At 46.6% G+C, this 72,089-nt stretch overlaps 1 protein-coding gene and 1 long non-coding RNA gene across 2 annotated transcripts; both read right to left on the bottom strand.

Moving 5' to 3' along the window:
* Positions 1-44,084: 44,084 nt before the first annotated feature.
* On the bottom strand, positions 44,085-49,526 carry LOC142916489 (uncharacterized). Its single transcript, XR_012936519.1, has 3 exons — positions 49,452-49,526; positions 44,398-44,467; positions 44,085-44,170 (listed from the first exon to the last, which is right to left on the bottom strand). It is a non-coding gene; the product is annotated as an uncharacterized LOC142916489 (long non-coding RNA).
* Positions 49,527-59,770: 10,244 nt separating this feature from the next.
* LOC142916494 (protocadherin Fat 1-like) lies at positions 59,771-70,169 on the bottom strand. Its single transcript, XM_076061624.1, has 4 exons — positions 70,158-70,169; positions 65,278-65,574; positions 62,593-62,803; positions 59,771-61,889 (listed from the first exon to the last, which is right to left on the bottom strand). The coding sequence occupies exons 1-4, from the start codon at positions 70,167-70,169 to the stop codon at positions 61,639-61,641; spliced, it is 771 nt and encodes a 256-aa protein (XP_075917739.1). The 3' UTR covers positions 59,771-61,638.
* Between the last annotated feature and the right edge of the window lie 1,920 nt (positions 70,170-72,089).

The raw sequence follows: 72,089 nt of genomic DNA, 5'->3' as shown, positions 1-72,089 counted from the left end.
TACAAAACTCGGAGATGCCGAGGCGGTTAAGCAAGCGCCGAGTAAATGCAATTATTATGATAACATAGTGAATGTTTGGGGGCGTATTGGCTCTCGCTCCTGGTTAGAGATCTACCCAACCCACAGGTCCACAAAGACTGGCCGCCCTTACTCTGCAGGTTGAACTAGGAACTGAGTGTCCAACTTCACATTCTTGTCATTAAAGGCCTGTGACAAAGGTGCATCCATTGTAGCGACATCGTCTCAAGCTTACACATCTACCGGGTCTCCACTTGACTTTGTATTGTCTAGGAGCAAGTCCACCCACACCTCCACTTCCACAAACTGCTGGGGGTTGCCTCGCTCTGCCTCAGTCAGAATTCTCCTCCTGCTTCACGATGTGAAGGTCCCATTTTGGAGTTGAATCTTCATCTTCACATTTTATCTTCACTTCTTTGCTCATCACCTCTTCACATTTCACCATCACCTCTTCATATTCCACCTTTATACCTTTAAAAGTGTCCAAGCTGGGATTTTCGTCCGGTTCTTGTTTCATGAGGGATGGGCTCATTGCGGCACTTTGACTTTCACAAGCTGATTTCAGACTCCGACTCCGCTCCTTGTGATGCTTTTGTGTTCTCTGGTGTCTTCGAAGATTTGATGAATCTGCAAACGGCTTCCCGCACAGAGTACACTTGAAGGGTTTCTCTCCCGTATGTGTTCTCTGGTGTTTTACAAGAGCAGATGACTGTGCAAACGCCTGCACGCACTCACTGCACTTGAAGGGTTTCTCTATCGTGTGTGTTCTCTGGTGTACTTCAAGATTTGATGAACGTGCAAATGCCTTCCCGCACAGAGTGCACCTGAAAGGTTTCTCTCCCGTGTGTGTTCTCTGGTGTTTTACAAGACCAGATGACCATGAAAATGCCTTCCCACAAACACTGCACTTGAACGGTTTCTCTCCCGTGTGTGTTCTCTGGTGTGTTTTAAGAACAAATGAACCTGAAAATGTCTTCCCACAAACACTGCACTTGAAGGGTTTATCTCCTGTGTGTGTTCTCTGGTGTATTACAAGATTATATGACTGTGTAAACGCCACCCCGCACATCGTGCACCTGAAGGGTTTCTCTCCCGTGTGTGTTCTCTGGTGTGTTTTAAGAGCAGATGACCGTGAAAATGCCGTCCCACACACACTGCACTTGAAGGGTTTCTCTCCCGTGTGTGTTCTCTGGTGTTTTTTAATATTAGATGAATCTGGAAATGCCTTCCCACACACACTGCACTTGAAGGGTTTCTCTCCCGTGTGTGTTGTCTGGTGAATTTTAAGAGCAGATGACTGTGAAAATGCCTTCCCACAAACACTGCACTTGAAGGGTTTCTCTCCTGTGTGTGTTCTCTGGTGTATTACAAGATTATATGACTGTGTAAACGCCACCCCGCACATCGTGCACCTGAAGGGTTTCTCTCCCGTGTGTGTTCTCTGGTGTGTTTTAACAGCAGATGACCGTGAAAATGCCGTCCCACACACACTGCACTTGAAGGGTTTCTCTCCCGTGTGTGTTCTCTGGTGTTTTTTAATATTAGATGAATCTGGAAATGCCTTCCCACACACACTGCACTTGAAGGGTTTCTCTCCCGTGTGTGTTCTCTGGTGAATTTTAAGAGCAGATGACTGTGAAAATGCCTTCCCACACACAGTGCACTTGAAGGGTTTCTCTCCCGTGTGTGTTCTCTGGTGTTTTTTAAGAGTCGATGAATCTGAAAATGCCTTGTCACACACAGTGCACTTGAAGGGTTTCTCTCCTGTGCGAGTTCTCTGGTGCTGTGTCAAATTTCCAGTCCGATCCGTGCCGTATGCACGCTGGTCGCATTGTTGACTTGTCGTACCGAGCTGCTGTGCTGAGTGCATTTGCTCCATCAGACCAGGGTCAGCTGCAGACAGAAAATAAGAATATCCACACCATCGACACGTCAGTATCGAGCCATGGAGGAATTAATATATACAGTAACACGTGACTTACACGTCTATATTCATTCATATATTCATGACTAGCTGCACTACCCGGCTTCGCCCGGGACTTGGATCCCCACGTCCGGTCGCCTTTGTCTCCCCAGTGGCGATGTTTACACCACAACAGTTACTCGTTTAAGGCTGAGTCAACCTAGGGGAGGCCCAGAAGCGGTTCAAATAATCGTCACCGGTGGTGGCCGTGAGCGGGAATCGAACTCGTGTCGCCGGGTTCGTAGCGTGGTGTAGCGCTAACCGCTACACTACAATGAGTTACTCTTCCACACACACACACAGACACACACACAGACACACACACACAGACAGACACACACAGACACACACACACAGACAACGCTAACCGCTACACTACAATGCGTGACGCTTCCACATGCGAGGGTCACGTGACAGATTTGACGTCACAGCTCACTTGCCGTCCAAAAAATCTATACATTATTGAGCTCCCCTCCCCCCCCCAACAAAAACACAAAAGTGTATTTGTATAATGTTTGCACGGTGTACAGTCTGGAAAGTACCCACATGGCAAATTTCCAGTTTGTTGCATGTCGGGAAGTACGCTAAACATTTTGAACAGACAACACACACAATCACAACTTTGCCTTTTATATATATTTGGAGATGCAGTGAAAAACTTTCTCAAAATTCATCACGCGGTTTCAGTTTTTTGATTTTCAGTTTTATTTATTTTGGTTATAGTCCCATGAGCCATTCGGCTCTTGAATCGGGTGCAACCACAACAAGCAACAAAACAAAAACACGACCAAGAAAATCATCTCAGTGACTATGTGTGACTGTGCAAACAGCACTGTCATGGTACGCAATGAGAGGGCAAATGTCACAAATATTCCTCTAAGCCCTCGCATCTTCAACATTAATGTTGCCATAGAAACGTTGTGGGGTGTTTTGCTTCATTTAAAAAAAGATAAATTATTATCTGTTATTTTCATTTTATTTTCTATCTACGTGACTTTACAGAAAGAACCAAGAATATTAATTCCTGCAGTCACCAAAGTTTTAAGTCAAAACATTCACACACATTGACAAAGCCTCACCTTGTGTTGTTGTGGGCAGGTCGCTTCTGATAACAAGAGCGGTATAGCAGCTCAAGCGGGCTTGGCCTGGTGAAAAAAATAAAAACTGCGTGAATATTTACAATAAAACAAAGTTACAAAGTGGCGAGCCGGGTGAAGACAAATTAAACTTAAGAGAGATAATTAAAGTGAACGCAATCAGGCGAGGGCAGGAGGCAAGGCCCCGCGTGGCTAGGCCCCGCGTTGTAAAGTTCCAACCTGGACATCGATTCCCATGCTCGCTGCTACTCAACTGACATCCCTACGAGAGAGAGCGAGGCTCTACCTTGGTAAACAACAACCACCACCACCACCACGACAATTTCTCACCTCGGATTTCAGTGCAAGCGCGCACACGGCAGCTTCCTGTTGCCTCGCGACAGCAGGAAGTAGCTTGACGTCACTTCCCTCCCACGAGCGGCTAAATGAATAAATTATGTTAATGAGGCCGGCCCAAACTGGGAGGGATGTGTGTGTGTACACTGTGTGTGTGTACATTGTGTGTGTACACTGTCTGTGTACACTGTGTGTACACTGTGTGTGTACACTGTGTGTACACTGTGTGTCTACACTGTGTGTACACTGTGTGTGTCTACACTGTGTGTGTGTGTGTACACTGTGTGTCCGCATTGAACCGAACCCCCGGCAAGGCCATCCACTTAATGACGAGAGAAAATTCACACGAAATGTCCTTTTCAATGAAGTCTTCCAGATGTAAATTGATACAAGCTTTTAATGAAATAAAATTATCTAATTCAAAACACAACACAATTCAAAGATGTTTCATTTTAAAACTTCAAAACGGAGCATGGGGTACTTGCGTGAATGCGTCCTTCGTGTGCAAATGCTGTGACTTTCCTGGCCTGAAGGCCGTCAATGTGTTGGACCATTATTGGTGCACAGCGTCTCAACAACAGCAGTGGGGTTTGCTTCAACCGATAGGTAACGAACATCCAGACATCATTCATAATAAAGGTTTTTGGGTTAGATCGCGTTTATTTATAAATGTGTCGTAACCCTCCACCACCCGACACGGCCAATCAGCAAAGAAAAGTGTCACGTTGACAAAAGACAAATAATTCACTACTTCAGCCCACCGGTGTGTTGAAGAGTTAATCCACATTTACAGTTTGAGTACGACGTTTCGCTGGTAAATACTTCCAGCATCATCGGGCAATTCGCCAGAATGATAAAGCCCTCGCTTGCTCCCGGTTTTATATAGAGCAGAAGAGTGACGTCATCACTTAACTCATCAGGTGCAGTGATTAGAGGCGGAGGGGGGGGTAATGTAATTATATAATCGATTAGTAATCAGTCATTGGTTATGATTAGTAATGAGTTGTAGATTAGTAATTCTTTAAATCAAAATGTAATGTGTATTATTTAGTAATACGCTTCCAGGCCGCACTAAGCCGGTAGCTGTCAGAGCGATTAAAGTTATTCTTGTTCCTCTCAATTTCAATGGATTCTCTAATTAGTCTTTGCCAGTAATAATTAGTTTTACACACCACTGCAACATTGTCAAAATCAATTGAGTGTCCTTGTTGACAAGCATGTTCTGCCACTGCCGACAGTTGTGTTTGAGATAATTTAATATTTCTCTGATGTTCTTTTAGTCTTACGCTGATGTTACGTCCCGTCTGCCCAATGTAGCAGCTGCCACATGAACAATTAATCCGATATACACCTTCTGTTGATAGTTTAGGTAATGCGTCTTTAGTGCAAGATACTAGTTTTTGAATTTTGTGTACTGTACCAAATCTTACTGTAATGTTTTGCTTTTGCAAAACGCGGGCTAATTTGTCAGTTACTCCTGAGATATATGGAATTTTTATTGTTTTAACAATCTGGTCGCTTTCAGTAGTATTGCTTTGCGATCGTGATTTGGCATTCAGTGCTCTGTTAATTTGAGCATTATTGTAGCCATTCTGTCGTAGTGCGTCTTTAACGTGTTTAATCTCTCTCACTAGACTCTCACCATCTGACACGGTTTTTGCCCGATGTACGAGCGTCTTGATAAGAGAGGATTTTTGAGCTGGATGATGATGTGATTCTGCATTCAGATAGGCATCAGTGTGCGTTTGCTTTCTGTAAACGCTGTGTGTTATTTTACCGTTTAGGCCATGTCCAAGCAAAATATCTAGGAATGGGAGTGTGTTATTCACCTCCATTTCCATGGTGAACTGGATGGCCGGGTTTTGTGCATTGAGATGATTTAGAAAATCATTAAGTGTATCTTTACCATGTGGCCAGACAACCAAAGTGTCATCCACATACCTAAACCAAAAGGATGGTTTTAATGTGCTCTAGGCATGTGCTCTTATTTCAAAGTTTTCCATGTACAAATTTGCTATAGCAGGGGATAAAGGAGAACCCATTGCTGCTCCTTCCTTTTGTTTAAAGAAATCCCCTCTCCATAAGAAGTAAGTGTTATTTAAGCAATGGCCAGCAAGTTTCGGAATATCTTTTTGTAAACCGGTATTCTTTACTAGTGTATCAAGTAATTTAAGCGATTCGTCCACTGGAACCTTAGTGAATAGAGAAATCACATCAAAGCTTACCAGAATATCATCAGGAGTAAGTTTAATATCTTTAATCACATTCACAAGATGTTCTGAATTTTTTATGAATGAAGATGTCTTACCGATGTAGGGCTGTATTTGTTTGGTTATATATTTTGCTAATTGATATGTGGCAGAGCCAATTGTACTGACTATGGGTCGTAATGGGATGCCGATTTTATGAATCTTTGGTAGCCCATAGAGTCTAGGTGGTTTTGAGGCCCTTGGCTTAATTAGGTATTGCTCATTTTTAGGGATTAATGAATTTGCAATTATTGCAGTGGTCTTACGTTCTAAAGTATTAGTTGGATCTCGTTTAATTTTAATGTAGGTACTTTCCTCTAGTAAATTTCTATATTTTATTATCATAATCGGCTCGTGACATCAGTACAGTAGTGCGGCCTTTATCAGCTGCTAGGATTTGGATATCCTTATTTACACGCAGCTCTCTTAAGGCTTTTGCCTCGTTAGAGCTAATATTTACTTTTGGAACTTTGCTATTCTCAATTATTTTAGCAACCTCATGTCTAGTCATCTCTGCCTCATTATGTGGAAGGAGTCTAACTGCTGATTCTACCTCAGCAATTATCTCATCCACTGGAATTGTGCGTGGGGTAACGGCAAAGTTAAGGCCTTTAGAAAGGATAGAGACCATGTCACCGGTTAATACAGTGTTGGTCAAGTTCAGTACAGTTTTGTTTTTACATTTTTGGTTTTCAGTAGGGATTTGTTTATTATGTAGTCTAGAAAATTTATTAATTTGGTTAGTTTTTGTTAGTTTAAACACATTATCAGCCGATTGTTGTGTTATGTTATCGATTATATTCCAATAATGCATAGATACACTATTGCTTATATCTAAGTGTAACTGCTTTAGCGATTCCGAAATGTAAGATAATTCACTCCTATTGTGCTGTATTCTCTCTATTAATAATTCGCTAGCTTTGTGTAGTATTTGGTTAGCTTTAGAAGACTTTATGTGATGTGTTATTTTAACTGCGTTTGGTATTACCTTTGAATCTCTGCACCTTTTGAGGAACGCCAGTGAAGATATCAATTTCATCCGCTTAATGCGAAGCTTCTCCAATTTTCTGGTTTTAAGAAAAGTATCCTCCCCATAGAGGTTAGTCAGTTTAACACGTAGGCTTTCGCGACCAATATTATTCATAATAAAGGTTTTTGGGTTAGATCGCGTTTATTTATAAATGTGTCGTAACCCTCCACCACCCGACACGGCCAATCAGCAAAGAAAAGTGTCACGTTGACAAAAGACAAATAATTCACTACTTCAGCCCACCGGTGTGTTGAAGAGTTAATCCACATTTACAGTTTGAGTACGACGTTTCGCTGGTAAATACTTCCAGCATCATCGGGCAATTCGCCAGAATGGTAAAGCCCTCGCTTGCTCCCGGTTTTATATAGAGCAGAAGAGTGACGTCATCACTTAACTCATCAGGTGCAGTGATTAGAGGCGGAGGGGGGGGGTAATGTAATTATATAATCGATTAGTAATCAGTCATTGGTTATGATTAGTAATGAGTTGTAGATTAGTAATTCTTTAAATCAAAATGTAATGTGTATTATTTAGTAATACGCTTCCAGGCCGCACTAAGCCGGTAGCTGTCAGAGCGATTAAAGTTATTCTTGTTCCTCTCAATTTCAATGGATTCTCTAATTAGTCTTTGCCAGTAATAATTAGTTTTACACACCACTGCAACATTGTCAAAATCAATTGAGTGTCCTTGTTGACAAGCATGTTCTGCCACTGCCGACAGTTGTGTTTGAGATAATTTAATATTTCTCTGATGTTCTTTTAGTCTTACGCTGATGTTACGTCCCGTCTGCCCAATGTAGCAGCTGCCACATGAACAATTAATCCGATATACACCTTCTGTTGATAGTTTAGGTAATGCGTCTTTAGTGCAAGATACTAGTTTTTGAATTTTGTGTACTGTACCAAATCTTACTGTAATGTTTTGCTTTTGCAAAACGCGGGCTAATTTGTCAGTTACTCCTGAGATATATGGAATTTTTATTGTTTTAACAATCTGGTCGCTTTCAGTAGTATTGCTTTGCGATCGTGATTTGGCATTCAGTGCTCTGTTAATTTGAGCATTATTGTAGCCATTCTGTCGTAGTGCGTCTTTAACGTGTTTAATCTCTCTCACTAGACTCTCACCATCTGACACGGTTTTTGCCCGATGTACGAGCGTCTTGATAAGAGAGGATTTTTGAGCTGGATGATGATGTGATTCTGCATTCAGATAGGCATCAGTGTGCGTTTGCTTTCTGTAAACGCTGTGTGTTATTTTACCGTTTAGGCCATGTCCAAGCAAAATATCTAGGAATGGGAGTGTGTTATTCACCTCCATTTCCATGGTGAACTGGATGGCCGGGTTTTGTGCATTGAGATGATTTAGAAAATCATTAAGTGTATCTTTACCATGTGGCCAGACAACCAAAGTGTCATCCACATACCTAAACCAAAAGGATGGTTTTAATGTGCTCGAGGCAAGTGCTCTTATTTCAAAGTTTTCCATGTACAAATTTGCTATAGCAGGGGATAAAGGAGAACCCATTGCTGCTCCTTCCTTTTGTTTAAAGAAATCCCCTCTCCATAAGAAGTAAGTGTTATTTAAGCAATGGCCAGCAAGTTTCGGAATATCTTTTTGTAAACCGGTATTCTTTACTAGTGTATCAAGTAATTTAAGCGATTCGTCCACTGGAACCTTAGTGAATAGAGAAATCACATCAAAGCTTACCAGAATATCATCAGGAGTAAGTTTAATATCTTTAATCACATTCACAAGATGTTCTGAATTTTTTATGAATGAAGATGTCTTACCGATGTAGGGCTGTATTTGTTTGGTTATATATTTTGCTAATTGATATGTGGCAGAGCCAATTGTACTGACTATGGGTCGTAATGGGATGCCGATTTTATGAATCTTTGGTAGCCCATAGAGTCTAGGTGGTTTTGAGGCCCTTGGCTTAATTAGGTATTGCTCATTTTTAGGGATTAATGAATTTGCAATTATTGCAGTGGTCTTACGTTCTAAAGTATTAGTTGGATCTCGTTTAATTTTAATGTAGGTACTTTCCTCTAGTAAATTTCTATATTTTATTATCATAATCGGCTCGTGACATCAGTACAGTAGTGCGGCCTTTATCAGCTGCTAGGATTTGGATATCCTTATTTACACGCAGCTCTCTTAAGGCTTTTGCCTCGTTAGAGCTAATATTTACTTTTGGAACTTTGCTATTCTCAATTATTTTAGCAACCTCATGTCTAGTCATCTCTGCCTCATTATGTGGAAGGAGTCTAACTGCTGATTCTACCTCAGCAATTATCTCATCCACTGGAATTGTGCGTGGGGTAACGGCAAAGTTAAGGCCTTTAGAAAGGATAGAGACCATGTCACCGGTTAATACAGTGTTGGTCAAGTTCAGTACAGTTTTGTTTTTACATTTTTGGTTTTCAGTAGGGATTTGTTTATTATGTAGTCTAGAAAATTTATTAATTTGGTTAGTTTTTGTTAGTTTAAACACATTATCAGCCGATTGTTGTGTTATGTTATCGATTATATTCCAATAATGCATAGATACACTATTGCTTATATCTAAGTGTAACTGCTTTAGCGATTCCGAAATGTAAGATAATTCACTCCTATTGTGCTGTATTCTCTCTATTAATAATTCGCTAGCTTTGTGTAGTATTTGGTTAGCTTTAGAAGACTTTATGTGATGTGTTATTTTAACTGCGTTTGGTATTACCTTTGAATCTCTGCACCTTTTGAGGAACGCCAGTGAAGATATCAATTTCATCCGCTTAATGCGAAGCTTCTCCAATTTTCTGGTTTTAAGAAAAGTATCCTCCCCATAGAGGTTAGTCAGTTTAACACGTAGGCTTTCGCGACCAATATTATTCATAATAAAGGTTTTTGGGTTAGATCGCGTTTATTTATAAATGTGTCGTAACCCTCCACCACCCGACACGGCCAATCAGCAAAGAAAAGTGTCACGTTGACAAAAGACAAATAATTCACTACTTCAGCCCACCGGTGTGTTGAAGAGTTAATCCACATTTACAGTTTGAGTACGACGTTTCGCTGGTAAATACTTCCAGCATCATCGGGCAATTCGCCAGAATAGTAAAGCCCTCGCTTGCTCCCGGTTTTATATAGAGCAGAAGAGTGACATCATCACTTAACTCATCAGGTGCAGTGATTAGAGGCGGAGGGGGGGGTAATGTAATTATATAATCGATTAGTAATCAGTCATTGGTTATGATTAGTAATGAGTTGTAGATTAGTAATTCTTTAAATCAAAATGTAATGTGTATTATTTAGTAATACGCTTCCAGGCCGCACTAAGCCGGTAGCTGTCAGAGCGATTAAAGTTATTCTTGTTCCTCTCAATTTCAATGGATTCTCTAATTAGTCTTTGCCAGTAATAATTAGTTTTACACACCACTGCAACATTGTCAAAATCAATTGAGTGTCCTTGTTGACAAGCATGTTCTGCCACTGCCGACAGTTGTGTTTGAGATAATTTAATATTTCTCTGATGTTCTTTTAGTCTTACGCTGATGTTACGTCCCGTCTGCCCAATGTAGCAGCTGCCACATGAACAATTAATCCGATATACACCTTCTGTTGATAGTTTAGGTAATGCGTCTTTAGTGCAAGAAACCTTTATTATGAATAATATTGGTCGCGAAAGCCTACGTGTTAAACTGACTAACCTCTATGGGGAGGATACTTTTCTTAAAACCAGAAAATTGGAGAAGCTTCGCATTAAGCGGATGAAATTGATATCTTCACTGGCGTTCCTCAAAAGGTGCAGAGATTCAAAGGTAATACCAAACGCAGTTAAAATAACACATCACATAAAGTCTTCTAAAGCTAACCAAATACTACACAAAGCTAGCGAATTATTATTAATAGAGAGAATACAGCACAATAGGAGTGAATCATCTTACATTTCGGAATCGCTAAAGCAGTTACACTTAGATATAAGCAATAGTGTATCTATGCATTATTGGAATATAATCGATAACATAACACAACAATCGGCTGATAATGTGTTTAAACTAACAAAAACTAACCAAATTAATAAATTTTCTAGACTACATAATAAACAAATCCCTACTGAAAACCAAAAATGTAAAAACAAAACTGTACTGAACTTGACCAACACTGTATTAACCGGTGACATGGTCTCTATCCTTTCTAAAGGCCTTAACTTTGCCGTTACCCCACGCACAATTCCAGTGGATGAGATAATTGCTGAGGTAGAATCAGCAGTTAGACTCCTTCCACATAATGAGGCAGAGATGACTAGACATGAGGTTGCTAAAATAATTGAGAATAGCAAAGTTCCAAAAGTAAATATTAGCTCTAACGAGGCAAAAGCCTTAAGAGAGCTGCGTGTAAATAAGGATATCCAAATCCTAGCAGCTGATAAAGGCCGCACTACTGTACTGATGTCACGAGCCGATTATGATAATAAAATTAGAAATTTACTAGAGGAAAGTACCTACATTAAAATTAAACGAGATCCAACTAATACTTTAGAACGTAAGACCACTGCAATAATTGCAAATTCATTAATCCCTAAAAATGAGCAATACCTAATTAAGCCAAGGGCCTCAAAACCACCTAGACTCTATGGGCTACCAAAGATTCATAAAATCGGCATCCCATTACGACCCATAGTCAGTACAATTGGCTCTGCCACATATCAATTAGCAAAATATATAACCAAACAAATACAGCCCTACATCGGTAAGACATCTTCATTCATAAAAAATTCAGAACATCTTGTGAATGTGATTAAAGATATTAAACTTACTCCTGATGATATTCTGGTAAGCTTTGATGTGATTTCTCTATTCACTAAGGTTCCAGTGGACGAATCGCTTAAATTACTTGATACACTAGTAAAGAATACCGGTTTACAAAAAGATATTCCGAAACTTGCTGGCCATTGCTTAAATAACACTTACTTCTTATGGAGAGGGGATTTCTTTAAACAAAAGGAAGGAGCAGCAATGGGTTCTCCTTTATCCCCTGCTATAGCAAATTTGTACATGGAAAACTTTGAAATAAGAGCACTTGCCTCGAGCACATTAAAACCATCCTTTTGGTTTAGGTATGTGGATGACACTTTGGTTGTCTGGCCACATGGTAAAGATACACTTAATGATTTTCTAAATCATCTCAATGCACAAAACCCGGCCATCCAGTTCACCATGGAAATGGAGGTGAATAACACACTCCCATTCCTAGATATTTTGCTTGGACATGGCCTAAACGGTAAAATAACACACAGCGTTTACAGAAAGCAAACGCACACTGATGCCTATCTGAATGCAGAATCACATCATCATCCAGCTCAAAAATCCTCTCTTATCAAGACGCTCGTACATCGGGCAAAAACCGTGTCAGATGGTGAGAGTCTAGTGAGAGAGATTAAACACGTTAAAGACGCACTACGACAGAATGGCTACAATAATGCTCAAATTAACAGAGCACTGAATGCCAAATCACGATCGCAAAGCAATACTACTGAAAGCGACCAGATTGTTAAAACAATAAAAATTCCATATATCTCAGGAGTAACTGACAAATTAGCCCGCGTTTTGCAAAAGCAAAACATTACAGTAAGATTTGGTACAGTACACAAAATTCAAAAACTAGTATCTTGCACTAAAGACGCATTACCTAAACTATCAACAGAAGGTGTATATCGGATTAATTGTTCATGTGGCAGCTGCTACATTGGGCAGACGGGATGTAACATCAGCGTAAGACTAAAAGAACATCAGAGAAATATTAAATTATCTCAAACACAACTGTCGGCAGTGGCAGAACATGCTTGTCAACAAGGACACTCAATTGATTTTGACAATGTTGCAGTGGTGTGTAAAACTAATTATTACTGGCAAAGACTAATTAGAGAATCCATTGAAATTGAGAGGAACATGAATAACTTTAATCGCTCTGACAGCTACCGGCTTAGTGCGGCCTGGAAGCGTATTACTAAATAATACACATTACATTTTGATTTAAAGAATTACTAATCTACAACTCATTACTAATCATAACCAATGACTGATTACTAATCGATTATATAATTACATTACCCCCCCCTCCGCCTCTAATCACTGCACCTGATGAGTTAAGTGATGACGTCACTCTTCTGCTCTATATAAAACCGGGAGCAAGCGAGGGCTTTACCATTCTGGCGAATTGCCCGATGATGCTGGAAGTATTTACCAGCGAAACGTCGTACTCAAACTGTAAATGTGGATTAACTCTTCAACACACCGGTGGGCTGAAGTAGTGAATTATTTGTCTTTTGTCAACGTGACACTTTTCTTTGCTGATTGGCCGTGTCGGGTGGTGGAGGGTTACGACACATTTATAAATAAACGCGATCTAACCCAAAAACCTTTATTATGAATAATATTGGTCGCGAAAGCCTACGTGTTAAACTGATCCAGACATCAATCAGCAAGGAGCATTTCTATTCCTAGCTAGAAAAAATTTACGTCAACACGTAAGACAAAACTACAATTCGTGTTGTAGAAAATGTACCTCCTCCTATACGTGTAACTTTCAAGTGGTATGCCTTGTAACTGATGAATGATCCAAGCGTGCTCCCTACTTCAAAGACGATGAGTTGCTCCAGAGGCAGACGCTTCGTGGAACAGAAATATACCCTTTGACCTGTATCACAAGAACAACGGATCTCTACTGAGTTCTCTGTACAGGTTACTTCCAAAACGCACACACACACGTTGTCCTAACATCACTTATTCAATGTTTGACCCTCAGACAAAATGTTACATGCACACGCAAAATCAGACACGGTATTCATTCTAAATCATTGACGGGCATATTAACAACATTGAATTACTGTAGAGAAATTGACTGCATCACGTTACATCGTATTAACAATAAGTTATTTTACAAATACGCACCGTCTGCTTAACAGTGTATGTACACCGTACTATTGTTGCATCATTCCAAACGAGTAGGCCGTTGCATGCTGGCGTCTGGGTCAAAATGTAGCAAATTCTAAACATTACGCTACAAATAATAGATCACGGCACTTCGATGGCAACACAAGCAATCGTCATCAGGTGGGACAAACACAGCAGCAAGAAGAAGAAACTGCTGGAGTAGGCGCCTACTACTTCAGCAGTTTATCTTGCTGTGGTTGTCCCACCTGATGACGATTGCTTGTGTTGTGATCTAAACGCCGTGATCTGTTATTTTTCTACCCACGTGGTGACTTTACCGAAAGAACTCAACAGTGTGGATTCCTGCAGTCACGAAAGCTTCGAATCAAGATTGCCTACAAACTACACAACTGAGATGACGCATCAATCATCGCCCCCTACTGACAGGCTCTTGTCCACATGCAGGCCGGTGCAGGGCCACCACCCTGTGCCACACAGGGGCAGCTGCTACTTGGGGATGCTCTTCGAGTGCTTTAGACGAGATACAAAACTCTGAGTTGCTGAGGCGCTTAAGCAAGCACCGTGTAAATGCAATTATTATAACATAGTGAATGCTTGGGGGCTTATTGTCTCTCGCTCCTGGTTAAAGATCTACCCAACCCACGGGCCAACAAAGACTGGCCGCTCTTACTCTGCAGGTTGAACCTAGGAATTGAGTGTCCAACTACACATTCTTGTCATTAAAGGCCTGTGACAAAGGTGCATCTATTAGAGCGACATCATCTCAGGCTTACACATCTACCGGGTCTCCACTTGACTTTGTATTGTCTCGGAGGAACTCCACCCACACCTCCACTTCCACAAACTGCTGGGAGTTGCCTCGCTCTGCCTCAATCAGAATTCTCCTCCTGCTTCACGTTGCCTCCATTGATGTGGTGCCATTTTGGAGTTGAATCTTCATCTTCACATTTCACCTTCACTTCTTCACTCTTCACTATCACTTCTTCACTCTTCACCATCACTTCTTCACATTTCACCTCGATACAAGTGTCCAAGCTGGGATTTTCTTCCAGTTCGTGTTTCATGAGGGATGGGCTCATTGCGGCACTTTGACTTTCACAAGCTGATTTCAGACTGCACTCCTTGTGGATCTTCTATTGCTTGTGTGTTCTCTGGTGTACTTGAAGATTTGATGAATGTGTAAATGCCTTCCCGCACACACTGCACTTGAAGGGTTTCTCTCCCGTGTGTGTTCTCTGGTGTGATTTAAGACCAGATGACCGTGAAAATGCCTTCACACACACACTGCACTTGAAGGGTTTTTCTCCCGTGTGTGTTCTCTGGTGTGATTTAAGACCAGATGACCATGAAAATGCCTTCACACACACAGTGCACCTGAAGGGTTTCTCTCCCGTGTGTGTGTTCTGGTGTGTTTTAAGAGCAGATGACTGTGAAAATGCCTTCCCACACACACTGCACTTGAAGGGTTTCTCTCCCGTGTGTTTTCTGGTGTTTTTTAAGAGCAGATGGCCGTGAAAATGCCTTCCCACACACAGTGCACTTGAAGGGTTTCTCTCCCATGTGTGTTCTCTGGTGTGTTTTAATATTAGATGAATCTGAAAATGCCTTCCCATACACACTGAACTTGAAGGGTTTCTCTCCCGTGTGTGTTCTCTGGTGTTTTTTAAGAGTAGATGACTGTGAAAATGTCTTCCCACACACACTGCACCTGAAGGGTTTCTCTCCTGTGTGAGTTCTCTGGTGGGTCTTAAGAACTGATGGCCATGCAAATGCCTTGTCACACACACTGCACTTGAAGGGTTTCTCTCCCGTGTGTGTTCTCTGGTGTCTTTGAAGATGAGATGAATATGAAAATGCCTTCACACACACACTGCACTTGAAGGGTTTCTCTCCCGTGTGTGTTCTCTGGTGTGTTTTAAGAGCAGATGACCATGAAAATGTCTTCCCACACACACTGCACCTGAAGGGTTTCTCTCCCGTGTGTGTTCTCTGGTGTGTTTTAAGAGTAGATGAATCTGAAAATGTCTTCCCACACACAGTGCATTTGAAGGGTTTCTCTCCCATGTGTGTTCTCTGGTGTGTTTTAAGAGTAGATGACCGTGAAAATGCCTTTCCACACACACTGCACTTGAAGGGTTTCTCTCCCGTGTGTGTTCTCTGGTGTCTTTGAAGATGAGATGAATCTGAAAATGCCTTCCCACACACACTGCACTTGAAGGGTTTATCTCCCGTGTGTGTTCTCTGGTGTGTTTTAAGAGTAGATGAATCTGAAAATGCCTTCCCACACACAGTGCACTTGAAGGGTTTCTCTCCCGTGTGTGTTCTCTGGTGTATTTTAAGAGTAGATGACTTTGAAAATGCCTTCCCACACACAGTGCACTTGAAGGGTTTCTCTCCTGTGCGAGTTCTCTGGTGCTGTGTCAAATTTCCAGTCCGATCCGTGCTGTATGCACGCTGGTCGCATTGTTGACTTGTCGTACCGCGCTGGTGTGCTGAGGGCCTTTGCTCCATCAGACCAGCGTCAGCTGCAGACAGAAAATAAGAATATCCACACCATCTACACGTCAGTATCGAGCCATGGAGGAATTAATATATACAGTCACACGTGACTTACACGTCTATATTCATTCATGTATTCATGACTAGCTGTACTACCCGGCTTCGCCCGGGACTTGGATCCGCCACGTCCGGCCGCCTTTGTCTCCCCAGTGGCGATGTTCACACCACAGCAGTTACTCGTTTGAGGCTGAGTCGACCTAGGGGAGGCCCAGAAGCGGTTCAAATAATCGTCACCGGTGGTGGCCGTGTGCGGGAATCGAACTCGGGTCGCCGGGTTTGTAGCGTAGCGTAGCGCTAACCGCTACACTACAATGCGTTACGCTTCCACACACACAGACACACACGGACACACACACAGATACACACACACAGAGACACAGACACACACACACAGACACACACACAGACAACGCTAACCGCTACACTACAATTCGTGACGCTTCCACACATAGAGACGCACACACACAGACACACACACAGACACACACAGACACACACACAGACAACACTAACCGCTACACTACAATGCGTGACGCTTCCACATGCGAGGGTCACGTGACAGATTTGACGTCACAGGTCACTTGTCGTGCAAAAAATCTATACATTATTGAGCTCCCCCCCAAAAAAACAACACAAAAGTGTATTTGTATAATGTTTGCACGGTGTACAGTCTGGAAAGTACCCACATGGCAAATTTCCAGTTTGTTGCCTGTCGGGAAGTACGCTAAACATTTTGAACAGACAACACACACACACTCACAACTTTGCCTTTTATATATATTTGGAGATGCAGTGAAAAACTTTCTCAAATTCATCGCGCGGTTTCAGTTTTTTTGATTTTCAGTTTGATTTATTTGGGTTATAGTCCCGTGAGCCATTCAGCTCTTGAATCGGGTGCAACCACAACAAGCAACAAAACAAAACCACGACCAAGAAAAACATCTTACAGTGAGTATGTGTGACTGTGCAAACTGCACTGTCATGGCACGCAATGAGAGGGCAAATGTCATAAATATTCCTGTAAGCCCTCGCATCTTCAACATTAATGTTGCCATAGAAACGTTGTGGGGTTTTTGCTTCATTGTAAAAAAGAAAAATTATTATGTTATTTTAATTTTATTTTCTATCTACGTGACTTTACCGAAAGAACCAAGAATATGAAATCCTGCAGTCACCAAAGTTTTAAGTCAAAACATTCACACACGTTGACAAAGCCTCACCTTGTGTTGTTGTGGGCAGGTCGCTTCTGATAACAAGAGCGGTATAGCAGCTCAAGCGGGCTTGGCCTGGTAACAAAACAACGAAAATAAAAACTGCGTGTATATTTACAATAAAACAAAGTTACAAAGTGGCGAGCCGGGTGAAGACAAATTAAACTTAAGCGAGATAATTAAAGTGAATGCAATCAGGCGAGGGCAGGAGGCAAGGCCCCGCGTGGCTAGGCCCCGCGTTGTGAAGTTCCAACCTGGACATCGATCCCCATGCTCGCTGCTACTCAACTGACATCCCTACGAGAGAGACAGCGAGGCTCTACCTTGGTAAACAACAACAACAACCACCACCACCACGACCAGCACCACCACAACGATGAGAATTTCTCACCTCGGATTTCAGTGCAAGCGCGCACACGGCAGCTTCCTGTTGCCTCTCGACTGCAGGAAGTAGTATGACGTCACTTTCCTCCCACCAGCTGCTCTGTAACTGAATAAATTATATTTTGATTTAAAGCTTTCGTGACTGCAGTAATTCATATTCTTAGTTTTTTCGGTAAAGTCACGTTGACTCTGTATCATAGAGCCCAATCCATATCCGACCAGGAACACATAAGCAGTGAACTCAAGCACGTACACCAAGCTCTTAGGGCTAATGGTTACTCCGACTATACAATCCGCAAAGCTATCACTCAAACCATGAAGAAGAACCCTCTTGAGGAGCCTTTCAAAACCATCACTTTACCCTACATTGCTGGGATCACAAAAAAGATCTCCAAAATCTTGAATAAACACAAGATCCAGGTCCGTTTCAACACATTACATAAAATCTGTGATCTGGTTCCGTCTGTAAAAGATGTGATTCCGGACATACAATACCCTGGTGTCTACAAACTAAGTTGCCTCTGTGGTAGTAGTTACATTGGAGAAACCAAACGCCATATCTCGGACCGCATTCGTGAACATAAAGCAGACCTTAAACACGGTAGGACCAACACCTCGGCCGTAGCAGATCATTGTTCTAATTCAGTAGGCTTACATGCCATTGACTTTTCCAAGACGGAGGTTCTTTGTAAGCCATCTGGCTTCCATGAGAGATTCGTTCATGAGGCTATCCACATATACAAACACAGAGACAATTTCAACCGAGAAGATGGATTCTATCTTAGCAATCATTGGAAAGATTTGATAAATCATTTCAGTTCTTGATTGATTGTTCACGCTTACAGTGGCTTTCAGACAGCATACATAAAAACAAATTTCGTCTCCCCCCTCCTCTTTTCAAAAAATAGATGGACTAGTCCTGGCAAACAGCCAATCGTTGCGCGTGACGCAAACGTTATTTTTATATAAATAAATAAACAAATATGCCGTTTTCAAAATAAATGTATGCAAACCGACACACCTGATGATGACCGTTTGAGTTATGGTCGAAACGTCGTGAGAATTTTTTATTGTTTTATATATATTTTGTTATTTTGTTGTTTCTCTTCAACGTGACTTTACCGAAAAAACTAAGAATATGAATTACTGCAGTCACGAAAGCTTTAAATCAAAATTTAATCGCCTCTACGGGGAGGGTTTTCACATAACTTTAAGATCCTTCAACAAACTCCGGGATAAGAAAGCTCAGCTGATCGAGTCTCTCACCTTCCTGAAGAGATGCCGCGACTCTGGGGTAATACCAATCGCATTTACACTCACCTCTGCTACTGTAACTTCTTCTAATGCGAAACGAATTCTTTTCAAAACTAGCTTAGCTCTTATCTCAGAAAAAATCAGACTTATACGCACAGAACTAGATCAGTTAGACAAGACACTCTACAAATCACACTTATCATTGACGGCAATAATGTCCACATCGGATTGGGAACATGTAGACAATATGACTGCCTCTTCAGCTGCTACTATGTCGACCAAATGTAAGGAAAACCTGATTTCCAAATTTAACCTCCTATTCAACAAAAGACCGGACCCACACACCAAAAAGTTAGACGTTAATAAAGTCGTAATTAATCGCAGTAACAGTTCTATTTCCGATGGTCTGAAATCCGTTTTAGCTAAAGGTCTAAACTTTGCAGTCACACCTAAACACATACCAGTTAATGATATAATTGCCCAAGTAGACGTTGCTCTCAGGGGCCTGGGTCACATCGCTGCAGACGTAGCAAGATCTGAAATCGCTGCAACCCTCAAAAACGCTAAGATGCCAGCTAGCAACCTCAGCAAAAATGAGCGTTTTGAATTATATAAATTTAAAAAGAGGAATGATATTGTAGTTCTCTCAGCTGACAAAGGCAATGCTACTGTTATCATGGATAAAATAGAATACAACAACAAAATTAAAGAATTACTCGACGATGGTAGTTATACAAAAATAAAAAGAGATCCCACCAACAGCCTCGTCACACAAACCAACAAAATAATTTCTGATTCAACCGCATTAATTGATCAATCTAAACAGTTTTCATTGAAACCTTCTGCTGCCAGGCCACCAAGATTATACGGCTTACCAAAAATACATAAAGTTGATACACCTCTTCGTCCCATAGTCTCTACTATCAGCTCCCCCACCTACAAACTAGCTCGTTTTTTGTCTGAAATCCTGCGTCCTTTCACTGGAAAGACCACCTCTGCGGTACAAAATTCTACTCACCTGGTATCAACAATCAAGGGTATTTCCCTGTCCCCAGACGACCTGCTTGTCAGTTTTGATGTAGTTTCCTTATTCACCAAGGTTCCTGTACCTGACACCATTGCAATCATTGAAGACTTGGTTCATCAAGGACTAAACACTGAGGTACCCCCCCTGGTGAGACACTGTTTAACCAATACATACTTCACTTGGAATGGAACTTTCTACAAACAAACTGAGGGCACCCCAATGGGCTCCCCCCTTTCTCCAGTTATAGCTAACATTTTCATGGAGAAATTTGAGACTGACGCCATCCAGACTGCCACTCTGCGCCCAACCTTATGGAAGAGGTACGTGGATGACACTTTTGTCATCTGGCCACATGGCCGGCCTGCTCTAGACCAATTCTTCGACCACATCAATTCCATACACCCAGCCATCAGATTTACCATGGAAGTCGAAATAGATGGCAAGATACCTTTTTTGGATGTCCTAATTAAAAAGAGACCTGATGGTTCAATGAGCCACTCTGTCTACAGGAAAGCTACCCATACGGATGCTTATCTGAAACCGGATTCCCACCACCATCCATCACAGAAGAATTCTCTCATCAAGACTCTGTATCATAGAACCCAATCCATATCCGACCAGGAACACATAAGCAGTGAACTCAAGCACGTACACCAAGCTCTTAGGGCTAATGGTTACTCCGACTATACAATCCGCAAAGCTATCACTCAAACCATGAAGAAGAACCCTCTTGAGGAGCCTTTCAAAACCATCACTTTACCCTACATTGCTGGGATCAAAAAAAAGATCTCCAAAATCTTGAATAAACACAAGATCCAGGTCCGTTTCAACACATTACATAAAATCCGTGATCTGGTTCCGTCTGTAAAAGATGTGATTCCGGACATACAATACCCTGGTGTCTACAAACTAAGTTGCCTCTGTGGTAGTAGTTACATTGGAGAAACCAAACGCCATATCTCGGACCACATTCGTGAACATAAAGCAGACCTTAAACACGGTAGGACCAACACCTCGGCCGTAGCAGATCATTGTTCTAATTCAGTAGGCTCACATGCCATTGACTTTTCCAAGACGGAGGTTCTTTGTAAGCCATCTGGCTTCCATGAGAGATTCGTTCATGAGGCTATCCACATATACAAACACAGAGACAATTTCAACCGAGAAGATGGATTCTATCTTAGCAATCATTGGAAAGATTTGATAAATCATTTCAGTTCTTGATTGATTGTTCACGCTTACAGTGGCTTTCAGACAGCATACATAAAAACAAATTTCGTCTCCCCCCTCCTCTTTTCAAAAAATAGATGGACTAGTCCTGGCAAACAGCCAATCGTTGCGCGTGACGCAAACGTTATTTATATATATATATAAATAAATAAATATGCCGTTTTCAAAATACATTTATGCAAACCGACACACCTGATGATGACCGTTTGAGTTATGGTCGAAACGTCGTGAGAATTTTTTATTGTTTTATATATATTTTGTTATTTTGTTGTTTCTCTTCAACGTGACTTTACCGAAAAAACTAAGAATATGAATAAATTATGTTAATGTACACGGCCCATATGTGGAGGGATGGGGGCGTGGGCGCTGAACCCGTCGCAATAAACTCGCGACGGCTTTAACGGATACATTATGTTAATGAGCGACAGTCACTGGGCGTAGTTTTGCCCAAATAACGATTGCCACTGGAACGATATCGGCAGTGACCCAGGCGGAGGTGACGTCACGCTCAAGAGCGCGGTGGACGGGGGAGGGGTGAATACCTTGGTGACATGATGTCACTAGCGAGGTACACCTCCCCCTGGCGTTTCACGCCGATGAGGAAATGCTGGGTGGTGACGTCACAGAATTGGAGTTTAAGTTGATTTAGATTCATTTTCCATTGCTCCCTCCCTTGGGTGTGTGAGCTCAGCAACAACGTGGACATTATTGTGTATACACCGTGTGTGTGTACACTGTGTGTGTGTGTACACTGTGTATACACTGTGTGTGTCACTGTGTCACTGAGTACCTGGTGCGGTGTGTAAATATCGCCACTAGGGAGACAAAGGCGGTCGGGCGTGGTGCTGGTCACCCACCCCCTCGTGTACCGTTCCGGCCTTCATAGGTGCTCGCTAACAGCACTTGCCCCTACAGTCTGTTAAGGCTACACGGGGGATCTTTGTCTTTGTGTGTCACTGTGTGTGTACACTATGTGTATACACTGTGTGTGTGTACACTGTGTGTGTACACTGTATGTGTGTACACTGTGTACACTGTGTGTGTGTACATTGTGTATACACTGTGTGTACACTGTGTGTGTATACTGTGTGTACACTGTGTGTGCACACTGTGTGTACACTGTGTGTGTGTACACTGTGTGTGTACAGTGTGTATACATTGTGTGTGTACACTGTGTGTGTGTGCACTGTGTGTGTACACTGTTTGTGTCCGAACCCCCGGCAAAGGCCATCTACTTAATGACGAGAGAAAATTCACACGAAATGTCCTTTTCAATTAAGTCTTCCAGATGTAAATTGATACAAGCTTTTAATGAATACACTCATCTAATTCAAAACACAACACAATTCAAAGATGCTTCATTTTAAAACTTCAAAATGGAGCATGGGGTACTTGCGTGAATGCGTCCTTCGTGTGCAAATGTTGTGACTTTCCTGGCCTGAAGGCCGTCAATGTGTTGGACCCCAACAGCAGTGGGGTTTGCTTCAACCGATAGGTACAAACATCCAGCCGTCAATCAGCAAGGAGCATTTCTAGTCCCAGTTAGACAAACTCTACGTCAACACGTAAGACAAAACTACAATTCGTGTTGTAGAGAATGTACCTCCTCCTATACGTGTAACTTTCAAGTGGTATGCCTTGTAACTGATGAATGATCCGAGCGTGCTCCCTATTTCAAAGACGATGAGTTGCTCCAGAGGCAGACGCTTCGTGAAACACAAAAGTACCCTTTGACCTGTATCACAAGAACAACGGGTCTCACCTGAGTTCTCTGTACAGGTTACTTCCAAACACACACACTTTGTCCTAACATCACTTATTCAATGTTTGACCCTCAGACAAAATGTTACATGTACACGCACAATCAGACAAGTATTAATTCTAATTAACATTGATTACTGCAGCGAAATTGACTGCATCACGTTACATCGTGTTAACAATAAGCTATTTTACAAATACGCACCGTCTGCTTAACAGTGTATGTACAACGTACTATTGTTGCGTCATTCAAAACGAGTAGGCCGTTGCATGCTGGCGTCTGGGTCAAAATGTAGCAAATTCTAAACATTACGCTACAAATAATAGATGAGGGCGTTTCAATGGCAACACAAGCAATCGTCATCAGGTGGGACAAGCACAGCAGCAATAAGAAACTGCTGGAGTAGGCGCCTACTACTTCAGCGTCTTCTTCTTGCTGTGGTTGTCCCACCTGATGACGATTGCTTGTGCTGTGATCTAAACGCCATGGTCTGTTATGTTTCTACCCACGTGGTGACTTTACCGAAAGAACTCAAGAGTGTGGATTCCTGAAGTCACGAAAGCTTCGAATCAAGATTACCTACAAACTACACAACTGAGATGACGCATCAATCATCGCCCCCTACTGACAGGCTCTTGTCCACATGCAGGCCGGTGCAGGGCCACCACCCTGTGCCACACAGGGGCAGCTGCTACTTGGGGATGCTCTTCGAGTGTTTCAGACGAGGTACGACACAAAACTCCGAGTTGCCGAGCCGATAAAGCAAGCACCGTGTAAATGCAATTATTATTATAACATAGTAAATGCTTGGGGGCTTATTGTCTCTTGCTCCTGGTTAAAGATCTACCCACCAGACAGGTCCACAAAGACTGGCCGCTCTTACTCTGCAGGATGAACCTAGCAACTGAGTGTCCAACTTCACGTTCTTGTCTTTGAAGATGAGATGAATCTGAAAATGCCTTTCCACACACACTGCACTTGAAGGGTTTCTCTCCTGTGTGTGTTCTCTGGTGTTTTTTAAGAGTAGATAAATGTGAAAATGTCTTCCCACACACACTGCACCTGAAGGGTTTCTCTCCCGTGTGTGTTCTCTGGTGTGTTTTAAGAGTAGATGAATCTGAAAATGTCTTCCCACACACAGTGCAATTGAAGGGTTTCTCTCCTGTGTGTGTTCTCTGGTGTGTTACAAGATTACATGACTGTGCAAACGCCATCCCGCACATCGTGCACCTGAAGGGTTTCTCTCCCGTGTGTGTTCTCTGGTGTTTTACAAGATCAGATGACTGTGCAAATGCCTTCACGCACACACTGCACTTGAAGGGTTTCTCTCCTGTGTGTGTTCTCTGGTGTTTTTTAAGAGTAGATAAATCTGAAAATGTCTTCCCACACACACTGCACTTGAAGGGTTTCTCTCCTGTGTGTGTTCTCTGGTGTGTCTTAAGAGTAGATAAATGTGAAAATGCCTTCCCACACACACTGCACTTGAAGGGTTTCTCTCCCGTGTGTTCTCTGGTGTGTTACAAGATTACATGACTGTGCAAACGCCATCCCGCACATCGTGCACCTGAAGGGTTTCTCTCCCGTGTGTGTTCTCTGGTGTATTACAAGATTACATGACTGTGCAAACGCCATCCCGCACATCGTGCACCTGAAGGGTTTCTCTCCCGTGTGTGTTCTCTGGTGGTTCTGAAAAACTGATGGCCATGCAAATGCCTTGTTACACACAGTACATTTGAAGGGTTTCTCTCCTGTGTGACTTCTCTGGTGCCGTGTCAAATTTCCAGTCCGGTCTGTGCTGTATGCATGCTGGTCGCATTGTTGACTTGTCGTACCGAGCTGCGCTGAGTGCCTTTGCTCCATCAGACCAATTCTGCAGAGGAAGCGTCAGCTGCAGACAGAAAAAAATAATATCCACACCATCTACACGTCAGGCACAGAGGAATGCACACGTGACTTACACGTCTATACTTATTAATATATTCATGATGTAGTGAAAAACTTTCCCAAATTCATCAGATTTGATGAACGTGCAAACGCCTTCCCGCACAGAGTGCACCTGAAGGATTTCTCTCCACAGGCTGTTATGGCACACAATGAGAGGGGAAATGTCATTAATATGCCTGGAAGCCCTCGTATCTTCAAAATGAATGTTAACTCAAAACTCTAAGCACACAATTTCGGCTGTCTGACTAGAAAAGGAATATTTATGAAAGCTAAATTCAGCTGACGTAGCAAAGGGTGTTGAAAACAATACTATTTGTGTGATGTACTAATGCATAAATTAATGTTCAATCGCAACTTAGAGGTGTGAATCCAGGCTCAGATGTCCTTGAATGCTGGGATGAACAGATCCGACATCAGCTGAATGTGTGTGCTGTGTTCACCTCCTGTTTCCATTCTTATAAAGAGTTCCAGAGGAAAACAAAAATAAACTATTGTTTTGATATAACTTCCGTGTTCAACAGAGTTAATAGACTTTACTTCAAACACAAACTTGACACTGTCACACACTGCCATGAGTAAACAGGTGGTGGTGTGACCAGCACCATGCCTGGCCACCTTCATCTGCTCATCATTAATTCTTTCTCACTCCACCAAGTAATGAATCGAGGATCAATCAACATAGCCGAGGCTATCCGTGTCTCTGTCTCTCTCTCTCCCCGTGGTGAAGGTGTTCCCCTCCACACATTCAGAGTCAACAGCAGCACGCGCTTAGCGTCTTTGACCGATAGATACATTGACGCACGTATTGTTGGTTCTTTCAGTAAAGTCACGTAGATAGAAAATAAAAATAACAGATTAAATTTAATAAGATAAAGACCACTTGTGTTGCGATCGAAATGTCGTGGGTTTTTTGCTTTATTTTCAATTTTTTATTTAATTTATAATTTGTTATTTTTATTAAATTTTCTATCTACGTGACTTTACCGAAAGAACCAAGAATATTAATTCCTGCAGTCACCAAAGTTTTAAGTCGAAACATTCACACACGTTGACAAAGCCTCACCTTGTGTTGTTGTGGGCAGGTCGCTTCTGATAACAAGAGCGGTATAGCAGCTCAAGCGGGCTTGGCCTGCTAACAAAAGAACGAAAATAAAAACTGCGTGAATATTTACAATAAAACAAAGTTACAAAGTGGCGAGCCGGGTGAAGACAAATTAAACTTAAGCGAGATAATTAAAGTGAATGCAATCAGGCGAGGGCAGGAGGCAAGGCCCCGCGTGGCTAGGCCCCGCGTTGTAAAGTTCCAACCTGGACATCGATCTCCATGCTCGCTGCTACTCAACTGACATCCCTGAGAGAGAGAGAGGCTCTACCTTGGTAAACAACAACAACAACCACCACCACAACAACAACCACCACCACCATGAGAATTTCTCACCTCGGATTTCAGTGCAAGCGCGGATCGGCAGCCTCCTGTTACCTCGCAACGTCATGCGTGTAAGCAGGTAACATGACGTCACTTCCGGGGAAGAGACACGCCCCTCCCATAAGGAGCGGCTCTGTAACTGAATAAATTATGTTAATGTTAACTGGGCATACGTCGAGGGATGGGGCGTGGCTGCTGAACCCGACAGCTTTAACGAACACATTATGTTAATGACCCGCCAGTTACTGGGCGTACCTTTGCCCAAATAAGGATTGGCACTGGATTGATTTCGGCAGTGACCCAAGCGGAGGTGACGTCACGCTCAAGAGCGCTGTGGACGGGGTTGGGGGAGTGTGAATACCTTGGTGACATGACGTCACTAGCGAGGCACACCTCCCGCTGGCACTTCATGCCGATGAGGTCATGCTGAGTGGTGACGTCACAGAGCGGGGATGGAGTTTAAGTTGATTTAGATTCATTTTCCATTGCCCCCTCCCTTGGGTGCGTGAACTCAGCAACAACAACGTGGACATTATTGTGTGTACACAGTGTGTATGTATGTACGTACACACTGTGTACGTACATACGTACACCACGACATCAAACAGAGGAATGAAGTTTAATAACTTTTTTGTCACAACTTCGTTCAACTCACCGTCGAGAAGTACGTCAATGATGCGGCGCCTGCTCACACATCAACGCTTACTTGAATTAATTGGTTATTTTATAAATCAATCTTCAATGTACAACTTTTGTTTGTGTGGAGTGAGGGTGCCCGTAACTCGTTCACACGGAGCAGGCGAGGCGATTCCACAGTTTAGGGACCGCGGCGTTTTTGACCTGCACACAAATATATATGAATAATAAGGCGTCCATACAAAATGTTAATCGCTTTAAGGGAGCCAATTAATTGATTAATTGATGCCGATTTTGATACAGGCATGCATTGTCACCGGATCTGAGTACCATGTGCGAAATGTGGAATTTATTGGACGACGGGAAGTGGACGAAATTTTTATCACAAGATTTGACCACGACAAACAGAGGAATCAAGTTAAGTAAAACCATTTTGAACGCGAATGAGAAATCCCCCCCCCCACCCTCCACCGATGACGCGCGAGCGTTGCTAGGGGCATCCCCCGGGCAGCTTTAGCGGCGCAAGGAAATACTTAAATAATGCGAAATAGCACTAAATTATTAATTTAACAACATTTGAAGTTTACGGATGGGAAAACGGAATGGCGCTGGCTCACCACGGGGCTTACGGCGTGGTACCCGGCTACTTTTTTTAAAAGTAAACTCCATGGTTCGCGAGCAAGTGTGCGTCCACACAGAGACAGACGGACATACACACAGAAAAAAAATGCCTTTTATAAGTAAGAAAAGAAAAACGATAACGAGACTCAGATTAACACGTAGGCTTTCGCGACCAATATTATTCATAATAAAGGTTTTTGGGTTAGATCGCGTTTATTTATAAATGTGTCGTAACCCTCCACCACCCGACATGGCCAATCAGCAAAAAAAAAGTGTCACGTTGACAAAAGACAAATAAATCACTACTTCAGCCCACCGGTGTGTTGAAGAGTTAATCCACATTTACAGTTTGAGTACGACGTTTCGCTGGTAAATACATCCAGCGTCATCGGGCAATTCGCCAGAATGGTAAAGCCCTCGCTTGCTCCCGGTTTTATATAGAGCAGCAGGGTGACGTCATCACTTAACTCATATCAGGTGCAGTGATTAGAGGCGGAAAGGGGGGTATTGTAATTATATAATCGATTAGTAATCAGTCATTGGTTATGATTAGTAATGAGTTGTAGATTAGTAATTCTTTAAATCAAAATGTAATGTGTATTATTTAATAATACTCTTCCAGGCCGCACTAAGCCGGTAGCTGTCAGAGCGATTAAAGTTATTCTTGTTCCTCTCAATTTCAATGGATTCTCTAATTAGTCTTTGCCAGTAATAATTAGTTTTACACACCACTGCAACATTGTCAAAAGCAATTGAGTGTCCTTGTTGACAAGCATGTTCTGCCACTGCCGACAGTTGTGTTTGAGATAATTTAATATTTCTCTGATGTTTTTTTAGTCTTACGCTGATGTTACGTCCCGTCTGCCCAATGTAGCAGCTGCCACATGAACAATTAATCCGATATACACCTTCTGTTGATAGTTTAGGTAATGCGTCTTTAGTGCAAGATACTAGTTTTTGATTTTTGTGTACTGTACCAAATCTTACTGTAATGTTTTGCTTTTGCAAAACACGGGCTAATTTGTCAGTTACTCCTGAGATATATGGATTTTTTATTGTTTTAACAATCTGGTCGCTTTCAGCAGTATTGCTTTGCGATCGTGATTTGGCATTCAGTGCTCTGTTAATTTGAGCATTATTGTAGCCATTCTGTCGTAGTGCGTCTTTAACGTGTTTAATCTCTCTCACTAGACTCTCACCATCTGACACTGTTTTAGCCCGATGTATGAGCGTCTTGATAAGAGAGGATTTCTGAGCTGGATGATGATGTGATTCTGCATTCAGATAGGCATCAGTGTGCGTTTGCTTTCTGTAAACACTGTGTGTTATTTTACCGTTTAGGCCATGTCCAAGCAAAATATCTAGGAATGGGAGTGTGTTATTCACCTCCATTTCCATGGTGAACTGGATGGCCGGGTTTTGTGCATTGAGATGATTTAGAAAATCATTAAGTGTATCTCTACCATGTGGCCAGACAACCAAAGTGTCATCCACATACCTAAACCAAAAAGATGGTTTTAATGTGCTCGAGGCAAGTGCTCTTATTTCAAAGTTTTCCATGTACAAATTTGCTATAGCAGGGGATAAAGGAGAACCCATTTCTGCTCCTTCCTTTTGTTTAAAGAAATCTCCTCTCCATAAGAAGTAAGTGTTATTTAAACAATGGCCAGCAAGTTTCGGAATATCTTTTGGTAAACCGGTATTCTTTACTAGTGTATCAAGTAATTTAAGCGATTCGTCCACTGGAACCTTAGTGAATAGAGAAATCACATCAAAACTTACCAGAATATCATCAGGAGTAAGTTTAATATCTTTAATCACATTCACAAGATGTTCTGAATTTTTATGAATGAAGATGTCTTACCGATGTAGGGCAGTATTTGTTTGGTTATATATTTTGCTAATTGATATGTGGCAGAGCCAATTGTACTGACTATGGGTCGTAATGGGATGCCGATTTTATGAATCTTTGGTAGCCCATAGAGTCTAGGTGGTTTTGAGGCCCTTGGCTTAATTAGGTATTGCTCATTTTTAGGGATTAGTGAATTTGCAATTATTGCAGTGGTCTTATGTTCTAAAGTATTAGTTGGATCTCGTTTAATTTTAATGTAGGTACTTTCCTCTAGTAAATTTCTAATTTTATTATCATAATCGGCTCGTGATATCACTACAGTAGTGCGGCCTTTATCAGCTGAACACAGCACAGCCAACACAGCGAACACAGCACAGCCAACACAGCGAACACAGCACAGCCAATACAACACAGCGAACACAACACAGCCAACACAGCGAACACAACACAGCCAACAGCGAACACAACACAGCCAACACAGCACAGCCAACACAGCGAACACAACACAGCTAACGCAGCGAACACAGCACAGCCAATACAACACAGCGAACACAACACAGCCAACACAACACAGCGAACACAACACAGCCAACACAGCACAGCGAACACAACACAGCCAACACAACACAGCGAACATAACACAGTGAACACAGCACAGCCAACACAACACAGCGAACACAACACAGCGAACACAGCACAGCCAACACAACACAGCCAACACAGCAAACACAACACAGCGAAAACAGCGAACACAGCACAGCGAACACAACACAGCCAACACAGCAAACACAACGAACACAGCGAACACAACACAGCGAACACAGCGAACACAGCACAGCGAACACAACACAGCCAACACAGCAAACACAGTGAACACAGCGAACACAACACAGCCAACACAGCCAACACAGCACAACACAGCCAACACAGCGAACACAACACAGCCAACACAGCACAGCGAACACAGCGAACACAACACAGCCAAAACAGCACAACACAGCGAACACAGCCAACACAACACAGCGAACACAGCACAGCCAACACAACACAGCCAACACAGCACAGCGAACACAGCGAACACAACACAACACAGCCAACACAGCGAACACAACACAACACAGCCAACACAGCGAACACAACACAGCGAACACAACACAGCGAACACAGCACAGCGAACAGCACAGCAAACACAACACAGCAAACACAACACAGCAAACACAGCGAACACAGTGAACACAGCACAGCGAACACAGCACAGTGAACACAACACAGCCAGCACAGCACAGCCAACACAACACAGCGAACACAGCACAGCCAACACAACACAGCCAACACAACACAGCCAACACAACACAGTGAACACAACACAGCCATCACCGCCCCTCACCGGCTGGCCAGGCCAGGGGTGCCCCGGGGGTCGACCCGGCTTCGAAGGCCCCGCGGGTCCCGGAGGCCGCTGCCGGAGTCTCGCCGGGTCCGCGGAGGCCACGGGTTCCGGCGATGAAGGCGGAGGAGGAAGAGGAGGAGGAGGAGGTTTTGACCGGGTGGTCACCGCTAAGCAAGCGGCGGGAGGCTGCGGCGGCGGATTGCCCGGCGGGACCGAATCCCGATCCCTGCCCGGGCTCCTCTACCTGCCGCGCTCCTCCGCCTCCTCCGCCTCCTCCTCCGCCGCCGCTGCCGGCGGCGGCGGTCGCGGGCAAGCGGCGCTCGGCCCCGCGTGGGGCGATGTTCCACTTCTTCTCGCTGATGCCGCGGCCGTTGGCTGAGCCGCCACCACCGCCCACCGGGAGGCGCCGGGGTCGCGCCCTGGAGAAGCAGCGGCAGCGACGGAGACAAATTCAGCAACAATACCGGCAGCAGAGAGCGTCGTCATCGTCGCCCAGCTGTTGGTCGTTCTCGGACGCATCGTCGTTGTCGTCTTCATCGCCGGAGGAGGTGGTGGAGGGTGACGAGGCGAAGGAGCGGAGGGGCGAGGAGGAGGTGGTGGAGGGTAACGAGGTGAAGGAGCGGAGGGACGAGGAGGAGGAGGTGGTGGAGGGTGATGAGGTGAAGGTGCGGAGGGACGAGGAGGAGGTGGTGGAGGGTGACGAGGTGATGGAGCGGAGGGACGAGAAGGAGGTGGTGGAGGGGGACGAGGTGAAGGAGTGGGGGAACGAGGAGGAGGAGGAGGTGGTGGAGTCTACGGGGGGCGTCCGCAGGCTGCTGCTGAAGTTTTGTGCCAGCCGCCTGCAGCCGAGCGTCGACAGAGCACGAGACGATGGGGAGGTGGCGGACAACGAGGAGGAGGAGAACGAGGAGGAGAGGAAGACGAGGAGGAGGAGGAAGAAGAAGAAGAGGACGAGGAGGAGAAGGAGGAGGGGACTACGGAGATCACGCAGTGCAGCCGATGATGGCGACTGCAAGTCGGGCGACGAGGCGGAGGAGGAGGAGGAGGAGGAGAGGGTGGCGAGTCTCAAGAGGGTGGAGGAGTGCCGGATTCTCAAGCAGATAGACGACATCATGGCTGAGATACCCCAGCTGGAGGGGAGATGCAGGGTGAGGAGGAGCAGATGAGGTGTAGGGTGGTGAGGAGGGGCTGGGTGGTGAGGTGTAGGGTGGGGAGGAGGGGCTGGGTGGTGAGGTGTAGGGTGGTGAGGAGGAGGGTGAGGAAATTCCAGGGCAGCGGGTGAGGGCGTTGGGAGTGGCTCACTCAGTCACTCACTCAGTCACACACTCAGTCACTCACTCAGTCACTCACTCAGACACTCACTCACTCAGACACTCACTCAGTCACTCACTCGCTCACTCAGTCACTCACTCACTCAGACACTCACTCAGTCACTCGCTCAGTCACTCACTCACTCAGTCACTCACTCAGACACTCACTCAGTCACTCACTCAGTCACTCACTCAGACACTTACTTAGACACTCACTCAGACAGTCACTCACTCAGTCACTCACTCAGACACTCACTCAGACACTCAGTCACTCACTCAGTCACTCAGTCACTCACTCAGACACTCAGTCACTCACTCAGACACTCACTCAGACAGTCACTCACTCAGTCACTCACTCAGACACTCACTCAGTCACTCACTCAGTCACTCACTCAGACACTTACTTAGACACTCACTCAGACAGTCACTCACTCAGTCACTCACTCAGACACTCACTCAGACACTCAGTCACTCACTCAGTCACTCAGTCACTCACTCAGTCACTCACTCGCTCACTCAGTCACTCACTCACTCAGACACTCACTCAGTCACTCGCTCAGTCACTCAGTCACTCACTCACTCAGTCACTCACTCAGACACTCACTCAGTCACTCACTCAGTCACTCACTCAGACACTTACTTAGACACTCACTCAGACAGTCACTCACTCAGTCACTCACTCAGACACTCACTCAGACACTCAGTCACTCACTCAGTCACTCAGTCACTCACTCAGACACTCAGTCACTCACTCAGACACTCACTCAGACAGTCACTCACTCAGTCACTCACTCAGACACTCACTCAGTCACTCACTCAGTCACTCACTCAGACACTTACTTAGACACTCACTCAGACAGTCACTCACTCAGTCACTCACTCAGACACTCACTCAGACACTCAGTCACTCACTCAGTCACTCAGTCACTCACTCAGTCACTCACTCGCTCACTCAGTCACTCACTCACTCAGACACTCACTCAGTCACTCGCTCAGTCACTCAGTCACTCACTCACTCAGTCACTCACTCAGACACTCACTCAGACACTCAGTCACTCACTTAGTCACTCAGTCACTCATTCAGACACTCAGTCACTCACTCAGACACTCAGTCACTCACTTAGTCACTCAGTCACTCACTCAGTCACTCACTCAGACACTCAGTCACTCACTTAGTCACTCAGTCACTCACTCAGACACTCAGTCACTCACTCAGACACTTACTCAGACACTCAGACAGTCACTCACTCAGTCACTCAGACACTCACTCAGACACTCAGTCACTCACTCAGTCACTCACTCAGACACTCAGTCACTCAGACACGTACTCAGACACTCAGTCACTCACTCAGACAGTCACTCAGTCACTCACTCAGACACTCAGTCACTCAGACACACACTGACACACACACACTGACACACACACACTCAGACACACACTGACACACACACTGACAAAGCAAAAAACAAAGATCCCCCGTATAGCCTTAACAGACTGTAGGGGCAAGTGCTGTTAGCGAGCACCTATACACACTGACACACACACTGACATACACACACCATGATACACACACTAACTGGAGGAGGTGGAGCGTGGTCAACACATCTACGCCTGAAACATTTTAGAAAGAAGCGGAGAATACGGAACAACCCACCTGTTGTTTATTTCGATTTCCGTGTTGCCTCTAATCTTCAGTCTTGCTGTGTATCCACCGTTTGCTGGAGCTCGCCTTCTATAGCGAGGATATCCATCATCTCCAGTTTGTGTCTTTAATAAATTGTCTCGGATATTTCTTGCTGCTCTCTATGTCCTTCATACATGCTGCTGCATTGACATTAAGGTTTCCGCATGGCCCATGAATCATATTTGCAGTCACTACTGCAAACAGATTTTGGGTCTTCCTCTGGATTTGGAAACTCGACAGATATAACATCGATTTGGATTGGATGATTTTTTTCTTTCAGCCAGATTAAAATATGAGCGTGGGGAAGTCATCTACATCATTAGACCTCCTTTGGCAGTACCAAAATATAATAATAGAGGTTTTTACCCTTTTTTCCGGCAACAAAACTGAAACCTTTTTACAAGGATTCATATTACAGCATTAACCACAATACCTGCAGTCAAAATGCAAACAAAAAACACGCACTATGATAATATATATGTGGCATTGTCCTTGAAACAACTTGTTCCACACCAAGGGACGGCTTTCTTGAGAGCCTCGACCCAATTGGTGCTCGACCAGAGGACGCCAAAAGGTTTCAGATTTGTTGCCACAAAAAAAGGGGAAACCCCTATGATGTGGAAGTCCTCGTTTCTGCCACTCAGTTGAGTACATCCAGCATCGTTTCTCCAAAAAACACGACTCTCAGTGAATGCTCTCGATGAATTTGACTTGCTTTTGTCTGAACACCCTGGCTGTGAAGTCGTATCGACGGCTGGGTGTCTGGCCGAATGAAAGTTATTATTTTTGTTTTATCTCAGGCCAAGTTGGATTACATGTAAAGGTAATAAATAAGTCGGGGACATCCATACGCCCGAACGTACGACATGGCACCTTGAGCATATTCGTGCATGCGTCTAGGGCTTCCTGTGAACGTAGCAGACGCCTGGATGTTACAAGGGGGGGGGGGGGGATGATGTAGCGCCATTGTTGGGCTGTATGCGTATTACCACGGGAGCTGACCTGTAATAGCGGACATGCGTCAACAGGGGGTGGTGTACAGACCAGGTGTGACGAACAGGGCCCCCAGACCCCAAGAGGGGGGGGGCTGGGGGATGTTCCAGGGCCCCCTAGAGAGTTCCAGAAGGCTTGGCCAGGGGCGGAGAGACCCTGGAATGGGGATAAAAGCCGGACCCCTGAACGGGTTTGGCGGTCCTCGTCCACCTGAAGATCTGAAGAAGTCTCTGAGCGCTACCCTGAAGACCCTGAAGACCCTGAAGCAAAGAGCCCAGTGACCCTGGCTAGGGTCGGGTTCAGACATAACCAGTGTAGGGTTAGCGCTAGAACCAGAGTAAGGGCACCGTAGTGTGGAGGGACTGCCTACTGAGGTTATCGGTTGTGAGGGGTCGTCACCCCTCTGTGCTGTGGTTCCCTTGTTGAATAAACGTGTTGCCTCCAGCGAACCGTCTCGCCTCGTCTTGGACCCACTGCACGTGTCACCTATGGTAATGAAACCTCTTGTCGTAAAAAAATTAGCGGCGTGCGAAAGTGAAAGGTGTTAATGAACTAATAATAACTTTGATTTAAAGCTTTCTTAACTGCAGGGATTCATATTCTTGGTTCTTTTGGCAAAGTCACCACGTAGAAGGGAAACAAATAATACAAATATAAAACAATAAAAATTATCACGACGTTTCGACTGCAACACAAGCAATCATCATCAGGTGTGAAAACCACAGCAAGAAAATTTGAAAAAAGTGGCGTTTTTGTTAACGTTAGCACCACAGAGAGCGATTTGACAGTCATTCAGATGGACGAGCCCATCTATGTTCGGGATAGAGGAGGGGGTAGACGAAAATAATGGATGCGGTCTGAAAGCCAGCATAAGTGTGAACAATCATTTAAGACCCGAAATGGTTTATCAAATCCTTCCAATGATTGCTAAGCCAGAATTCCTTCCTATCGGTTGAAATTGTCTCTGTGTATATGTGGATAGCCTCATGAACGAATATCTCATGGTAGCCAGATGGATTGCAAAGAACCTCCGTCTTGGAGAAGTCCATGTCATGTGAGCCTACTGAATTATAACAGTGATCTGCCACGGCCGAGGTGTTGGTCCTACCGTGTTTTAGGTCTGCATTCTGTTCACGAATGAGGTCCGAGACATGTCGTTTGGTTTCTCCAATGTAACTACTACCACAGAGGCAACTTAGTTTGTAGACGCCAGGGTACTTTATGTCCGGAATCACATCTTTTACAGACGGGACCAGATCACGGATTTTATGTAAAGTGTTGAATCGGACCTGGATTTTGTGTTTATTCAAGATTTTGGAGATCTTTTTTTTGATCCCCGCAATGTAGGACAAAGTGATGGTTTTGAAATGCTCCTCAAGAGGGTCCTTCTTCATGGTTGGAGTGATAGCTTTGCGGATTGTAAAAGCTTGGTGTACGTGCTTGAGTTCACTGGCTATGTGTTCCTGGTCGGATATGCATTGGGCTCTGGTGCAGAGTCTTGATGAGGGAATTCTTCTGGGATGGATGGTGGTGGGAATCCGGTTTCAGGTAAGCATCCGTATGGGTATCTTTCCTTAGACAGAGTGGCTCATTGAACCATCAATTTTTTTTACCAATTCCACTTTACAATAAAATTGTAGACACGGCACAATATATACTTCTGAATCTTTATTTTTACCAACATTTTAAAAAATATTCTCCGTTAAGGCAAACATTCTGAAATATTGGATTTTTTTACAAAGCCTTGTGAATTCACCTTGTATCTGAACAAGTTCAATTTGTGCAAAGATATTTTTTCAAACGTATAAATAAAAAAGACAATGCTTACAAATATCAGCTCTATGTTTTCAAGTAAATACATTTTGGGTAGTGAATAAATTATAGTCTAAATAAGCTACACATGACGAATTGTAGGCAATTATAGTTATAATCAAAGACATTTTTAAACAATCACGTGGTCCCTGTAGTCGCCGTTAGAGACAATCTGCTTGAAACAGTTTATCAACATATATGAATACATTGATTCGAATAAGCAGAGTTAATTTCCTATTTATGGCATGCCAGTTATGTGTCAATTTTCGATATCAACATCACCTTATAAAAGAATAACATTTAAAATACGCACAGACAAGTATTCATTCGTAATTATTGACAGGCATATTAACAAAATTGCAAGCACCGCGTAAAAGCAATTATCATGAGAACATCGTGAATGCTTGGGAGCTTATTGGCTCTTGCTCCTGGTGAGAGATTGACCCAACCCACAGGTCCACAAAGACTGGCCGCTCTTACTCTGCAGGTTGAACCTAGGAGCTGAATGTTCAACTTCACATTCTTGTCATTAAAGGCCTGTGACAAAGGTGCATCTATTGGAGCGACATCGTCTCTGGCTTACACACCTACCGGGTCTCCACTTGACTTTGTATTGTCTAGGAAGTCCACCCACACCTCCACTTCCACAAACTGCTGGGAGTTGCCTCGCTCTGCCTCACAGTCAGAATTCTCCTCCTGCTTCACATTACCTCCGTCAATGTGAAGGTCCCATTTTGGAGTTGAATCTTCATCTTCACATTTCACCTTCACTTCTTCGCTCTTCACCATCACTTCTTCACATTTCACCATCACCTTGTCATATTTCACCTCGATACCTTTAAAAGTGTCCAAGCTGGGATTTTCTTCTGGTTCGTGTTTCATGAGGGATGGGCGTATTGTGGCACTTTGACTTTCACAAGCTGATTTCAGACTCCACTCCTTGTTGATCTTCTGATGCTTCCGTGTTCTCTGGTGTACTTGAAGATGCTGTTGCTGTGCAAACGCTATCCCGCACGGAATGCACTTGAAGGGTTTCTCTCCCGTGTGTGTTCTCTGGTGTTTTTTAACAACAGATGAATGTGCAAATGCCTTCCCACACACACTGCACTTGAAGGGTTTCTCTCCCGTGTGTGTTCTCTGGTGTTCTACAAGAGCAGATGACTTTGCAAACGCCTTCCCACACACACTGCACTTGAAGGGTTTCTCTCCAGTGTGTGTTCTCTGGTGTACTTGAAGATTAGATGAATTTGCAAACGCCTTCCCGCACAGAGTGCACCTGAAGGGTTTCTCTCCCGTGTGTGTTCTCTGGTGTTTTTTAAGAACAGATGACTGTGCAAACGCCTTCCCACACACACTGCACTTGAAGGGTTTCTCTCCCGTGTGTGTTCTCTGGTGTACTTGAAGATGTGATGAAAGTGCAAACGGCTTCCCGCACAGAGTGCACTTGAAGGGTTTCTCTCCCGTGTGTGTTTTCTGGTGTTCTACAAGAACAGATGACTGTGCAAACGCCTTCCCACAAACACTGCACTTGAAGGGTTTCTCTCCCGTGTGAGTTCTCTGGTGTTTTTTAAGAGCAGATGAATGTGCCAACGCCTTCCCACACACAATGCACTTGAAGGGTTTCTCTCCCGTGTGTGTTCTCTGGTGTATTTTAAGAGCAGATGACTGTGCAAATGCCTTGTTACACACACTGCACTTGCAGGGTTTCTCTCCCGTGTGAGTTCGCTGGTGTATCTGAAGAACTGATGGCCATGCAAATGCCTTACCACACACTGTGCACTTGAAGGGTTTCTCACCCGTGTGTGTTCTCTGGTGCCGTGTCAAATATCCAGTCCGATCCGTGCTGTATGCACGCTGGTCACATTGTTGACTTGTCATACCGAGCTGCGCTGAGTGCATTTGCTCCATCGGACCAATTCTGCGGAGGAAGCGTCAGAGGAAGCGTCAGAGGAAGCGTCAGCTACAGACAGAAAATAATATCCACACCATCTACACGACAGTATCGAGGCACAGAGGAATGCATATATAGTCACCTGTGACTTACACGTCTATACTTATTCATATATTCATGATGTAGTAAAAACGTTTCCCAAATTCATCACAGGGCTGTGATGGCACAGAATGAGAGGGCAAATGGTTATAAATATGCCTGGAAGCCCTCGTATCTTCAAGATGAATGTTAACCCAAAACTCTAAGCACACAATTTCGGCTGACTACAAAATAAATATTTATGAAAGCTAAATTCGGCTGACATAGCAAAGGGTGTTGAAAACAATACTATTTGTGTTAGGCAGAAATGCATAAATTAATGTTCAATCGCAACTTAGAGGTGTGAATCCAGGCTCAGATGTCCTTGAATGCTGGGATGAACAGTTCCGAATTCAGCTGAATGTGTGTGCTGTGTTAACTTCCTGTTTCCATTCATTTAAAGAGTTCCAGAGGAAAACAAAAGTAAACTATTGTTACGCTATAACCTCCGTGTTCAACAGAGTTAATAGACGTTACTGCAAACACAAACTGTACACTGTCACTGGGTAAACAGGCGGTGGCGTGTCTAGAATCACACCTGGCCACCTTCATCTGCTTGGCATGAATGCTTCCTCACTCCACCAAGTAATTAATCGAGGATCAACAAACATAGCCGAGGCTAACTGGAGTTTGCGTGTCTCTCTCCGTGGTGAGATGTTAACTACCTCACCTGGTATACAGGAAGTCGTGGGTTCGATCCCGACCCTGACGCCTGCTGTATATTTGGAGTTTGCGCGTTTCTCCGCTGAGCGTCTTTGACCGATAGACATTGACACACGTATTCTTGTTTCTTTCGGTAAAGTTACGTAGATAGAAAATAACAATAACTGATAATACAATTACATTAAATAAAGACTGCTTGTGTTCAAAACGTGAGTTTTTTTGCTTTATTTACAATTTTTTTTTTCATTATGTTATTTTTATTAAATTTTCTATCTACGTGACTTTACCGAAAGAACCAAGAATATTAATTCCTGCAGTCACCAAAGTTTTAAGTCAAAACATTCACACACGTTGACAAAGCCCCACCTTGTGTTGTTGTGGGCAGGTCGCTTCTGATAACAAGAGCGGTATAGCAGCTCAAGCGGGCTTGGCCTGCTAACAAAAGAAAATTAAAAACTGCGTGAATATTGACAATAAAACAAAGTTACAAAGTGGCGAGCCGGGTGAAGACAAATTAAACTTAAGCGAGATAATTAAAGTGAACGCAATCAGGCGAGGGCAGGAGGCAAGACCCCGCGTGGCTAGGCCCCGCGTTGTAAAGTTCCAACCTGGACATCGATTCCCATGCTCGCTGCTACTCAACTGACATCCCTACGAGAGAGAGAGCGAGGCTCTACCTTGGTAAACAACAACCACCACAACCACCACCACCATGAGAATTTCTCACCTCGGATTTCAATGAAAACGCGGATCGGCAGCCTCCTGTAACCTCGCAACGTCACGCGGGTAAGCAGGTAACATGACGTCACTTCCGGGGTAAGAGACACGCCCCTCCCACAATGAGCGGCTCTGTAACTGAATAAATTATGTTAATGAGTCCGGGCCATATGTCGAAGGATGGGGCGTGGCTGCTGAACCCGTCGCAATAAACACTCGACTGCTTCAACAAATATATTATGTTAATGAACCGCCAGTCACTGGGCGTAGCTTTGCCCAAATAAGGAATGGCACTGGATTGATATCGGCAGTGACCCAAGCGGAGGTGACGTCACGCTCAAGAGCGCCGTGGACAGGGTTGGGGGAGTGTGAATACCTTGGTGACATGACGTCACTAGCAAGGTACACCTCCTGCTGGCACTTCATGCCGTTGAGGTCATGCTGAGTGGTGACGTCACAGAGCGGAGATGGAGTTTAAGTTGATTTAGATTGATTTTGCATTGCCCCCTCCCTTGGGTGCGTGAACTCAGCAACAACGTGGACATTATTGTGTGTACAGTGTGTGTGTGTGTACACATTGTGTGTGTGTACGTACATACACAGTGTGTACACACTGTGTATGTACGTACACACACAGTGTACACACTGTGTGTGTGTGTACACACTGTGTATGTACGTACACACACACAGTGTGTACGTAAATACACACTATGTGTGTGTACGTACACACTGTGTGTGTGTAGTGGAGGTCAAAGGCGGTGCATTGCCCAGTCATCTGAGTCAGTCGACCCATGGCATCTTATCAATTAATTTTTTAAAATGTATTATTTTTATTTGTTATTTGTATTACATTTTTTAATTTTTTTTTAACTTTTATTTGTTTATTTTTTGATTTCTATCTACGTGACTTTACCGAAAGAACCAGGAATATGGTAGCGCATTCTCTATTTGTTGCAGAGATTCAAAGTTCAAATCCGACAGGCACACCTGGCTACCCCAGTAACATTCACCACATTATGCGCTGTTCTGCTTCACGGCGGATGTAAAACAGAGTATTGTGTCACTCACAACGCACAGGTCATTGCATGTTGGTGTCACGGTCAAAATTGTGGTTAATTCCAGACATTATCCAGAAACTCCACAAGGGAGATGACGCGTCAATGATCGCCCCCTACCGACAGACTCATGTCCACGTGCAGGCCGGTGGAGGGCCACCTTGTGCCACACAGGGGCAGCTGCCACTAGGGGGCGCCCTTCGATTATTTGAGATGAGATTCGATACAAAACACCGAGTTGCTGAGGCAATTAGGCAAGCGACTTATGAGTGCAAAAATGTTGTTTATAACGTAGTGAATGCTTGGGAGCTTAATTGTCCCTCGCTCCTGCTTTGTCCCTCGCTCCTGCTAAAAGCTAATGGTCAGTGAGGTCAGCAACACTGTAGGTTCTGGTGTCAAGGACATGGGCCTGCATTCGCTGGTCCACTGCTATATAGTCCAGCGGATGTTCTTGCTTGAACCCGGCATGAATCCATGATGTTGTCTGGATGCACAGATGCCAGAACAGCGTGTTGGCAATGACAAGCCCACAGGCTGCACAGAAGTCTAACAGCCTCCTACCGTTGTTATTGAGTTGATCTGGCCCATGCCTTCCAATCGCTCCAGACCAGGTGCCAGCATCATCACCAAGTTGGGCATTAAAGTCACCCAACAGGATGACTCTATCCCGAGGGGCCACGTTTAGCTAACACCTGTGACAGGAGTTTATAGAAGGAATCTGAATCCACGGGCTTGCCTGCATCCCTTCACTGATGTTCGTCTTCGGTGGGGGCGTAAGCAGCCACCACCACCATTCTCTGCCTCCTGTTGATGGGGAGGTGAGCCCAAAGTAGCCTGGGGCTTACAGCTTCCCACACCTCGCCGCCACCTTCCCACGCCGCCTTCATTCTTTTTTTCAGAATAAGAGCCACTCCTTGTTGTTCGGCATTCTCCTGCCCCGAGTGGAGGACTCTGCACCCCTCATGATAATTGGAGTCAGAGCCGGTCCACTGGATCTCCTGAATGCCACAGAGATCCAGGCGGTACCGGTCCAGCTCTGTACAGAGTAGCAGCCTCTCCTCCACGTGGCCACTCTCAGTGACTTTTTGCCATTTCTAGAGGAACCCCAAGGGTAAGGATTCAGGCATTGCTCCTCACAATGTTATCGTCTGGCATCACAACCACCAACAACACACCTGTATTTGAATTGCAAGTAACTTTAATGAACACAACGCAACCCAAACAACCGTTCGTTTGAAAAACATATCTTAATATTTCCATTCTTCTCCGTGTGAGTCCCACGCCACACACACCCGCTGCATTTAAATTCCAAATCATGTTCATAAACACACCGCCAGTCATTTGAAACCGAGTCGGCGCTTAGAAGAGGGTGGCCCAGGACCGGTTGAGATAATCGTCACCGTTGTTGTTGGCCAGGAGCGGGAATCGAACTGGGGTCTCTGCCGTGTTGGTAGTGCAGTGTAGCCTGAATCTCTGCGCCGCTGCTTTCTCCTCACCCCCCTCCTCGTCCCCCCTCCCTGCAAACATCATCTATCAGCGGTCATTGATGCAACGACGACAAGCCGGGCTCTTGTCGCTCTCTCTCCCTCCCTCTCTGTCCACCCACCTTCGCCCCCTGTTAACAATACCCAGCACCCTATCTACCACTCCCACCAAGTGGTTCTCTCTCGCGATATGCCGCATCATGTGCATTAACTGTCCCCTCCCTCCTCCCTCTCCCCCTTCTCTCATCCCCCCCTCCCCCCTCTCCCTTTGCCGTCTATCTCTCTCCACGACTCCTCTGTCTCTCGCGACCACCTCCCCCCCCGCCCCCCGGTCTCGACCCCTCTCGGCCTCCACGACTCTCCACGCTCTGTCCAAGTATTGCCTAACCCTCTCGATCGACACTTCTACCTCTCTGCCACCTCTGATCCTTCCAGCCCCCTCCATGCCCCTGTGTGCCACCTCTCTCTCATTTCTTCTATCTACCTCTCTCCCTCCCCTCCTTCCAAGCCCCTCTCTCTCCCACCTTAGCATCTCTCCCGCTCTCTCTCTTATCTGCTGCTCTCTACCCTGACCACCGGCCCTTCTGACAATGTCTGCCTCCGCTCTTTCCCTCTCTGCTCCCCGATCTACCCCTCTGTTATCTCTCCTTCGTGCTCCCTCTCTCTCCCACCTTAGCATCTCTCCCGCTCTCTCTCTTATCTGCTGCTCTCCACCCGGGCCACCGGCCCCTCTGACAATGTCCACCTCCGCTCTTCCCCTGTCCATTGGCCTACGCACCTCTGCCTCTGCCCTCAATCTGGCCGCCTCTCTCTCCAATCGAGACCTGTTTACTAACATCCTCTCCACTCTATTATCTACCTCTCTAATTGCCCTCAATCTGGCCCCCTCCATGTCCCACACATGCCGCTCTGCCACCTGAACCACTTCTCCCACTCCCCTCTGCCTGACCGGGTCCCTCTCCCCCCGCCTCTCTCCCCCCCGTCCACCCCTCTCGCCCTCCCTCGCCCGCATCTCCCTCTCTTGTCCCCCCCGGTCCACGTTCTCCCTCGCTCCCAAAGCCCTGACCCCATCCTCCCGTTCCCCGCGCACGTCTCTCCCTCCCCTCCATCGAGCAAGCTCTCTCCGAGCCCACTGCTCCTCCTCTAGCCCCATGACCCCTTCTTCCAACCGTCCACCTCCTCCTGCCCCCTCCCTCACCCGCATCTCACGCTCTCTTCCCGCCCGCCCCCGCTCCACATTCTCCCCCACTCTCCATGGCCTCTCTCCACCCTCTCCTCTGCCCCTCTCAATTCTGGCCATCTCCCTCTGTGCCCTCTGCCTCACGAGCTCTCTCATCTCACCCCATCTATCTCCCCCTGGTCGATCCCCCCCACCCCCTGGTCCTCTCTGTCCTGCCCCATCCCCGCCTCTCCCCTCTCTCTCCATCGTGGTACTCCGATTGCGCTCTTCCTCCTGGCCCCTCCCGCAGCGTCTTGCCGGGGGTAGCGATGCACCACGCGCACCTGTACCACGACAATGGCCGCCGTCAACACCGACATCAACGACCGCCGTTCGCCAGTAAGTGGCAGTGACATCGCCGTGGCGCCCGTGCCAGGCCAGGTATACTTTGAGGCCACGTGAAGCGTCAAAGGCTCGCTGGAAGGAGGAAGTCGCGTGACAGACTCAGCAGTTGCGATGGGTTAACCGACGGATGGCTATCGATTAGAAATCACATATCCCCGAGTCTCACCTGTGAGTGGCACCGCCTCACGCTGTTGTGGATCCCCACGTGGCTCGGAGCCTCAAAAGCTCCGTGACTCCTGGGTGGTGATACAAAGACAAAGATCCCTCGTGTAGCCTTAACACACTGTTGGGGCAAGTGCTGTTAGCAAGTGTCAGCACCACCTATGAAGGCCGGAACGGTACACGAGGGGGTGGGTGGCCAGCACCGCGCCCGACCGCCTTTGTCTCCCCAGTAGCGATGTTTACGCACCGCACCAGGTACTCACTTGAGGCTGAGTCGACCTAGGGGAGGCCCAGAACCGGTTCAAATAATCGTCACTGGGTGTTGGCAGTGAGCGGGAATCAAACTCGGGTCGTCAGGTTCGTAGAGCAGCGCACTAACCGCTAGACTACCGCCACACACGTTACACACACACAGTGTACACACACACACAGTGTACACACACACGGTACACACACACACAGTACACACACACACAGTACACACACACAGTACACACACACAGTAAACACACACACAGTACACACACACACGCACAGTACAGACACATGTTACACACACACAGTACACACACGCACGGTACACACACACGGTGCACACACACGCACAACACGCACGCACAGTACACACACACGCACAGTACATACACACGGTGCACACACACGCACAATACACATGCACAATACACACGCACACACACACACACAGTACACATGCACGGTACACACACACACGCACGGTACACACACACACGGTACACACATGCACAGTACACACACACAGTACACACACACACACACACGGTACACACACACACACAGTACACACACACAGTACACACACACGGTACACACACACACAGTACACACACGTACGCACGGCACGCCCACACTCCCTCAGTCACGTGACTAAGGTTGACGCGCCGCCCCGTCTCCCGAGGTGACCTCTTGGCTCTCTCGTCTCTCCTCGACACGTAGATTTATTTCTTACTCTTACCTAGAAGCGTCATTGTCTGTCTGTCTCTGTGGACGCAACTTGCGAGGAATTGTACTCACAAACTGTGGGGATAACGTTTCAAAAAAACTGCCCAGATACCACGCGATAAGCCCCGTGGTGAGCCAGTGCTATTCCTATTTCCAATCCGTCAACGTGAAAGTAGTTCAATTAACTATTTATTACTAATCTACATATATATATCAAAGGCAAAGTAATTGATTTATTAAAATATTTAATTTAACGTAGGTATAAAATAAAATAAATGTTATGTAGGTATAAATAAAATAAATAAAAATTTAACGTAGGTATAAATAAAATAAATGTAATGTAAAGCTAACCTGATTTCTAAATTCAACCACCTATCAAAGAAGAACCCAGTTCCACATATAACAAAACAAGATGTTAACAAAATCGTCATTAATCAGAGTAGCACCCCGATTTCGGACAATCTGAAAACAGTACTGGCTAGGGGACTAAATTTTGCTGTCACCCCAAAACACATACCAATAGATGATATCATCTCTCAGGTCGATGTAGCCCTCAAAGGCGTAGGACACATCCAAGCAGATGTTGCGAGAGCTGAAATAGCCACTATTCTTAAGAATGCTAAGAAACCCATTAGTAACATCAGCAAAAATGAACGCTCTGAACTCGCAAATTTAAAAAAACAGAAGTGATATAGTCATCCTCTCAGCCGATAAAGGCAACGCTACTGTTATTATGGATAAAGATTCATACAACAACAAAATCCAGAATCTGCTCAACGATGGAAGTTATTCAAAAATAAAAAATTACCCCACTAATAGCCTAGCGATAAAAACCAACAAGATCATCACAAGTTCGACCTCCCTAAGCGACCCAACTAAACGTCCCTCCCTAAAACCTTCTGCTGCAAGACCCCGTAGATTCTATGGTCTTTCCAAGATTCATAAAGAAGGCACCCCACTTCGACCCATCGAATCCACGATCAACTCCCCTACCTATAGACTAGCCCGCTTTCTGTCAGATACCTTGCTGCCTTTCACTGGCAAGACCGCCTCAGCAGTACTTAACTCAGCCCAATTGGTCTCTATGGTCAAAGACGTTGTACTGTCCCCTGACGATATCCTTGTCAGCTTCGATGTGGTCTCTTTGTTCACCAAGGTCCCAGTACCTGATACCATTAAACTAATTGAAAATTTGGTCCTACATGGACTAGACCCCGACACACCTGCACTGGTTAGGCACTGCCTCAACAATACCTACTTTACTTGGAATGGCTCCTTCTACAAACAAAATGAGGGTACCCCCATGGGATCCCCCTTATCACCAGTGATAGCCACTATTTCCATGGAGAAATTTGAATCAGACGCCATCCAGACTTCCACCCTCAGACCTTCCCTGTGGAAGAGATATGTGGATGACACTTTCGTCATTTGGCCACATGGCCTCCCAGCTCTGAACCTTTTCCTACACCACATCAATTCCAGACATCCCGCCATCAAATTCAAAATGGAAGTGGAGAAAGATGGCAAGCTACCATTCTTAGATGTTCTGTTTGAGTGTAGACCTGATGGCCCATTGGGGCATTCTGTCTACAGGAAACCCACCCACACAGATTCCTACTTGAAACCTGATTCCCACCACCACCAAGCCCAAAATAATTCTCTCATCAAAACTTTATACCATAGGGCTCATTACATTTCGGACCAACACCACCTGACCAGTGAATTAAAACATGTACACCTGGCCCTCAAAAGGAATGGTTACTCTGACCGTACCATCCGCCAAGCTGTCTCTCCCTCCATACAGAAACAACACTTGATACTCCGGTCAAAACCATCACACTTCCATATATAGCAGGCGTTACTAAAAAGATTTCCAAAATTCTAAACAAACACAAGATCCAGGTCCGGTTCAATACAGTACACAAAATTCATGATCTGATCCCATCCGTGAAGGATGTCATTCCTGATGTACAGTACCCCGGGGTTTACAAATTGAGATGTACCTGCGGTGATTGCTATATCGGTGAGACAAAGCGACATGTCTCTGACCGAATTCGCGAGCACAAATCAGATTTGAAACACGGCAAAACGAATTCTTCTGCCGTGGATGATCACTTTTACAACGCTGTGGGGGATCACGATATAATTTTCTCCGATACCAAGGTTCTTTGCAAACCCACGGGCTTTTATCAGAGATTTGTTCATGAAGCAATTCAGATCTACAAACACAGACACAATTTCAACCGAGAGGATGGTTTCAAATTAAGCAACCATTGGAAAGGTGTTCTAAATCGAACTAAACATTAAACTCATTTCAATGGTACAGTATATTTTTCAAGTAGTGGTACCCCAAACTTTCGCAGCTCTTATAAATTCCCTTTTCACACCATCAATAGGTAAACTCCCCCTCCCCCCCTTCTCCCCCCCCGCGCCAAACGGCACGTACACCACCTCTTTCCTAAAATCCGCCAATCAAATGCTAATTTTTATGCTAATTTCTTTGTCAGAACACCTTGTTTGCTCGCACACAGTCTAAAGGTCCGCTGTCTGAGCGTGGTTGTGTTTCGCTAAATTCTCCTGTTTGATGAGTACTAGGTGCCTCGGTGAATGTATATGCTCTGACTTTAACATAGCTATTTCTGTGACCAGTTACAAGCTAATCACTCAGCTATTTCAATGCTAGATTCTATGCTAAGTCCTTTGTCAAGGGGTACCTCTGCGGATGTGTATACTTTAACTTAGCTATTTCAATGAGCCATTTCAATGCTAAATTATATGCTAATTCCTTTGTCAAGGCGCTTTGTGTTTTTCTTCTCACACAGCTTAAAGGTCGTGATCTAAGCGTGGCTTCTCCCACTCCAGCGCTGTCCTCCAGACAGTCTCGTCCCTTCACCTGATGAAGGCCGCTTGTGTTGTGGCCGAAACGTCGTGATTTTTTGTTATTTTATTTTCACCTACGTGACTTTACCCAATAGAACCAAAGAGTATGGATCCTAGCAGTCACGAAAGCTTTAAATCTAAAATTTATTTGTTTTGGCTTTTTTCTTTCTTGCAAGCATCATTTTTTTCCAGGGTTTTTCAGTGAAATAGAAGGGAATGCGAAGTTAACCAAAGACAAGAATCCAAGTCCCGGGCGAAGCTGGGTAGTGAAGCTCGTTACTAATAAACCCCAATGATCCTATCAAAATGAGGGATTTCAATCGGATCGTTGGGGGGGCACGTGCCACCCCACCCCCCACTGGCTCCACCACTGTCACACACTGGCATGGTTCACAGGTGGTGGTGTGTCCAGACCCACGCCTGGCCACCTTCACCTGCTCAGTATTAATGCTTCCTCACTCCACCAAGTAGTTAATTGAGGATCAATCAACACAGCCGAGGCTGCGTTTCTCTCTCTCTCCCCGTGGTTGTGTGGATTTCCTTCCCGATCCCCCGGTCTCCCCTCTACATGTAGAGAATTAACACCGCCACGCGTCTAGAGTGAACACCACCAAGCGTCTAGAGTGAACACCGCCACGTGTCTAGAGTGAACACCGCCACGTGTCTAGAGTGAACACCACCACACATCTAGAGTGAACACCACTACGCGTCTAGAGTGAACACCGCCACGTGTCTAGAGTGAACACTGCCAACGCGTCTAGAGTGAACACCACCACGCTGTTGACAAGCCCCACCTTACACCATTGGAAACCTCATTTGCCAGTAACAAAATGATTGTTTTTTTACCCTTTTATCTGGCAACAAAACTGACACCTTTTTTACAAGGAGTCATGTTTACATTGACCACAATACCTGCGGTCGGAACGCAAACACAAAACAACAACTCTGATAATGTATGTGGCACTGTGGTGCATTGTCTTCTGGTCCAACACCAACGTGAGACGAGGCTCTAAAGAAAGCTGTCTCGGGTGTGGACCAATCAATTTCAAGGACAGTTCCAATACATTATCAGAGTTGTTGTTTTGTGTTTGCTTTCCGACCGCAGGTATTGTGGTCAATGTAAACATGACTCCTTATAAAAAAGGTGTCAGTTTTGTTGCCAGATAAAAGGGTAAAAAACCAATTATCAAGTCCCACCTTGTTGTTATTGTTGTTGTGGGCAGGTCGCTTCTGATAACAAGAGCGGTATAGCAGCTCAAGTGGGCTTGGCCTGGTGAAAAAAATAAAAACTGCGTGAATATTTACAATAAAACAAAGTTACAAAGTGGCGAGCCGGGTGAAGACAAATTAAACTTAAGCAAGATAATTTAAATAAACGCAATCAGGCGAAGGCAGGAGGCAAGGCCCCGCGTGGCTAGGCCCCGCGTTGTAAAGTTCCAACCTGGACATCGATTCCCATGCTCGCTGCTACTCAACTGACATCCCTACGAGAGAGAGCGAGGCTCTACCTTGGTAAACAACAACAACAACCACCACAACAACCACAACAGCAATGAGAATTTCTCACCTCGGATTTCAGTGCAGGAAGCGATAGCTTCCTGTTACCTCGTGACGTCACGTGGCAGCAGGTGGCATGACGTCACTTCCGGGGATGAGACACGCTCCTTTCTAGATTTAAAGCTTTCGTGACTGCTAGGATCCATACTCTTTGGTTATATTGGGTAAAGTCACGTAGGTGAAAATAAAATAACAAAAAATCACGACGTTTCGGCCACAACACAAGCGGCCTTCATCAGGTGAAGGGACGAGACTGTCTGGAGGACAGCGCTGGAGTGGAAGAAGCCACGACCTTTAAGCTGTGTGAGAAGAAAAACACCAAGCGCCTTGACAAAGGAATTAGCATAGAATTTAGCATTGAAATGGCTCATTGAAATAGCTAAGTTAAAGTATACACATCCGCAGAGGTACCCCTTGACAAAGGAATTAGCTTTTTAAATTTCGATTTAAAGCTTTCGTGACTGCAATGATTCATCTTCTTTGGTTCTTTCGGTAAAGTCACGTAGAATGATAATAAAATAATAAATTGATAAAATAAAATAACACAATAATATTCTCACGACGTTTCGGCCACAACACAAGCGGCCTTCATCAGGTGAAGGGGGCGAGACTGTCTGGTAGGACAGCGCTGGAGTAAAAGAGCCACGTTCAGATACGGCCTTTAAGCTGTGTGAGAGGAACAAAGCGCCTTGACAAAGGACTTAGCATAGAATTTAGCATTGAAATGGCTGAATGATTAGCTTGTGACTGGTCACAAGCTAAAGATGGATTCAGGCTTAGTAACCACTGGAAAGATTTTGATTTAAAGCTTTCGTGACTGCAGTAATTCATATTCTTAGTTTTTTCGGTAAAGTCACGTTGAAGAGAATAAATTTATGCAAACCGACACACCTGATGATGACCGTTTGATTTATGGTCGAAACGTCGTGAGAATTTTTTATTGTTTTATATATATTTTGTTATTTTGTTGTTTCTCTTCAACGTGACTTCACTGGAAAGATGTTTTAAATCATTTCTGTTCTTAATTAATTGTATTTTTACGATGACCTTCAGACCGCAGCTCTTTCGCCAGCATTGCCTCTTAATACCTCTCACACCACGGTTAATGGTATAGTTTTACAATATGGAGCATACTAGGGCCTCGCAGCTGTCTCTCTCCCCCTCCTCTGTTCCGACCATGGACGAACTCGTCCGTCTGAACGGGACCCGTAGCTATCCGTGGGGCTGAAATTTGAGGGTAAGAATCCACCCATTTTTTCGCCATATAGCATTGTGATATATAACGACTTATTGTTGGTAGCTTAGCTGATTGGAGAATATAGAGTTTATTGATAACATGAAGGTAATTTATATTTTAGTTTTTATTGGTTCACTATATAGTACTGTGAATAGCTCAGATGTGTAGTCATTTCTGTGACCAGTCACTAGCTAATCATTCAGTTGTTTCAATGCTGGATTTGCCTAGTTATTTCAATGCTAAATTCTCCTGTTTGATTTGTACTAAGGGCCTCGGTGAATGTGTATGCTCTGACTTTAACGTAGCTATTTCTGCAGCAGGTACAAGCTAACCACTCAGCTATCTCAATGCTAAATTCTATGCTAATTCCATTGTCAAGATGTGTATGCCTTAACTTAGCTATTTCAATGCTAAATTCTATGCTAATCCCTTTAACAATGGGTGCCTCTGCGGGTGTGTATGCTTTAACTTTTAACATAGCTATTTCTGTGACCAGTCACAAGCTAATCATTCAGCCATTTCAATGCTAAATTCTATGCTAATTCCTTTGTCAAGGCGCTTTGTTCCTCTCACACAGCTTAAAGGCCGTATCTGAACGTGGCTCTTTCACTCCAGCGCTGTCCTACCAGACAGTCTCGCCCCCTTCACCTGATGAAGGCCGCTTGTGTTGTGGCCGAAACGTCGTGAGAATATTATTGTGTTATTTTATTTTATCAATTTATTATTTTATTATCATTCTACGTGACTTTACCGAAAGAACCAAAGAAGAAAAAGGAATTAGCATAGAATTTAGCATTGAAATAGCTGAGTGATTAGCTTATAACTGGTCACAGAAATAGCTATGTTAAAGTCAGAGCATATACATTCACCGAGGCACCTAGTACTCATCAAACAGGAGAATTTAGCGAAACACAACCACGCTCAGACAGCGGACCTTTAAACTGTGTGCGAGCAAACAAGGTGTTCTGACGAAGAAATTAGCATAAAAATTAGCATTCGATCGGCGGATTTTAGGAAAGAGGTGGTGTACGTGCCGTTTAGCGCGAGGGGGAAGGGGGGGAGGGGGAGTTTACCTATTGATGGTGTGAAAAGGGAATTTATAAGAGCTGCGAAAGTTTGGGGTACCACTACTTGAAAAATATACTGTACCATTGAAATTAGTTTAATGTTTAGTTCGATTTAGAACATCTTTCCAATGGTTGCTTAATTTGAAACCATCCTCTCGGTTGAAATTGTGTCTGTGTTTGTAGATCTGAATTGCTTCATGAACAAATCTCTGATAAAAGAAAGCCCGTGGGTTTGCAAAGAACCTTGGTATCGGAGAAAATTATATCGTGATCCCTCACAGCGTTGTAACAGTGATCAGCCACGGCAGAAGAATTCGTTTTGCCGTGTTTCAAATCTGATTTGTGCTCGCGAATTCGGTCAGAGACTTGTCGCTTTGTCTCACCGATATAGCAATCACCGCACGTACAACTCAATTTGTAAACCCCGGGGTACTGTAAATCAGGAATGACATCCTTCACCGATGGGATCAGATCACGAATTTTGTGTACTGTATTGAACCGGACCTGGATCTTGTGTTTGTTTCAAATTTTGGAAATCTTTTTAGTAACGCCTGCTATATATGGAAGTGTGATGGTTTTGACCGGAGTATCAAGTGGTTGTTTCTGTATGGAGGGAGAGACAGCTTGGCGGATGGTACGGTCAGAGTAACCATTCCTTTTGAGGGCCAGGTGTACATGTTTTAATTTACTGGTCAGGTGGTGTTGGTCCGAAATGCAATGAGCCCTATGGTATAAAGTTTTGATTCGAGAATTATTTTGGGCTGGGTGGTGGTGGGAATCAGGTTTCAAGTAGGAATCTGTGTGGGTGGGTTTCCTGTAGACAGAATGCCCCAATGAGCCATCAGGTCTCCTCTAAAACAGAACATCTAAGAATGGTAGCTTGCCATCTTTCTCCACTTTCATGGTGAATTTGATGGCGGGATGTCTGGAATTGATGTGGTGTAGGAAAAGGTTCAGAGCTGGGAGGCCATGTGGCCAAATGACGAAAGTGTCATCCACATATCTCTTCCACAGGGAAGGTCTGAGGGTGGAAGTCTGGATGGCGTCTGATTCAAATTTCTCCATGAAAATATTGGCTATCACTGGTGACAAGGGGGATCCCATGGGGGTACCCTCATTTTGTTTGTAGAAGGAGCCATTCCAAGTAAAGTAGGTATTGTTGAGGCAGTGCCTAACCAGTGCAGGTGTGTCGGGGTCTAGTCCATGTTGGACCAAATTTTCAATTATTTCAATGGTATCAGGTACTGGGACCTTGGTGAACAAAGAGACCACATCGAAGCTGACAAGGATATCGTCAGGGGACAGTACAACGTCTTTGACCATAGAGACCAATTGGGCTGAGTTAAGTACTGCTGAGGCGGTCTTGCCAGTGAAAGGCAGCAAGGTATCTGACAGAAAGCGGGCTAGTCTATAGGTAGGGGAGTTGGTCGTGGATACGAAGGGTCGTAGTGGGGTGCCTTCTTTATGAATCTTGGGAAGACCATAGCATCTAGGGGGTCTTGCAGCAGAAGGTTTTAGGGATGAAACGTTTAGTTGGGTCGATTAGGGAGGTCGAACTTGTGATGATCTTGTTGGTTTTCATCGCTAGGCTATTAGTAGGGTCATTTTTTATTTTTGAGTAACTTCCATCGTTGAGCAGATTCTGGATTTTGTTGTTGTATGAATCTTTATCCATAATAACAGTAGCGTTGCCTTTATCGGCTGAGAGGATGACTATATCACTTCTGCTTTTTAAATTCCCGAATTCAGAGCGTTCATTTTTGCTGATGTTACTAATGGGTTTCTTAGCATTCTTAAGAATAGTGGCTATTTCAGCTCTCGCAACGTCTGCTTGGATGTGTCCTACGCCTTTGAGGGCAACAGTTAACTCTTACATTACGCATAGGGTGGTGACCACCGACTTACTCTAGCTAACACACACTTCTCAGATACTCTAGCGTGACCCAGCCAGGTGGGCTACTGGCAGGTCTGTAGGGTGGTGACCACCGACCTACTCTAGCTAACACACACTTCTCAGATACTCTAGCGTGACCCAGCCAGGTGGGCTACTGGCAGGTCTGTAGGGTGGTGACCACCGACCTACTCTAGCTAACACACACTTCTCAGATACTCTAGCGTGACCCAGCCAGGTGGGCTACTGGCAGGTCCGCTGACTGGAGGCTTGACTCTTCTTGGCGTCTTCACGATGCATCTTCATTCTTGATATGGGCAGCCTCGAACCTCGTGAGGAGGCTGCATATATGGGCCTCGGCGGGCCCCGGCCTGGCCACGCCTCCTTTCGAGGACCCTCTCGAAGCCCCCCCCTGCTGTCCACGTGCCCCCCGAGGTGCCCCCTAGGCCCCCGGCCCCCACTGGGGTCCAGTCACGTGTCCAGCCGGGGTCACAGAGAGTGCCACGACCTCACACCACCCTCATGACCTCCCGAGTCCAGACCCGGCCCTGACGTCATTCCCGCCTCCAGCCGGGATGACGTCATGTGTGTGTGTGGACCCGCGTGGTAATGACGCTCCCCCGCATATTGACGTCACACATGTGCGTGTGTGCACAGTGGTGATGCTACAATCACTACACTTAGAGGCATAGATGTGGTGACCACGCTTGTGTTAATTGATTGGCACTGTTAATTGATTGCCACTGTTATTTCATTTCCACTGCAACTTAATTAATTGCTACTGTTGATTGATTTGATTTAAAACGTTAATTGCTTATTTGACACTGTTAATGAACAATGTAAATCGTTGGCAACGTTTAATCGATTTATACACGGGCTCGCCCAAATTATTGTCACGGTGTAATGTTAATTGATCGTCCTTAATTGATTACGCGTGTACGTTGAACGTCTTTCGCGCCGTACGTAGCCAACCGTGCTAATCAGAGATGCGATTGGTTTGGCGCATCGATGTTAATTGACCGATGGTGGCCAAACGCTGCGTCACGTTGACTGATCGGCATAGTACCGCGTCAATCGATGACATTGGTACGTCGGATCAGTTGGGACAGTGTTGGTCGGGCTCCGTGTTCCGGCATTTAATTGGCGTAACTTTACGTTAATTGATTTGGACCGGTGTCATGTTAATCGATCATGACGAGTTTCAATGCAGCGTCAATGTCACTGATTGAAAATCGCCTTTGTTTGCAGATGGGTAGGCACTGCCGTGAAACTTTCTACAGTGAGGGAAAAAAGTATTTGATCCCCTGCTGATTTTGTATGTTTGCCCACTGACGAAGAAATGATCAGTCTATAATTTTAATGGTAGGTTTATTTGAAAAGTGAGAGACAGAATAACAAAAAAATCCAGAAAAACGCATGTCAAAAATGTTATAAATTGATTTGCATTTTATTGAGGGAAATAAGTATTTGACCCCATCTCAATCAGAAAGATTTCTGGCTCCCAGGTGTCTTTTATACAGGTAACGAGCTGAGATTAGGAGCACACTCTTCAATCGCACTTTGCCCCACTCTGCGCAGACCATCCCCGGATGAGCGTCTCTTTGAGAGGGACCTCAAGAAGGTCCTTGCCCCCGCTGGTGATCAGACGGAAATTGTGGTGTCTTCCCGGCAGTGCCACCGTAAACACTGACGATGCACCCGGTATGAGATTCTACAGATTTGCGGCTTTCTGAACCAGTCCTGGGCCTCTCCGAGGTCGACTCAGCCTCAAATGAGTACCTGGTGCAATTCCAGGCATGGTGCTGGCCATCCACCCCCATGTACGCCGTGCCGACCTTCACACGTCAAGAGGTTCAAGGCACCCAGGACCGCCACGGCCACCGCCACTCCCGCCACCAGGAGAGGGACCGCAGTAGCCGTGGTCAGGGCCAGCAGTGCAAAGGGCGCGGCACGTGGAGCCAGGGCGAATGTTGGGCCAGATCCTGCACCTCGACAATCACCGAAACACAGCTCCAGCCCCCCCCCCCCCCCCCCGCTGCCTGTCCTCAACAAAGGCAGTGTCACTGCTCGTGCCACGACATCGCGTCAACCCAAGTGGGTTCCTCCAGGTAAGGATAAAGCATTGCACCACGACCGGCACAAAGCACACGTGTTTCTAACTCGGCATTTACTTTCACGTTTTCCCCCACGATGAAACCATCCATGAATGTGCCTGATCTCCACTGGGTCTAGGAAGCTAATCAGGGGTTTTTTTTAAGCCTGCTAAGTACCTTGATAAGTGATGACCACCAGAGCTTTCCAAGTGATGTAGGTTGTGAGACCGCGAGATGGTGTGGACCTCGCAGTGCTGAGTGTTATCGCCTCGTAAGCGAGGCTCGCGACGGAGTGGCAACACGTGGACGTCAACTGCGGGGACGGAGCGAGGATATGGAAGCGTGTGCTAAATTCATTTTTGTGTGACCGTGAGGGATGGCGACAGCTTTGGGGTGGCCTTCATCTAGCAGTGGATAGAGCACGTCAGAAATGCCGATTGAGCAGAAACAAAACTCTTTGAAGGAGGCAGAAAAACACAAAAAGGGATGCAAAAAGAGAATGTTTTTTTAAGTCGAATTGTGACTCCAAATGAAGACATTCTTCGAATTACTTCGGAGGAAGTCAATGGTCGCATGGCAACTAAATATGTGTAATGCTCGGAGTAACTTTAAAATAATGTTTAAAAATCCCCCCGATAGTTTGTGGTCCACTCACGGACGAAGGCCTCTCCATGCCGCCGCAGTCACCAAAATAACGACTACTTAAAAAAGTAAAATGTGAGTTCGCATTTGTTACTCTCGTAGCCTGACCCCAACAACACCCTTGGACCCGCCTGTCGTGCCGTCAAAATATTTCACATCAGGTCCGACCTTGCGTCTTGGCCTCTCTAAACGTGCCAAGCTGACGCCACTCCACCCCGGATCTCCGTGAAACTGCCACGGACCACCACGGACCGCCACAGCCGCCAGCCACTGACTCTCTCCACGTGCCGTGGAATGTCCCAGTCAGCTACTAAGCCATTCCACTTGCCACGGTCTTCGAGCGACACATTCCAAATACCAAGCACTCCCACAGTCTGCCACTGAACCCATGGACTTGTCGGGGACAAGCACCGACCCATTCAACTGCCAAGGGCCACTAACCATTGACACAGCCCAAGCGCGACTCGACTTGCCATTACTCAACATATACAAGACCCGCCATGCCTCAATAGGTATGGTCTGCTGTAAGCTAACCTGACTCTCTGCCACGCCAGCTACAGTAGAGATTGCCACAGCCATGCTGTGAGGTGACTGCTGTCTGCCTGTAGCAGCCACGGCCTAAAACGTGGCTGCTAGACTGGCTTGAAGCACCACCACCAAAGGCAACCTCACCTGCCATGGCTTTTACCTGGCTGCCCTGAACCGGCCACAGATGAAATCTGAGGCACGGTTTAACAGTGAAAGCCCTTCATTCCATTTTAATAGCACGTTCTTGTTTAGCACATGGTTAAAAATCATCTGAATAACTTAGCTTTAATGATTTTTGTTAGAGTCTGTAGAGCCAACTTAGTTTTGCATTTTGTTATGTTGTTATATACCACGAGTGTTTGGTGTAAACTTTAACGCAAGATTGGTTTTAATTCCGTATGACATCACGGGATATTTCCCGGACTCTGTTTCAGGAAAATCGAAATGTTTTCATCCTGACTCCTCCCCCGCCCCTCGTCACACGGCGTCATGAAAAGTCAAATATGACGTCACAAAGCTCTGCCCCCCCCCACCCCCCAAAACCATATTTCTATTTTGAAAATAAAACATGCTTCAAATCGCTTTAAACTATTGTTGTCATTGCAGTGCGTTGTTCATGTGGCGCTGCACTCCAATGTTGTAGGAGTGTTGTTATAACAATTCTATATTTATTTAAAGTTGAGCATTTTGAAGTGACGTCACATTTCTCAACCCCCCCCCCCTCGTCACACATCGTCACAAATGTCTGACCCCCCCCCCCCCCAGGTGCGTGACATCATTTATGTACGGCCTCTTAACTGCTGCTGTTGTTCATTAAACCTCCTTTGCCAGTACAAACATGTAATAATAGTAGGGTTTTCCCCTTTTTTCTGGCAACAAAACTGAAACCTTTTTTTACAAGGATTCATGTCACTGCATTAACCACAAAACTTGCGGTCAAAATGCACAAAAAAACATACTATGATAATATATGTGGCATTGTCCTTGAAACTGATTGAGCTGTGTGACGCCTTTTGGCGTCCTCTGGTCGAGCACCCATCGGGTTGAGGCTCAAAAGAAAGCCGTCCCTTGGTGTGGACCAATCAGGCTCAAAAGAAAGCCGTCCCTTGGTGTGGACCAATCAGTTTAAAGGACAATGCCACATATATATTATCATAGTGTGTGTTTTAATAATGATGATGAAGTATGTGTTTTGTTTGTATTTTGACCACAAGCATTGTGGTTAATGCAGTAAACATGAATCCTTGTCAAAAGGTTTCAGTTTTGTTGCCAGAAAAAAGGGGAAAAACCCCTATTATTGCTGCTGTTGCCGTTGTTGCTGGTGTTACTGTTGTTGATGTTGCTGTTGTTATTGAGACTGTTGTTGCTGCTGTTGCTGTTGTTGTTACTGTTGTTGCCTTTGTTGCTACTGTTGTTGTTGGTGTTGTTACTGTTGTTGCTGCTGCTGCTGTTGTTGTTACTGTTGTTGCTGCTGCTGTTGTTGTTACTGTTGATGCTGCTGTTGTTACTGTTGTTGCTGTTGTTGTTACTGTTGTTGTTGCTGTTGTTGCTGTTGTTACTGTTGTTGTTGCTGCTGTTGTTGTTGCTGTTACTGTTGTTGTTACTGTTGTTGTTGCTGTTGTTGCTGTTGTTACTGTTGTTGTTGCTGCTGCTGTTGTTGTTGCTGTTGCTGTTGTTGTTACTGTTGTTGTTGCTGTTGTTGCTGTTGTTACTGTTGTTGTTGCTGCTGCTGTTGTTGTTGCTGTTGTTGCTGCTGCTGCTGTGACAACTCCCAGCGCGGTTCTCTCTCTCGCCTCACTGTGCACCTGGGGCCCTGGTGCTTCTCCAGTCCGCTACGCTCCAGCGTGCACCCCCTGCCCTCTGCATCTGCTTGAGACCTTCACACATTTGACCCTCATGGCGGTGACCCCGGGGTCCCATAAGCCCCCCCCCGCCCCCCGGCTCTCGCGTGAACTGCGTTGCGACGTCGTTTCATGTCCGCTGAAGGGCCAACCGACGAGGCGACCTCTTCCTCTCGACGAGCTCCGCTCGACGCGCGCTCATCAAAGTTTTGTGACTACGGCCGTTCTGGCCGCGACTTAGACGACGACTTAGACGACGACTTAGACGACGACTTAGACGACGACTTAGACGACGACTTAGACGACGACGGGGTGCTCGGCGGAGCACCGGAGGATTGATTCCCGGTGGCTCGCTGCGTTTATTGCGTGCGCTAGTGGGGGGGGAGGGGGGGGTGGGGAGACGGAGTCGCCCAAAAGTAAATAATTGGGCGGCGATTTTGGCTTCCGTTTATTGGGGACCCCCGGGGGGTCCGGCCACGAGGTTCACTTCACGTCGGGGACTCTCCGAGAAACTCGACCGTCGTTAAATTGTCACGTGGCTGGATGTTACTGCACACCCCACCCCTCTCCCCACCCCCTCTGCATTTCCCCATTCTCACGATGAAATGAGTTGCAGGGAAAAAACAAAAACATTGTATGCGCAAAAATCCAAAACAACGTTTAGCAATTTTGTTTAATCGAGAACATTCACTGACAATGTCACCGCAATAGACAATGACTCCCCACGCCCCGTGTAGCCCCAACAGACTGTCGGAACGAGTGCTCCTACTCGCACACCTAACACTGTGGCACCACCCCTGACCGACCGCCTTTGTCTCCCCCGCGGTGATGTTCACTACGCAGCAGCAGCAGGAGCTGCAGCAGCAGGTACGCTCGTTTGAGGCAGAGCGTACATAGGGGAGGCCCAGCACCGCTCCGAGGGGGGGTAAAGAGAGAGGCAGGCTGGGTGGTGGACGGCTGGTGAAGTGAGTAGGATAGTCCAGCAGGTCTCTGTGTGAATCTATGGGTCTTTGTGTTAAGTCTACGGGTCTCTGTGTGAATATATGCGTCTCTGTGTGAATCTATGGGTCTCCGTGTGAATCTATGGGTCTCTGTGTTAGTCTACGGGTCTCTGTGTGAATCTATGGGTCTCTGTGTTAGTCTACGGGTCTCTGTGGGAATCTATGGGCTCTGTGTTAGTCTACGGGTCTCTGTGTGAATCTATGGATTTCTGTGTGAATCTATGGGTCTCTGTGTTAGTCTATGGGTCTCTGTGTCAATCTATGGATCTGTGTGAATCTATGGGTCTCTGTGTTAGTCTACGGGTCTCTGTGTGAATCTATGGATCTGTGTGAATCTATGGGTCTCTGTGTTAGTCTACGGGTCTCTGTGTGAATCTATGGGTTTCTGTGTGAATCTATGGGTCTCTGTGTTAGTCTACGGGTCTCTGTGTTAGTCTACGGTGTGTTAGTCTACGGGTCTCTGTGTTAGTCTACGGGTCTCTGTGGGAATCTATGGGCTCTGTGTTAGTCTACGGGTCTCTGTGTGAATCTATGGATCTCTGTGTGAATCTATGGGTCTCTGTGTTAGTCTACGGGTCTCTGTGTGAATCTATGGGTCTCTGTGTGAGTCTACGGGTCTCTGTGTTAGTCTACGGGTCTCTGTGTGAATCTATGGGTCTCTGTGTTAATCTCTGGGTCTCTGTGTTAGTCTACGGGTCTCTGTGTGAATCTATGGATCTCTGTGTTAATCTCTGGGTCTCTGTGTTAGTCTTCAGGTCTCTGTGTGAATCTATGGGTTTCTGTGTGAATCTATAGGTCTCTGTGTTAGTCTACGGGTCTCTGTGTTAGTCTACGGGTCTCTGTGTTAGTCTACGGGTCTCTGTGTTAGTCTACGGGTCTCTGTGGGAATCTATGGGCTCTGTGTTAGTCTACGGGTCTCTGTGTGAATCTATGGATCTCTGTGTGAATCTACGGGTCTCTGTGTTAGTCTACGGGTCTCTGTGTGAATCTATGGGTCTCTGTGTGAGTCTACGGGTCTCTGTGTTAGTCTATTGGTTTTTGTGTGAGTCTACGGGTCTCTGTGTGAGTCTACGGGTCTCTGTGTTAGTCTACGGGTCTCTGTGTTAGTCTATTGGTTTTTGTGTGAGTCTACAGGTCTCTGTGTGAGTCTACGGGTCTCTGTGTTAGTCTACGGGTCTCTGTGTGAATCTACGGGTCTCTGTGTGAGTCTACGGGTCTCTGTGTTAGTCTACGGGTCTCTGTGTGAGTCTACGGGTCTCTGTGTTAGTCTACGGGTCTCTGTGTTAGTCTACGGGTCTCTGTGGGAATCTATGGGCTCTGTGTTAGCCTACGGGTCTCTGTGTGAATCTATGGATCTCTGTGGGAATCTATGGGTCTCTGTGTTAGTCTACGGGTCTCTGTGTGAATCTATGGGTTTCTGTGTGAATCTATGGGTCTCTGTGTTAGTCTACGGGTCTCTGTGTTAGTCTACGGGTCTCTGTGTTAGTCTACGGGTCTCTGTGTTAGTCTACGGGTCTCTGTGTTATTCTACGGGTGTAAATCGACCACTCCGCCTCTGGAGGCGAATGTGGGTGGAGCGCCGTCCGAGGCGGTGTTTGCGGTAGCGGCGGCGACGACGACGACGACGTGGACGGTGATACTCGTGGAGCGGCACGGGCGCCCCCGGTCGGCCGCCCTCACCGTCAGCTCGTAGGCCTCTACCGCGGAGCCGTCCAGCTTCCTCGCCACAGAGACGACGCCCAGCGCGCCGTGGACGGCGAAGGAATTCCCCACGTTTCCTGCCGGGGGAATTCGCGAGTTCGCGTCGTCAAAAGCGAAGGGAACCGCCGAGGGCGAACGCCGCGGGTGGGAAGCCCCGGCGCCCGTCGGCCGCCGGCGATCCGAGCTGGACGGGGGAGAGACACGCGACGGAGCGTCGCCACGAAAAAAACGCGACACGGGAAATGTGCTCCAGTGCAGAAACTCCCTCCGCGTGGGGGGGAGTGGCGGTGGGAGTGGTGGGAGTGGTGGGAGCGGTGGGAGTGGTTGTGGTAGGAGTGGTGGGAGTGGAGGTGGGAGTGGTGGGAGTGGTGGGAGTGGTGGGAGCGGTGGGAGTGGTGGGAGTGGTGGGAGTGGGAGTGGTGGGAGTGGTGGGAGCGGTGGGAGTGGTGGGAGTGGTGGGAGTGGTGGGAGCGGTGGGAGTGGTGGGAGTGGTGGGAGTGGGAGTGGTGGGAGTGGTGGGAGTGGTGGGAGTGGTGGTGGGAGCGGTGGCGGTGGGAGCGGTGGAAGTGGTGGGAGTGGTGGGAGTGGGAGTGGTGGCGGTGGTGGGAGTGGTGGGAGCGGTGGGAGTGGTGGGAGTGGTGGGAGTGGTGGGAGTGGTGGTGGGAGTAGTGGGAGTGGTGGGAGTGGTGAGAGTGGTGGGAGTGGTAGTGGGAGTGGTGGGAGCGGTGGGAGTGGTGGAAGTGGTGGTGGGAGCGGTGGGAGTGGTGGTGAGGCGGTCACCGTGGCTGATGCTGTATCTGACGTCGGCGTTGGGGCCTTCGTCGCGGTCCAGCGCCGTGACGCGCACCACGGCGGAGCCCACGGCCGCCGACTCGGCCACGCGGGCCTCGTAGGGGCCGCCGGTGAAGCGGGGCGCGTGGTCGTTGGCATCGTCGACGCTCACCGCCAGCGTGGCGTACGCTCGCCTCACGGGGATCCCGCCGTCCTGCACCTGTTTGTGCGAGAGAGTGAGAGAGTGAGAGAGACAGTGAGAGAGTGAGAGGGTGAGGGAGAGAGAGTGAGAGAGAGAGAGTGAGAGAGAGATAGAGAGAGAGAGTGAAAGTGAGACAGAGAGAGAGTGAGAGAGAGTGAAAGTGAGACAGAGAGAGAGTGAGAGAGAGTGAAAGTGAGACAGAGAGTGAGAAGAGAGTGAGAGAGAGATAGAGTGTGAAAGTGAGACAGAGAGAGAGTGAGTGAGAGAGAGTGAGATAGAGATAGAGAGTGAAAGTGAGACAGAGAGAGAGTGAGAGAGTGTGAAAGTGAGACAGAGAGAGAGTGAGTGAGAGAGAGTGAGAAAGTGAGAGAGAGTGAGATAGAGAGTGAGAGAGAGAGTGAGAGAGAGGTCCGAGCGGAGAGATCGCTCGCCACGAACGCCCCCTGACAGGAGGAGACCGTCCGCGGTGAGTCACGTCGTGCTGGTCGCGTGCGACGTGACCGGCGCTGCGGTGCCGTCAAACTGCGACACCGGCACCTGACACGGCCAATCACCAAGGTTTGTCGTCACCGAAACAAAACGTGGCCATCGGTTACGCGGTTTGTTTACGTGACAAACTACACGACACAATACTATACACTACACTGTACACTACTATACTGTACACTACACTACACACTACTATACACTACACTACTATACACTACACTGTACACTACTATACACTACACACTACTATACACTACACTATACACTACACTGTACACTACTATACACTACACTATACACTACACTGTACACTACTATACACTACACTATACACTACACTATAGACTACTATACACTACTATACACTACACTATACACTACACTATACCACTATACACCACACTATACACTACTATACACTACACACTACACTATAGACTACTATACACTACTATACACTATACACTACTATACACTACACTACTATACACTACACTAAACTATACACTACACTATACACAACACTATACACTACACTATACACTACTATACACTACACTAATATACACTACACTATACACTGCACTATACACTACTATACACTACACTGTACACTACTATACAGTACACTATACACTACTGTACACTATACTACTATACACTACACTACACACTACTATACACTACACTACTATACAGTACACTATACAATACTGTACACTACACTACTATACACTACTATACACTACACTGTACACTACTATACAGTACACTATACACTACTATACATTACACTACTATACACTACTATACACTACACTGTACACTACACTATACACTACTATACGGTACATTATACACTACTATACACTACACTATACACTACACAACTATACAATACACTATACTATAGACTACTATACACTACACTATACAGTACACTATACAGTACACTATACACTACACTACTATACACTACACTATACACTACATTATACACTAGCCTATACACTACTATACACTATACTATACACTACTATACAGTACGCTAAACACTACGATACAGGACACTATACACTACACTATACACTACTATACACTACACTATAGACTACACTACACATTACTATACACTACACTATACACTACACTACACACTACTATACACTACACTATACACTACACTATAGACTACACTATACACTACTATACACTATACACTACACTATACACTACACTACACATTACTATACGGTACACTATATACTACTACACAGTACGCTAAACACTACTATACAGGACACTATGGTCACCACGCAAGACAGCGGTCACGGCATCGTTGTCATCGTCGTCATCATCGTCGTCATCAGCACCTTCGATTTGCACGGTCGGCACACACACGTACACACACACATGTACACACACACGTACACACACACACGTACACACACACGTACACACACACGTACACACACATATGTACACACACACACGCACACACACACACGTACACACACACGTACAACACAACACATGTACACACGCACACACACACGTACACACACGTACACACACACACGTACACACACACACGTACACACACACACACGTACACACACATACACACACACACGTACACACACACACGTACACACACGTACACACACGCACACACACACGTACACACACGCACACACGTACACACACACTCACTCACACACACTCACTCACACAAAGATAAAGATCCCCTGTATAGCCTTAACAGACTGTAGGGGCAAGTGCTGTTAGCGAGCACCTATGAAGGCCGGAACGGTACACGAGGGGGTGGGTGGCCAGCACCACGCCCGACCGCCTTAGTCTCCCTAGTGGCGATGTTAACACCTCACTCTCACACACGTACACACACACGTACACACCTCACTCTCACACAAGTACACACACACGTACACATGTAAACACGTACACACGTACACACACGTGCACCTGGCGTGGCGCCCTCTCACCATGACGGTGAGCAGGTGGCTCCGCTTGGCCTCTCGGTCCAGCCTCTCGGCGGCGGTGACCTCGCCGGTGACGGGGTCCACGCGGAACAGACGCAGGCTCTCCGCGGCGTCGCCGCCGCCTAAGCCGACGAGGGAGAAGGAGAGCCGGGCGGCGACGGCGCCGGCATCGGCGTCCGTCGCCTCCAGCCGCAGGATCCCGGCGGCGGCAGGAGGAGTCTCCTCGGCCACGGTCGCCTCGTAGAGGTCACGGGAGAAGCGGGGCCAGTGGTCGTTCACGTCCAGTACCGTCACCTCCACCTGGCGGGGGGGTGGGTGGTGAGGGTAGTGGGGGTGAGTAATGTGGTGATGCGGGTGGTAAAACAACCCACTACCTCCTCGTGGTGCCGGACGGGCAACGCTGTCGTGGACGGTGCACACACAGACACACACACAGACACACACAGACACACAACAACAACCGCCATTCGCCACTAAGTGGCGGTGACGTCACCACGACGCTTGTGCCAGGCTATGTGCACCCTGAGGCCACGTGAAGTGTCGAACGCCCGCTGGCAGGAGGTCACGGGGCAGACCCAGGTGCCACGGGTCGACTGACTGAGATGACTGGCTGATGCACCACCTGTGCCCCCTACTGTGCCAACCTGCTGTGCTTTAGCCACCCGGCGCTCCGCTCGTTGTTGTGAGCGTCGCTCCTCCGCCCTCCGTTGTTGTTGGAGGGCGACTGCCTCCAACTGCCCAGTAGCATCCTTCACGAGCCTCCTCCACAGAGGCCGATCTTGACACCGCTGGTACCAGTCATCGGCAAGTCCACTCAGCTCCACGTCCTCCTGTACCACATCACTCCATCTCTTCTCTAGCCCGTGCCGCTCCCGCTTAGCCCCCTCAATCCGGCCAAACAAAAGCTGTTTCGGCATGCGGTGGCTGGGCATGCGGGCTACATGACCCAGCCATCGCAGCCTTGCCTGCCGGAGGAGCTCACCGATGGGACCCTGCCCAGATCTTTCAAGGATTTGTGAGCTCCTCACACAATCCAGTCTGGTTAAACCCAGGATGGATCGTAGGCAGGCCAGCCTAAATGTTTCTAACCGGCGAAGATGTTCCATTAGGGGGGTCCACGTTTCGCAAGCGTAGAGAAGGGAGGGAATGACCGTGGCCGAGAAGACCTGAAGCTTAGTGCGGAGCGACAGACCAGGTAGCTTCCACACAGCGTTACACAACCGATGAAAAGATATTGCCGCTCGACTGATTCGGAGTGAGACCTCTGCTGTTAAACTGGAGCCAGTCATAAGCACACTGCCCAGGTATGGGAAACTCTCCACTCTCTCCACAACTGCCCCATCACCGATTGGGAGTTGTGGGGGTGGAGTGTCCGATGGTACAAAATACCCAGGCAGGTGCTTAGTTTTGGTGGGGCTGATGGTAAGGCCCCACCTCTTAGTGGCACGCTCCAGTCTCAGCAGCAGCGTCTCCAACTCCTCCTCTGACTGAGCAGCTATTACCAAATCATCAGCATACATAACGTGGTTGAGCAATAGGGAGCCATCCCTTGACCGCACCCGGGCATCGATTAGCCTCCCATTATATCTGTACCATATGGAGATTCCCCTGGTACAGCTATTGAAGGCTTCACGGACTACGTGGTCAAAATAGATGTTAAATAATGTGGGAGCCAGAGGACATCCCTGTCGCACCCCAAGGTGTACAGGGAATGGCTCTGACTCCCGGCCACGTAGTTTTACCCGGGCCCGCTCACCATCATGAAGGTCCTTAATGATCGTGAGCAGATGGTCAGGTACTCCAAAAGCACGAAGAACGACCCAGAGCCCAGGCCTACTGATGGTATCATAGGCCTTGACCAGGTCAATAAAGCAGAGATGTAGGTCTTGTTGGAATTCCCTACACCTCTGCTGTAGCAGACGGACAGAAAATATGGCATCTGTGCAGGACCGCCCTATCCTGAAACCGCATTGGGGCTCCGCAAGCCTCTCCTCAGCGTGCCTGGCAAGGCGATGCTGAATAATCCTTGCCAGGACCTTTCCCGGCACACTGAGGAGTGAGATGCCCCTGTAGTTGTTACAGTCTGTGCGGTCCCCCTTCTTAAAAAGGGGGACCACCAGGGCATCCTTCCAATCCTGCGGAACCCGTCCAGTGGTCCAGACTGTTGTTATGATGTCATATAGGGCAGTCTGTGCACAAACGCCACCCTCCCTCAGCATTTCGCTTGGGAGATCATCTCTGCCCGCTGCCTTTCCTGGTCTCAGACTCCGGATCACCTGCAATACTTCCTCAGCAGATGGCACCTCAGCCAGCCACTCACAGGGGGTGACTTCTTCCAATATTTGAGGCACCGCAGCCTCAGCAGGGTCATCCTCACTTTGTGCCACGATGTTTTCCTGGCTGAGGGATTTTCCCTCCCCCAGGACCTCACAGAAATGCTCAGCAAATCTGCGAACCTGTTCCTGGGGGTCGGAGATTGGATCACCGTTTTTTCCCCTAATGATGGTAATAGGTGTGGCGCTGCAGGTTACTTTTTTGATGGAGTTAAATAGAGATTTGTGATCACGGGCCACTGAGGCAGACTCCATCTCCTCAGCAACCCGCGACCACCACCCATCCTTGCAGCGCCTCACGGCTCTCCGAACCTCCGAGCGAAGGCTGCGGTAAGCCTCCTCATTCTCTGACGTGGGATTCTGTAGCCGATGACAGTGGGCCTGTCGCTTTTTCTCAACCATCCTGAACACCTCCTCTGTCAGCCAGGGTCTCTGGGGAGGTCTGGACCGTGTACCCAAAGCAGCCATTGCAGCTGCATGAGTCACAGTTCTAAACCTCGCCCATTTACCCTCGACATCAGGAGGAGTCGGGGACGATGCCAATCCCAGCCGCAAGCGATGATGAAATTCTCGCTTGCAACTTTCATCAGATAACTGAGACCAGGCCACTTTAGGTTGGAATGGGGTCCTGGGTGTACACCCACCACCGGAGTGGAAGAATGGCAGGCGCATCTTACAGATGACTAGTCGATGGTCAGAGGGCAGATCAGCTCCACGGTAGGTCCTGGTGTCAAGGACATGTGCTCGCATTCGCTGGTCCGTCACTATGTAGTCCAGCAGATGTTCTTGCTTGGACCCGGCATGCATCCATGATGTTGTGTGGATGCGCCGATGCCGGAACAGCGTGTTGGTAATTACAAGCACATGGGCTGCACAAAAATCTAGCAGCCTCCTACCGTTGTTATTGAGCTGATCTGGCCCATGCCCTCCAATCACTCCAGACCAGGTGCCAGTATCATGACCAACTCGGGCATTGAAGTCACCCAACATGATGACTCTATCCCGAGAGGCCACTTTAGCCAGCACCTGTGACAGGAGGTCATAGAAGGCATCTGACTCATCGGCTTTGCCTGCATCCCTCCACGGATGTTCATCTTCGGTGGGGGCATAAGTAACCACGACCACCATTTCTCGCCTCCGGTTGATGGGAAGGCGAGCCCAAAGTAGCCTGGGGCTTACAGCTTCCCACACCTCACCGCCACGCTCCCACGCCCCCTTCATTCTTTTGTTCAAAAGAAGACCCACACCCTGTTGTTTGGCAGTCTGCTGCCCCGAGTAGAGAACTGTCCACCCCTCATGGTGGCAGGAGCCAGAGCCGGTCCACCGGACCTCCTGAATGCCGCATAGATCCAGGCGATACCGGTCCAGCTCCCGACAGAGGAGTGGCAGCCTCTCTTCTGCAGTGAGCGTTCGAACATTCCACGTGGCCACCCGTAGTGGCTTTTCGTTGTTTCTGGAGTAGCCCCGAGGGTAGGTATTCAATCTCCTGGCTCCGCCAATTGGGGTTTGGCCAGGAGACGTCATAGACGCCTGGCCCCCCGGGGCCTCCAGCACAAGCTTATTAGTTACATATTTCAGTTTAATTCGTGGTTTCGTGGTAATTCATTGAAGGTGGAGGGGTTACCAGCCCCTCGCACCCGTCCAGAGCCCCCGTTTAGCCCCTGTGGTGGACACATATGCCATGAGGGGAGGAGCCAATCAAAATTGGATCTCCCCCCACAGCACTGTCCACGACAGAGTTGCCCGTCCGGCACCGCGAGGAGGTAGGGGGTTGTTTTGCCGGACAGACACACACACAGACACACACACAGACACACACAGACACACACACACATTCACACACACACAGACACACACAGACACACACACAGACACACACACAGACACAGACACACACACAGACACACAAACACACACACAGACACACAGACACACACACAGACACACAGACACACACACAGACACACAGACACACACAGACACACACACAGACACACACACAGACACACACACAAAGACAAAGATCCCCCATATAGCCTTAACAGACTGTAGGGGCAAGTGCTGTTAGCGAGCACCTATGAAGGCCGGAACGGTACACGAGGGGGTGGGTGGCCAGCACCACGCCCGACCGCCTTTGTCTCCCTAGTGGCAATGTTTACACACCGCACCAGGTACTCATTTGAGGCTGAGTCGACCTAGGGGAGGCCCGGGACCGGTTCAGATAATCGTCACTGGTGTTGGCCGTGAGCGGGAATCGAACCCGGGTCGCCAGGTTCATAGCGCAGCGCGCTAACCGCTACACTATCGCTCCCCACACAGACACACACACAGACACACTCAGACACACACAGACACACACACAGACACACACAGACACACACACACAGACACACACACAGACACACACAGACACACACACAGACACACACACCGACACACACAGACACAGACGCACACACAGACACACACACAGACACGCGTGCCTGCCCACCAGGGTGGTTGCAGCGTTGGTCCCGTCGGTGAGCGTCACGGTGAGCCGGTAGAGGGAGCACCGCTCGGCATCCAGCGGCTTGGCCACCTCCACAAAGCCGCTGTGCTCCGTCACGTGGAAGCTGCCCTCCCAGTTACCGCCTGCCAACACCGTCACCATCGTCATCATCATCATCATCACGTCACCGTTAGCACACCACCATCAAGATGTCACCGTTAAACCATCCACATGATGTCACCATGAACACAACACGTGGGTTGGGGTGTGGTGTGTATTGTGTGTGTGGTGTGTGTGTGGTGTGTGTGTGGTGTGTGTGTGGTGTGTGTGTGGTGTGTGTGGTGTTTGTGTGTGGTGTGTGTGGTGTGTGTATGATGTGTGTGGTGTGTGTGTGTGGTGTGTGTGTGTGTGGTGTGTGTGGTGTGTGTGATGTGTGTGGTGTGTGGTGTGTGGTGTGTGTTCTGTGTGTGTGGTGTGTGTGTGTGTGGTGTGTGTGGTGTGTGTGTGTGGTGCGTATGGTGTGTGTGGTGTGGTGTGTGTGGTGTGTGTGATGTGTGTGTGTTACTGTGTGTGTGACTGTGTGTGTGGTGTGTGTGGTGTGTGTGTGGTGTGTGTGTGGTGTGTGTGGTGTGTGTGTGGTGTGTGTGGTGTGTGGTGTGTGTGGTGTGTGTGGTGTGTGGTGTGTGTGGTGTGTGTGGTGTGTGTGTGTGGTGTGTGTGTGTGGTGTGTGTGTAGTGTGTGTGGTGTGTGTGTGTGTGGTGTGCGTCGTGTATGTGTGTGGTGTGTGTGGTGTGTGTGTGTGTGTGGTGTGTGTGGTGTGTGTGTGGGTGTGTGTGTGGTGCGTGTGTGTGGTGTGTGTGTGTGGTGTGTGTGTGGTGCGTGTGGTGTGTGTGTGTGGTGTATGTGTGGTGTGTGTGTGGTGTGTGTTGTGTGTGGTGTGTGTGTGGTGTGTGGTGTGTGTGTGGTGTGTGTGGTGTGTGTGGTCTGTGTGGTGTGTGTGGTGTGTGGTGTGTGTGGTGTGTGTGGTGTATGTGTGTGGGGTGTGTGGTGTGTGTGTGTGGTGTGTGTGTGGTGTGTGGTGTGTGTGTATGGTGTGTGTGGTGTGTGTGGTGTGTGTGTGGTGTGTGTGGTGTGTGCGGTGTGTGTGGTGTGTGTGTGGTGTGTGTGGTGCGTGTGTGTGGTGTGTGTGTGTGTGGTGTGTGTGTGTGTGGGGCGTGTGGTGTGTGTGTGTAGTGTGTGTGTGGTGTGTGTGGTGTGTGTGTGGTGTGTGTGGTGTGTGTGGTGTGTGTGGTGTGTGTGGTGTATATGTGTGTGTGTGTGGTGAGTGTGTGGTGTGTGTGTGGTGTGTGTGTGTGGTGTGTGTGGTGTGTGTGTGTGGTGTGTGTGTGGTGTGTGTGGTGTGTGTGGTGTATGTGTGTGTGTGTGTGTGGTGTGTGTGTGGTGTGTGTGGTGTGTGTGTGGTGTGTGTGTGGTGTGTGTGGTGTATGTGGTGTGTGTGTGGTGTGTGTGGTGTGTGTGGTGTATGTGTGTGTGTGGTGTGTGTGGTGTGTATGTGGTGTGTGTGGTGTGTGGTGTGTGTGGTGTGTGTGTGGTGTGTGTGGTGTGTGTGTGGTGTGTGTGGTGTGTGTGGTGTATGTGTGTGTGTGGAGTGTGTGGTGAGTGTGTGGTGTGTGTGTGGTGTGTGTGGTGTGTGTGGTGTATGTGTGTGTGTGGAGTGTGTGGTGAGTGTGTGGTGTGTGTGTGGTGTGTGTGGTGTGTGGTGTGTGTGGTGTGTGTGTGGTGTGTGTGGTGTGTGTGTGGTGTGTGTGGTGTGTGTGGTGTATGTGTGTGTGTGGAGTGTGTGGTGAGTGTGTGGTGTGTATGTGGTGTGTGTCGTGTGTGTGGTGTGTGTGTGGTGTGTGTGTTGTGTGTGTGTGGTGTGTGTGTGGTGAGTGTGTGGTGTGTGTGGTGTGTGTGTGGTGTGTGTGTGTGGTGTGTGTGGTGGCACCACGTGA

The sequence above is a fragment of the Petromyzon marinus genome, unplaced genomic scaffold (assembly GCF_048934315.1).
Source record: "Petromyzon marinus isolate PM22_M1 ecotype Great Lakes invasive population unplaced genomic scaffold, UKy_Petmar_22M1.pri1.0 PM_G_Scaffold_39, whole genome shotgun sequence".
In the NCBI taxonomy this organism is placed as follows: Eukaryota; Metazoa; Chordata; class Hyperoartia; order Petromyzontiformes; family Petromyzontidae; genus Petromyzon; species Petromyzon marinus.
This window is presented reverse-complemented; position numbering and strand designations above follow the sequence as displayed.

Coding starts and splice junctions, on each gene's coding strand:
- LOC142916494 (XM_076061624.1), bottom strand. Junction 62,804..65,277: donor GCCACCTGCTCACCGTCATG/GTGAGAGGGCGC, acceptor TCGCACAAACAG/GTGCAGGACGGCGGGATCCC. Junction 61,890..62,592: donor CAGATACAGCATCAGCCACG/GTGACCGCCTCA, acceptor TTCCCCCGGCAG/GAAACGTGGGGAATTCCTTC.